A 70090-nucleotide genomic window follows, 5' to 3' on the forward strand; every position below is an offset into this window, starting at 1 on the left:
CTGCCCTGGGCCCAGCACGCCCCTCCCAAGCCCCCTGCTCAGTCTTGGGCCTCCCCCTGCTCCCCACATGGGTGGGACAGGCCCCAGAGACCATCTCCTCAGGAAACGGGCCACAGAGTCTCGGGTGACAACTGAGCTCACACAGCCAGGACCCCCGAGGTCCCCCAGCTCCGGGCCTTTCCCTGGGGGGGGGGCTCGTCCTCACCCACCCAGCCTCCCAACCACCAGCCTGTGGCTCCCAACCAAACTCCACCTAAAAAAGCATCTGGCTCCTGGGGTCCAGGAGCACTTGAGGGGATCCGGGGTCACTCCGAGGGGAGGAGCACAGGCTTTCCCGGCCTGGAGGAGGAGAGCGGTATGAAGACATCCCTGAGTTGGAACTCGTGACAGCGGTAACGCCTGCCAGCCCGATGGTGCCCGGCTCTCCGTGGAACGCCTTACCTGCGTTAGCTCCTTTAATCCCCATAAATATTTATTTACGAGGTAGGCACTGTTACCCCCACTCCCACCCGGTTAACTTGAAGGAAACAAGTTAACTTTCAGAGTCAGAACTAAATTCAGACCTTTAGGCGCTAGCTCAGGGTTCAGTGACACACAGCCTATTAAACCCGTGGTTTAGATCGGGGCCCACAAAACCGTCAAGGGTTCAAGGTGAACACAGCAAATGTTTTGAAACACGCCTGGCTGCCACTGGATGTGTTATGCCCCCTGGCCTCCCTCTGGGCTCCAGGAGAAACTGAGGGAGGAGGGGAGATGGGAGGAGGGAAGGGGAAGGGGCAGGCAGCGGGGAGGGGGTGGGGGGAGAGGGAGGGGAGGTGGAGGAGGCCTCACTGGGGCCTGACGGGTCCTCTGCCAGGGCGGCTCCAAGCCCATCCCTGTAGGGGCTGCACACGGAGGCGGGAGTCCTTTCAGGATAAAACAGGTGACACCGTGGACATTGAGTTTACAGTCAAGGCAGCACAGGGGTCCCCGACGGCATGAGTGAGGCAGGGTGTGGATCTCTGCCCCAAACTGCAAAAGCAGAGCTGGTGTAGGGTGAGCCCCTCTGTAAAAGGAATCACATAAAGGCAAGGTCTTGGGGCGCCTGGGTGGCTCGGTCGGTTGAGCGTCCAACTTCGGCTCAGGTCACGATCTCGCGGTCTGTGGGTTCGAGGCCCGTGTCGGGTTCTGTGCCGACAGCTCAGAGCCTGGAGCCTGCTTTGGATTCTGGGTCTCCCTCTCTCTCTGCATCCCCCCCGCCCCGCAACTCAAAAATGAATAAACATTAAAAAAAAAAAAAAAAAAGCCAAAGTCTGGAGAACAATTCCACAAAGTCAGTGGTGGTTGTCTCTGGGGGGCTCAGCTTAGAGGGGTTTTTAACTCGCTGTGTTCTATTTGTATAATGTTTAAATGTTTCATGAAGCATGTGTAATGCTTTGGTATTCTGACAGACAAAAAAAAAATGTTTTTAAAGAGAAGGGAAGCCCCACACCCTCTATCCATCATCCTCTCCAAACTTCCAGAACAACCAGTGTATGTAGGTAACCCCACAGCCTGTGTTACCAGGAAATGTTTATGCATCATACGGGGTCCTGTCCTGAGTGCACATTATTAATTATTAAAGAGATGTTGTCCACCCTGTCAGAGTAGTTTAATGTTTAGTTGGAGGACTGAAACACGAAAGTGTTTGTCCCTTGACTCTGCACACCGATGCTCAGGTGTGGGTTAAAAAAAAGAAGAAACTGACTGGAATTTAAACAAAAACTTGACAACAGAAAAAAATAAAAGGTAAATTACTTATATGTTAAAAAGAAGAAGAAGAAGCAGCAACAAAGGGACAAACTGCGGTTTTGCTCTGTTGTCCTGACTTCTGAGGCTCAGGCGTGAAACACCTTGGCCACGTGTGACAGCTGTACCGGTTTCCTTAACCTTCGAACTCGGGAAGAGACGTTGCTGTAATAACTCCTGATTCCGTGAGGGAAGAAGACCGGTAAGATGCAGATCGAAAGCTAATGTGCAGGATCCTAGAGACTGGGTAACCTTGATGGCAGGTGGAAAGGGAGGGCACAGGAGGGGACGGGGAGGGGGTGAGAATACTAGAGGCAGGCTTCCTGGAAGGGGTGGGCTCATCTAGAAGCAGGAGAGTAGAGAGAAGGGCATCTTGGACAAGGAAGGCCGATTAAGTTAGAAGGCAGGAGCCTTCTTCCCTGAGAGGGGCTGGGGTCCCTGTCCCGGCCGTGGCCCTCTGGCAAGGGTGCCGGACACAGCTGGGTGGGAGGCCCAACCTATCCCAACCTGGACTCTGCCCAGGAATTTGCACTGAAAGGAGAAGACTGGCCAAAGGGCAAGCGGGTCGAATTCATTTTGTCCCTGTGGAAATACGTGCTTCTGCCCACCCTCGAGAGCGACTTGTTGACCACAAATATGTGAGTAGGAAGGGGGTCCTGCCTCTCTCCGTGCAGCCGCGTGTCTGTGGGTGTGTGTGCACAGATAGCGGGCGTTCCCGGCCTCCTCCCCTGTGTGTGTGTGTTTCCACCTGTCTCCTCGCTCGTGTGTGCACACGTGTGTATGTGCCTCTGAACGCGTGAGCTTAATCAGGCCGGGGTTTGGAAAGCACCCCCCCTAGGGCGCTCCACGGGGGAAGAAACAGGAAACAGGAGTGGGGAGGGATGGGGTTCTTATTCAGAGGACTTAGGCCTATGGACTTCAGCAAAAGAAAGAAAAAAAAAAAGGACTATATTGGCTCTTAGAATTGAAAACTCCAGTGGCAGGACTGGTTTTAGGTCCAGGTGGGTCCAGGGACTAGAAGAGTCTTCAGGAGATTAGTTTCCCGTCTTTTGGAGGTGGGAAAGTATAACGCCATGAAAATATCACTCAGCGGCACTGGCTTTCATTTGCTGTAGGAGTGACAAGAGCTAGGGTCTCTTTTCAGGAAAACTCCGGTACCAGGTATCTACACGTGTGGTACGTAGTTCCTGCCTTGCCTTCCCTGCGAGGCGGACAGAATTTGCCCTGTGCCTGCCTGGGCCTCCCAGATTTACCAGGCCGTGCGCCGGTGAGTGCAGGAAGGGGCGCCTTGCTCTGAGGCAGCCAAGTTCAAGGAGGGTTGAGCTCCGGGATGGGAAAAGCTGGGCCAGGCTCCCCGCTTCCGGCCCTCTCCCATCCTCCCCCCTTCTCCAGGGGCCTCTCCTGGGTCCCGTGCCGCCTCTGCTTTCAGCTGTGGGCCCTGATTTTGTCTTTCAGCCGCGAGGTCCGGCACATGGAGGGCAACAGCCCGAAAGGAAGAGAGTTCATCTCTCTCACACCTGCGGCCAATGGTCTGGAGAACATGGGGGCCGAGCTCTTGGAAAGTCTGGTCTGTCCCCTTCCCCATCCTCATTTTGGCCCCCTGGTGGGAGGGCCCTTTGTTCGCCTCCTTCCTTCACCCCCTCTACCTCTTTGCTTGAAAAATTAGGGACCCCCGTAAACGTGTTGGCCTCCTCGACACAGAGCAGCCCCTTTATTTGGCTCAGCAACCGTTTGCTGTGCACCTGTGATGTGCCGGGATAGCCCGCACTAGTCTGAAGGGTCAGGGAAAAAAGGCTCAACCCGGAAGTGACGTCTGAGCTGCGACTTAAAAAATAAGAAGGAGGAACCACATGACTGGAGGAGGGGAGGGGTGGATCTCTGGTGAGGTCTCAGCCTTCAAGGGGCTGGCGTTCTTGTCCTTGCTCTGGACCGGCTCAAGGAGAGGCCCTCCACCCAGAACTCTGGAGCCTAATGTGACCCCCTTTCCCCTCCCAGCCTCCCCCGACAAAGCCCCTGCCCCTTCACCACACTGCACAGCCCCAGGGTGCGCCTTTCACTCTGTGATCTGCAAGAATAACCCCCTGCCCACCCAAACACGACTGCATAGACCAACGGAGGGCAAATGCGACGAGGTGGTCCCGCCTGGGCCTTCTCCAACCAGCCACAGCTGAGGCTCCGGCGTCCCTTCCCAATGCAGGCCAGGAGGACCCCGAGGGCAGGGCGTATTCAGCACTGAGTCCAGCACACTGTGGGTGCTCGGTGTGTGGTTTGCGGAACTTAACTAAGTCGCCCTCTAATTATTTCCTGGGCAAAAGCCCCGCCCTCCCACCCCAGCCCACTCCCGAGATGCCAGCGGGCACACTGGCGGCAGCCAGGGTCTCCCTCCGCTCTCACTCGGGGCCGCAGGCACCCTCTGGTCACTCTCTGGTCGCTCTAGGAGGAAGGCCGGACCCCTGGCGACGACTCAAGCCGTGCGGAGGGTGGGGACATCTGGACCGAGGCCAACCCGGAGCCCCTGTCAGGACGGTAGGTGCTCTCCAGGAGGGACGTGCGTTGGCCCGGGGAGGAGGCCACCGTGGGGAGCAGGGACAGGGAAGCTGGGCCCCTGACAACAGAGAAGGGGCTCCCGGAACCTTGGTCGAAGAGAGGAACAAACGTGTTAGCCGACAAGGGAGCTCTGCTGGCCTCTGCCTCGGGGTGAGCCGGGCCAGGGGCGGCCAGCCTGCTCCGAAGCAGCCAGAAGGCAACCGCGTCAGGAGCCCCAATGTGTACAGGGGGTCTGTTCTGACTAAAGCTGGATGGAGGGGGTCCTGAACCAGCCTGACCCCCCCTCTCCACCTCCCCATCTGCCTTCTACCCCAGTCAGTCCCTGGGGCACCTCAGGGATCCTCGAGGCTTAGTTTGAAAACCCCTAGAGCGGTCCAGTCCCCTTGTTTCCCACAGGGAGGCTGGTGACCCAGAGCTGATGCCCAGGCTCACTGGGGGTCCCCGCTGGCCAGATCCTGAGCCGAGGACGGCAAGGAGAGGAGGGGTGGTGGAGGGGAGGGAGTCCATCTGTCTCTCTGGATGGGAGATTGGGGAAGAGCCTCCCTTAGGGGGGCAGGTGTTGGGGCCAGAGAGGGGGAGAGGCATTCCTTGAAACAGAAGCTCCTACGAGTGTGGCCTGTGGGTCCCCAGAGGCCAAGTGCCAGCCTTTTCTCCAGGGATAGACAAGCGACCAAAAGACCAGGCAAGAATGGCATTGGCACCAGCGGGAAGGTGGGGGGCAGGTGGTGACCGCCGGGCAGGGGGTGGGCTGTGTACACGCTCTCTTGCAGGGGGAGCTGCTGACTCGGAGGGTAAGTCTCCGGGTCCCCGGGGAACAAGGCAGAGCTAGGAGCTCTCCACCCGGCCCCACAGACAGGGGGGACACGGGGACAGGGGAGGGAGGCAGCCGTCATGGTTCGTGCATTTCTGCATTTGGTTGGGTTCTTACTCATCATCTCAGTTAAGTCCTTCCCAAGCCCAAGGGCAGAATGGACTCAAGGGCAGTGGTGATGCTGGAAGGCGGGGTGGCCTGAGCCGACCCTTAGTTTGTTCTGGGCTGGGGTTGCCCTAGTCCTGTGATGCCGAGGCCAGTGCTCTGGTGGGGGGGGGGTACCCGAGTAGCTTCTACCTGGAACTGTTGATGGTGGGAGTTGACTCGCGGACCCCACTGGCGCTCTCCCCAGGAGGAGCCTGCAGCCTGCTCTGAGGGCCAGACGCTTCTGCCGGGAGCACACACAGCTGTTTCGATGGATCTGCACGGGCCTGCTCTGTACTGGTGAGCCTGGGGCCCAGCCCCCCTGGGAGACCGCCGTTCCCACCCCAGCTACCACCACCCGGGTTTCAGCCACCTCAGCCCCGGCCATCCATGTCCCAGGGCATTCACTTATCCAATAATCCAACAATCATCTCAGAGCCAGCTCCATGGAGGAAGCTGGGACATCAGAATAAAGTCAGACCAGATCTTCTTCCCAAAGCAGTCTCTGATCAGTAAGGGAGAGGGGAACGATATTTCCACGTAAGGCAGTGAGCCATCTGGGAACACCAAGGAGGGATGGAAGTGATCAGGGAGGACTTCCAGGAGGAGGTGACATTCAGGCCTCACAGGTCGAGCAGGAGGTAGCCAGCTGGATCCGAAGGACAGGACGGAGTGAGAAGGCACTTCCAGGTAGGAACCACGGGAGCAAAGGTGAAGCCCGGCATGGTGTGGGCAGGCAGCTCAGGGACTTGAATTTTGCCCTCAAAGCCAGAGAGAGCCATTGAAGGAATTCACAGGCAAGCCTCGAGGCCAGATTCACACTGTGGGAGCCTGGAAGAGGCAGGCAGGGTGGCAGTACATGTGTGAGAAGACGAAGTGTAGGGGACGGACGGGGGCGGCTTGGAGTGACCCTCGGGAAGCATCACCAACCAAACTTGGGAGCCGAGCCAGTGTGCAGGACAAAGGACACCCTGGAATCTGGGGTGCCTCGGGGCTCTGTTCAGGCAACGGGGTGCATGATGGTGCCCCCATGGCTAGGGAGCGCGGGAGGAGGAAGGCTTGGAGGGGAGAGGGATGGCCAGTTGTCTGGGACGGGATGCTGGAGGGACGTCTGCCAGGCCATCGAGAAGGGCAGGGGCCTCTCCAGGGACGCCTGGAGAATAAATCGAGAAGTAGGTCAGTGACAGCATCCTGGGACCAGCCACACCAAGGGAGCTGGCAGAGGAAGGGGCAGAGAGAGCCCGAGGGGGCATGGAGATGGGGGGGTGGGGAGGGGCGGAGACCAGGGAGCACCAGTTCAAGGAGGAGGGAGAGGTGAACAGCAGCATGTCTGTGGTAAGGGGAGCAGCGGAACAGGGACTGAGCGGCGTCCCGGGGGATTTAGAGCCAAGGAAGTCACTAGTAAGTTAGGGCACGGGTGAGAAGCTGGATTGGAATGGATGGGAGGAGAGGCAGTGTAGACAGTCAGTGTAGACAGCTCTTTGGAAGGATTTTTTATGAGGACAGGTGGGAATATTAACAAGGAGGGTGTGACAGTGTCGAGGAAGGGGTGTGTTTGTGACGGGAGACACTTGGACTGTGTTTGTGAGTGGGGTGGGGAGGTGGTATAGAGAGGAGGGGAAGGACATGGGGACAGATGGCAGGTGCAGGGGGGGACCCCTAAGCCCAGGGAAGGAGGGTCACCGCAGGTCCTCCTGCAGGTGGGACATGGAGGGGGGTGTAGCTGTGGACGCAGCAGCCCCCCCCCTCCAGGGGGCCAGGCGGGAGAGGACACCGAGAGCCACGACGGCAATGGCCCCGGTCTTCGTGTTCGAAAGCGAAAGCAGGGCTGTAGGCTGAGATGGGCTAGCTCATGGTCCCTGCAGCTTCCTTCTAGAGATGTCTGAGCCAGTGAAGTCTTCCTCTGGCTGGATCGGAGCCTGGGCCTGCTCCGTTCCCCTCGCTTCCACACTCACTCAGACCCACATTGGTTTCGTTTGTAGAAATGACTGAACTCCTCCTAGGAGATGATGAAAATCACTTATCTCATCCTGTCTCTGTCTTTGTGGTGGCGGTCAGTCGGTCAGTTATCCTTTACAATGGCCACTCTCCATTTCCTCCATGTTTGCATGGTTTTGATTTCCTCCGGCTCTTTGATAATATTATTGTATCATGTCTTCGGTGGGGCCCTTCACACACCTTCTGAGAGTAGGTACGGCAGAGAAAGGGAGCCCACGTTCTCAGCGCTCTGGGCCTGGGCCACAGCAATGGTGTCCTCATGTTAGGTGGGCTTTCTCCATAGGTGCCCAGACAGCCCTGGCCGCTGGCCGCCACGGAGGGCCTTGGTGCTCCCAGTCTCGGAAGAACGGTGTGCCTCTTGCCCACGTTTCCGGCCAAGTCGCCAGAGGTGCCTGGCCTGGCGGGGGTCCTGTGCCCGTTCTGGTCTCCCACTGCTAATGTAGCCCAGACTCCACTGGAAAACATGGGCTTAGAGTGGGGACGTGCCCAAAAGGAACAGACAAGTCTGGTCACCAGAGGGGTGAACAGATCCTAGAAGAATACAAACAACTCCTGAGACACGTTTCTCCATGCCCTGTCTGGGGGACTCGTCTACACCGCCTCCTGTCCTGCACAGTGTGCCAGTCCCCCGAGTCACAGACCCCAAGACAGACAGACCTGGGTAGGAATTTTAGCCCAGTTTCCTCCCGGTGTGAATCCTCGGGTGCCCCGTCTCCAAATGGGATCAGCGCAGACCCAGCTGTCGGTGGTTGTGAGCAGTAGCCCTGGGAGGCCCAGGAAGGGCCGAGTGCGCGCCCCTGGCCCCTGCCTCGGCCTCCCGCGGCCCTATGCCCGCGTCCCTGGCACCCCTGCAGGGCCACACCTGCGTGCCTCTCAGTGACACCCGTGCGGGTCGGAGGCCCAGCCCACGATCGTCTGTGTGAGAGCAAGGTAGCTTCATTTCTCAGAACTCTGCTCCAATTTCAACATCCCAACCGAGCAATATGAACCTACCTTCCGTCAGTGTGAAATAGCCCTTCCGCCTTTTCCCCAGGAGGCCCCAGTGGGGCTTGTCTGTCCTCAGGTGTGGACGGACCTGCCCACTCCTGCAACTGCTCCCAGGTTCTCCGTCCTTGCAGGTAGCCATGGAGACGTCCCCGTCTCCAGTCTCCATCGGGGGCCTCTCCTGGACTCCTCTCCCCTCTCTGCTTCCGGGCTACTCAGAGATGACTCCCGCGGCCTTGGCACCTGCCTTGGGGTGCAGAACCTCAGAAGCTTCCTATGATCTGCCTGCCCACACACTGCCCGGGTGCCCCCTCTTTGGAATCTCGCGGCCTCCCCTGGGGCAGGGCTCCTCTGTCCCCAGGCCGGATCCCTTCCCCCTGGGTCCACCAGCGTCCTCCAGCTAGTCCGTCCCCGAAACGTCTGTCTTCCAGCCAGTGTCTTCTTTTTTTTTTTTAATTTTTTTTTTTAACGTTTATTTATTTTTGAGACAGAGAGAGACACAGCATGAACGGGGGAGGGGCAGGGAGAGAGGGAGACACAGAATCGGAAGCAGGCTCCAGGCTCTGAGCCATCAGCCCAGAGCCCGACGCGGGGCTCGAACTCGCGGACCGCGAGATCGCGACCTGAGCTGAAGTCGGACGCTTAACCGACTGAGCCACCCAGGCGCCCCCAGCCAGTGTCTTCTAACCAGTCTGGCGGCAGGGTAGGCAGCGTAGGACCTACACTTACGCATGAGGTTGCAGCTCGCGTGTTTTACCCGGTGGAAAATCTCTAAGTCCTTTCCATTCTTCAAGGGCCCTGGCTTCTGAAATCCATGAGTCGGGGAGAGACTTGCCCCCTCTGCTCTCCACGATCACATCCGTTTCTTGAGGCAGAGCACACACTGGCTTAACTGCACAAGAGGCGAGGAACAGGCAGGGAAAAGGCGAGTCTAGGAAGAAAATGGCCCGTATGTTCAGAGCAGGATGCTGGACACACGAGCAAACTCCTTCCTGGAGTGACTGATGTGCCCACCTCTGCCCGCCACGGAGCGGAGTGTAGTCTGGGACGCAGCAGGCCCTCCGCAGGTGCTCAGAGACGCACGTTGTCTCGCGCCCACCCTAACCCTAACCCTAACCCTAACCCTAACCCTAACCTAACTCAGAGAGGTGGGGCGACTCCCCTGCCCTCTGTGCCCCGGGTGGCGCAAGGTGGAGCTGGAGGGCACGGTGGCAGGCCCACGTCATCGTCAGTGACCTCTCTCTGTTTCACTCCCACCCAGCGTTCGCTGCCTTCCTGCTGGTCGCCGGCCTCCTGGATTTCCAGAGGGCCCTGGCACTGTTCGTCCTCACCGGTGTGGTCCTCGCCTTCCGGGCCCACAGCCTGCTGAAGAGGCTGCTGGGGCCCAAACTGCCGAGGTGTTTCAGGCCTCTGGGGCATTGCCGCCTGAACGTCTGGTTCGAGAGGTGAGTGAGCTCATGGCCGCCGGCTGACGCCTCTGAGTCAGCTCCGGGTCGGCACCAGGCCTGGGTGAGCAGGGCCCCAGTCCTGATCTCCCCCAGACAGTTCCTGGGCAACGGGGGACGTTCCACCCGGGGGGCCCCGGGCAGGTGTGGCTGGGTGGCTTCGACGGCCGCAGCCCTCTCTGTGATGGTTTGCCATTTCCGCCTGGTTCTCTGTGCAGTTACGACAGGTGACTGAGATCAGGAACTGAGAACGGGACTCCACAGTTTCCTAAATTCATGGATTCCAGCCCATCCAGAGAGGCAGGGCCTCTGTCAGACCCTTTGGGGCATGTGTGAGACAGCTGCTGGGGCCACGCCTGGGGTCAGACTCAGCAGGCAGGATTGGGGGCCGGGTGGCAGTGAATTTGGGTAGCCCCCAGAGGGTTCTCCTGTAGCCAGCCATGTTCCTGGACAGTTTGGGATCTCCTCATTTTCAGACTGGGCTCCTTAGGGTTCTGGAGACCTTGGAGGTGCTATAGGGCAGGAGGGAGAAATTGGAGATGGAAATATCAGACCTCCCTCCCCAAATGCCCATTTCAACCAGGAAACTCTATTTTACCTGTTTTATAAACTAAGGTTTGGGGGGTGGGGGAAGCTGGAAAAAAAATGTTTCTATGGCTTAAAAAAAATCTGAAGACCCCCCAATCTATATCAGGACTCCGTTTTGTTGATAAAGAAACTGGTATTCAAAGATCTCCAGTGACTAAGCTATGGAGGTACCACAGACTAATGATTTGAGCCAGCTTATGGATGAACACATTTTTTCATTTTATTTATAAATAAATGTATAGTAATAAATAATCATTATTATTTATAATAGTATCACTTTAAATAAATTAAATAAAATTTAAAGATGAATAAATTAAATAAAACGTGGGTAAAATTTTTAAAATGTATCATTGGGGTACCTGGGTGGCTCAGTCGGTTGAGTGTCCAAGTTCGGCTCAGGTCATGATCTCACGCTTTGTGAGTTTGAGCCCTTCATTGGGCTCTCTGCTGTCTGCACAGAGCCCGCTTCAGATCCTCTGCCCCTTCCCGTGTTATAGTCTCTCTGTCAAAAATAAATAAATCTTAAAAAAATAAAATAAAAAATTTATCCTTTTTAATAATTAAATTTATAAATAGATTTATAAGAGGATTTATTTTTACAATCATCTATTTGTGACAAATCATTGATACTGGTTTTCCTTTTGAAGTATTGATATAAAATTTCCTTTAGGGGTACCTGGCTGGCTCAGTCAGTAGAGCATGCTACTTGGGGTTGTGAGTTCAAGCCCCATGTTGGGTATAGAGATTACTTAAAAATAAATAAGTAAGTAAATAAATAAATATTTTAAAATACACATTCTTATTAATTAATAATTAATTAGATTAATTAGACTTCATGAAAAGTAAAAACTTGGATTCAAAGGACACCATCAAGGAAGTAAAAAGACAACCCACACTACAGAGGAAAATATTTGCAGATTATGTATCTGATAAGGGATGTGTATCTAGAATTACAACCCAACGATAAAAAGGCAAATAACCCAATTGAAGGCTGGGAAAAAGACTTGAATGGAGATTTCTCCAAAGATATACAAATAGCCAGTAAATATATGAAAACATGCTCCACATCATTAGCCGTCGTTAAAATGCAAATAAAAACCGCAATGAGATGTCACTTCACATTTACTGGGATGATAACAAAAAAGACAGATAATAACAAGCGTTGGTCCAGATGTTGAAGCCTGGGAACCCTCATCCACTGCTGATAGAAATGTGAAATACTGTTGCTGCGTTAGAAATTAATTAGTTCCTCAAAATACTATACATTCAGTTATCATGTGGGAACTGGAGTTGGCATCCACAGCAATTCCACTCCTAGGTATATACCTAAGAGAAATGAAAACATATGTCCGTACAAAAACTTGTACACAAATGTTCATGGCAACATTATTTATTTATCTATTTTTATTTTTATTTTATTTTGGAGGCGAGAGGAAGAGAGAGCGCAAGCAGGGGAGAGGGGGGAGGTGGGGAGAGAGAGAGAATCTTAGGCATGGAGCCTGACATTGGGGCTCAATCCCATGACCCTGTGATCATGACCTGAGCCAAAATCTGGAGTTGGATGCTCACCCGACTGAGCCACCCAGGCAGCCCGTAACATTGTTTATAATAGCCAAGAGGTGGAAACAACCCAAATGTCCATCAACAGATAAGTGGGTAAGTCAAATACGTATATCCATATAATGGAATATTATTTGGCACAGAAAGGAAAGCTACATGCTACAATAATGATGAAGCTTGAAAATATTATTCTAAGTGAAAGAAACCAGTCACAAAGGATGATGTATCATAGGATTCCATTTACATGAAATGTCCAAAGTGACAAATCTAAACCTTGACTAAGGTTGGGGGGATGGATGGAAAGATTGGGGGGTGATGGCTAGAGGTGCTAGGTTATTCTCTGAGATGATGAAAATATTCTAAAGTTGATGGTTATAATGGTCATACAACTCTGTGAATATACTGAGGGCCATTAAACTGTGTACTTTAAATGGGCAAATTGTGTGATATGTGAATTTTGTTTCAACTTAAAAAATACATGTATTTGATATTGGTTCTCCAGTCAAGATGGAATAACAGAGACCATGTTTATCCTTCCACTTGAAACAACTGAAAAACTGGGACAGGTATATATGAAACAATAGCTCTTAAGAATCTCAACATCAGGCACCAGAAGACAGTGATCCTGGAGAAACAGGGAACAGAGGAGATGAGCCCTATGAGTAAGCCCACACCTTACTGCACAGAGAGAGTTTCCAGGCCACAGTGCAGGGAAAGGGAATGAAGGTGGGCCAGCGTATGTTCTGGGTTGAGGATACAGAGCTGGGAATCCAGGGAAGCGAAGGTGGTCAGAGTTGGTAATGCAGAATACCAGTGAAGACAATGGCACAGAGAGAAAACTCCAGAAATCTACAGAGGGTCTTCCCTGAGAATTTGAGTTCCGGTCAGTGAATGCATATGAGAAAACTATCCAAGGCCTGGGAAAGACCCATCCACAAGGATTAGAGGAAGAATGCCTGGAAACCACACAGGGCCAGAAATAGTGTTTATTTTCAACAGTCAGAGGGGAAACTTCATAATTTCACGGGGCATTGTTTACAATACTAAAGATCTTGGGACAGTAGTACAGAAAAATTAACCATAGAATAAACTCTGCTCAGGCTTTCCCTAACAAATCTTAAAAACAAAACTTGAAAGAGTCAAACACAATGTCAGTAAACCATGGCACCACATTAAGTGGAAACATGTAATTGAAGTCTCCAGAGGAGAAAGAGGGAAGAAAAAATATACTCGGAGAAATCATGTCCAAAAAATTTCCAATCTGATAAACATTATAGACCCTTAGATCCAAGAAGCTCCACAAATCTTCAGTGCAAGAAACAAGAAATCATAATCAAATTGCTTAACGTCCGACTTCAGCTCAGGTCATGATCTTGCGGTCCGTGAGATGGAGCCCCACGTCAGGCTCTGTGCTGACAGCTCAGAGCCTGGAGTCTGCTTCAGATTCTGTGTCTCCCTCTCTCTCTGCCCCTTCCCTGCTCATGCTCTGTCTCTTTTTCTCTCTCTCTCAAAAATAAATAAACATTAAAAATTTTTTCTCAAATTGCTTAAAACTGGTGATAAAAGAAGAAATTCTAAAAACAGCTAGAGAAGAAAATATGTGCAAAGATGTGGATGGCAGCAGATTCCTTCTCGAAAGCAACACAAATGAAAAAGCAATGGAACAGTCAAACGACAAATGTGTGTCAATCTAGAATTATTTACCAGTGAAACACCATTCAAAAAAGGAGAAATAGGACTTTTTTTAAATATGTAAAAGCTGAGAGAAGTTTTCAGACCTAAAAAAGTAGACCTGCACTACAGGAAATGCTAAAGGAAATTCTTCAAAAAGAAGGAAAACGATATCAGAGGGAAATCTAGATTGACGCAAAAGAGTGAAGAGCATTGAAATGGCAACTACATAGGTAAAAATAATGGCTATTATTATTTAAATCTCTTTCAAAGGTAGTCAACTTATAAACCAAGAATAAGAATAATGTATTGTGGAGTTTATATGATATGTAGAAGTAAACACCAATAGCACAAGGGCTAGGAGGGAAGAAGTGAAATTCTATTGCTGGGCAGTTTTTATACTGCACATGAAGTAGTGTAATATGACTTAAGGGTAGATTGTGATAAGTTAAAGATATCCTATAATGCTAAAGCAACCACTAAAATAACATGACAAGGAGTTATAGCTAACAAGTTAAAAAAGAGAGTGAGAGAGGTAAAAGAGACTCATTTTAAAATAGTCAATCTGCAAGGAGGTAGAAAAATTGGAAAAGGGGACAAAGAACAGATGGCACAAATAGAAAATAAATAGCAAGATGGTAGATGAAACCTTCCTCCCAAACCAATAATCGCAGTAAATGTACAGGCCAGTATCCCTCATGAATAAAGAGGTATAAAATTATTAACAAAATTTTGTAAAACCAAGTGTGACAAAATATAAAAGGAATAATACATGAATGAATGGGGTTTATCCCAGGAATCCAAAGTTGGTTTAACACTAAAAAATTATCATAGGTCACATTAATAGATTAAAAAGAAAATAAACATATGATCATGCCAATAGATTCAGAGAAAGCATTTGACATAATTCAGCGTCCATTCCTGATATGAATTCTGAGCAAAGTAGGATTAACAAAATAACAAAAATCTATAGCTGGCATCATACTTAACTGGGAAAGACTGAATGATTTTCTACTGAGATCAGGAATATAAGAATGTCCCTTCTCAGCACTTTTATTCAACATTGTACTAGAGGTTCTAGCTTGTGTGATAAGGTAAGAAAAAGAAATGAAAGACATACAGATTGAAAAAGAAGAAGTAAATCTGTCTTTGTTCACAGACAACATCGTCTACACAGAAAATCCTATGGAATCTAGCAAAAAAGCTAATAGAACTAACAGGTCAGTTTAATAAGGTTGCAGGATACAAGATCAACATACAAAAAAAAATCGTATTTTGAGGCGCCAACAATAAACAATAATGAATTAAATTATAAATGCCGTTTAGAATAGCATGAAACGTAAATTACTTAAGGAAAAATCTGAAAAAGATGTGCAGACTTGTACATTGAAACCTACAAAACACTGCTGAGAGAAATTAAAGAAAACTTAAAGAATGGGACAATATACCAGGTTCATGGATCAAAAGACTCAGTATTGTCAGCATATCAGTTCTTCTCAAATTAATCTATAAATTCTTTTTTTTTTTTAATTTTTTTTCAACGTTTATTTATTTTTGGGACCGAGAGAGACAGAGCATGAACGGGGGAGGGGCAGAGAGAGAGGGAGACACAGAATCGGAAACAGGCTCCAGGCTCCGAGCCATCAGCCCAGAGCCTGACGCGGGGCTCGAACTCATGGACCGCGAGATCGTGACCTGGCTGAAGTCGGACGCTTAACCGACTGCGCCACCCAGGCGCCCCTATAAATTCTTATTAATATCCCAATCAAAATCATCATGGGCTTTTGGGGTATAAATTGGTAAGGTGATTTAAAAATTCATATAGAAATGCAAAGAACCTAGAATAGCCAAACCAACTGTAAAAAAGACGAATAAGTTTAATGAATTTCTACTACGTGTCTTTAAGACTTACTGTAAAGCTACAGTAATCAAGACAATATGGTATCTGAATCAAAACAGACAAGAGAGACCAAATAGGAATAAAATAGACAGTCCAGAAATAGATCCACATGTATATGGCCAACTGACTCATGACAAGGGTGCTAAGGCAATTCAAAGGAGACATAATCATACTGGCAAATTATGCTAAAACCGTGGTATATTCATAGGCAGAAGGAAGAAGAGGAAAAACAAAATAATGACATAATAATCCACACCTCACAGTACATGGGAAATTAACTGACAACGGGAAATCATAAACCTAATTGAAAGCCTGAAACTATAAAATGAATATAAGGAGATGTAGGAGAAAATCTTTGTGACCCTTGAGTTGAGTAAATTTCTTAGAAACAAAACCAAAATCACAATCTATTAAAAATTTTGACAAAGTGAATTTCATCAGAATTAAGAACTTCTCTTCAAAAGACATGCTTAAGAGAAGAAAAAAGACAAGGCACGACTCCGAGAAAAGTTTTACAAATCACACATCTGACCAAGGACTTGTATCCAGAATATATTAAGCACTCTCAAAGCTTGGTAATAAGAAAAACACCCCAATTTAAGAATGGGCTCAAGATGTGAGCAGACAATTCTTTCAAGAAGATATGTAAGTGGTGAATAAGCACATGGAAAGATGCTCAACATCATTAGTTATTAGAGAATTGCAAATTAAAATCACAAAGAGTTACTGCTCTATGTCTGTTGGAAATGACTAGAATTCGGAAGATAGACGTTACGAAGTGTTGGCAAAGATGTAAAGGAAACGGAACTCCAACATCCTGCTCGGGGGTGTGTGAAATTGTGCAATAATTTTGGGAAATAGTTTGGCGGTCTCCTAAAGAGTTAGACTTACCATATGATTCACCCATTCCACTTACCAAAGCATCACCCAAGTAGTATTGACCCAAGGAAAATGAAAGCGTAAATCTGTACAAAGACCTGCACGTAACTATTTGAATGTTCTTAGCAGCTTTGTCTGTCATAGCCAAAGTCTGGAAACAACTGAAATGCCCATCAGCAGGCGAACAGATAAGCCAAGCATGGTCCATCCACGCAATGGAATACTGCACAGCAATAAAAAGAGACCAGTTCCTGATAGATGAAAAAATATGGATGAATCTCAAAATAGTTATGTCGAGTGAGAGCAGTCAGATAAAAAAAAAGGATATGTGCTCTATGATCCCGTTTACATAAAATGCTAGAAAATGCAAACTAATCTAGTGACAGAGAACAGATCAGTTGTTGCCTGGGGACGAGGAGGGGGGCCAGGAATTACAGAGGGGCACAAAGAACGTTTTGGGTGTCTTAACTGTGGTGACGGTCTCAAGGTACGTACGTACACACATCAAGACTTACCAAATTGTTCACTTTCAACATCTATTTATTACATGCCAGTCGTACCTCTATAAAGGCATTAAGAAACAAATGACAACAGAAACCCAACCCAAAACATACACTGACTTTTTTTAAAATTTAATTTATTTTATTTTAAGTAGTCTCCACACCCCATGTAGGGCTTGACCTCGCGACCCTGAGACGAAGAGCTGCACGCTCTGCTGAAGGAGCCAGCCAGGTGCCCCTGCACTTAAGGTTTTATAAAGTTTTTTTTTTTTTTTAATTTTTTTTTCAACGTTTTTATTTATTTTTGGGACAGAGAGAGACAGAGCATGAACGGGGGAGGGGCAGAGAGAGAGGGAGACACAGAATCGGAAGCAGGCTCCAGGCTCCGAGCCATCAGCCCAGAGCCCGACGCGGGGCTCGAACTCACGGACCGCGAGATCGTGACCTGGCTGAAGTCGGACGCTTAACCGACTGCGCCACCCAGGCGCCCCTCACATTCTCTTCTTTAGTCCTCCTGGCAACCAGGAGAAGCGTGGGGCTTCGGCCTCATTTGCCCAATGAGGACGCCAGACCCAGAGAGGGTAGGTGGTCCTTGTGAGGTCACACAGCTCTCTCCTCCCCCCAGCCCTGAGCACCCTTCCCCTGGAGCCCTGGGTGCCCTTGTGTAGGGGTGGGGGAGACGCTGAGGGTGATGGCTTTCTGCCTCTCCCCCGCAGGACTCTGGCCCTCGCTGCTTTCCTGGGCCTGGTCTCGTGGCTGGTTCTGGACACCTCCCAGCGACCCGAGCAGCTAGTGTCCTTTGCAGGAATCTGCGTGTTCATCTGCTTCCTCTTCGCCTGCTCAAAGCATCACCGCACAGTGAGTCCTCAGTCGTCAGGCCCAGGGTGCGCCGCAGCCCCTTCCCTCCCTGCCTCCCGAGACCAGGACCCCTCCCCGCTTCGCGGTGTGGCCGACATCTCCCCGCAGGCTCCAGCCAGGCCTCCCAGAGATCCTCACGCACCTGCATCCGAAGGTCACCGCTGAGGAGTCCTTAAATGCGGAGAGGCAGAAGCAGTCCTCTGCCGGGGGTGGGGGCGTCCCGGGAGCAGGGGGTCAGGGCAGCTGGGAGCCCTGCCGGGGGAGGAGAGATGGGGGGAGGTCCCGGCAGACGGAGGCTACACTGACACCGGAATCGGAGGCCACAGCGCCACAGCCGCCCGGTGAGGACCGGGACCGAGCGCTATGGCCTGCTCGAGGCGGCTCGAGTCTTGTAACGGGTCCTCAGACCATGCCCCACCCCTGCCCACTGCCCCAGGCCCATTACTGCCAAGAGCGTGGCCTATCCTGACCACAGGGTGGACGGGACCGTCGGCAACAGGCCCAGGGTCGTGGCTGCGTCCAGGGACCGTCGGCAACAGGCCCAGGGTCGTGGCTGCGTCCAGGGACCGTCGGCAACAGGCCCAGGGTCGTGGCTGCGTCCAGGGACCGTCGGCAACAGGCCCAGGGTCGTGGCTGCGTCCAGGCCCACCCTGCAGACGAGCCCAAGGCTCCCAAGCCCCTCAGCAGCACTGCGCTCTCTGCCCTTTCCGCCTGCCGTTCCCTGTGGACCCCCCAAGGAGCTGAGCTCACCAGGACCTTTCTCTCGGGTGCCAGGTATCCTGGAGGACTGTGGCCTGGGGCCTCGGACTACAGTTTGCCCTTGGACTCTTCGTCATCAGAACAGAGCCAGGATTTATTGCATTCCAGTGGATGGGCAACCAGATCCAGGTGCGTACAAGGGGCACTCGGGTTGCCAGGGAAAAGCCGCTGTACTGGGGGAAGGGGAGGGTGGGGCCGTAAGGAGGGGCTTGGGACCGGGACGTGGGGGTGCGCTGGGCCCCAGGCCACGTGAGCAGCAGGGGCTGGGCGGTGTGGCCACTCCTTCCCCTAGGCCCGGGGCCACCTGCAGACAGCTGTCCTTCCGGCGGCTGGTCTGATGGCGTGTGGCCCTCAGCAGTCATGAGTGACGTGGAACACGTGACAGTTAAAAGTGCTAAAAAAAGTTACAACTGATTTACTTTGTCGTATGTGTGCGTTTAAAAATAACGTTCAGGGGCGCCTGGGTGGCGCAGTCGGTTAAGCGTCCGACTTCAGCCAGGTCACGATCTCGCGGTCCGTGAGTTCGAGCCCCGCGTCGGGCTCTGGGCTGATGGCTCGGAACCTGGAGCCTGTTTCCAATTCTGTGTCTCCCTCTCTCTCTGCCCCTCCCCCGTTCATGCTCTGTCTCTCTCTGTCCCAAAAATAAAATAAAAAACGTTGAAAAAAAAATAACGTTCAGTTTCTTGAACTTATGTTTTTTTTTTTTAAGTTTTTAATGTTTATCTTTGAGAGAGAGAGACAGGCAGAGTGTGATTGGGGAGGGGCAGAGAGAGAGGGAGACACAGAATCTGAAGCAGGCTCCGGGCTCTGAGCCTGACGCGAGGCTCGAACTCACGGACCATGAGATCATGACCTGAGCCGAGGTCGGTCACTCAACCGACTGAGCCACCCAGGCGCCTCTTGAAGTTGTTTTCTCATTCCGTTGTTTGTTGTAGTAAATACACGTACCACAAAACTGATCATTTGCACCTATTTTTTTTTAATGTTTATTTATTTTTGAAAGAGAGAGTGTGAGCGGGGACGAGCAGAGAGAGAGAGAGAGGGAGACACAGAATCCAAAGCAGGCTCCAGGTTCTGAGCTGTCCACACAGAGCCCGACGCGGGGCTCGAACTCACGAACCATGAGATCATGACCTGAGCTGAAGTCGGATGCCTAACCGACTGAGCCACCCAGGCGCCCCTGAGGGTGCTCCCTTAAAGTGTACAGAAAAGGTGTCTCCCGGGGAGAATGTGCTCAGGGGAGCAAACCCCTGTGAACGTGCGTTCACGAAGTGCACTGCTGGGTGGTGCCTGACCCCCACAAGGCCCGGGAGGCCCGGTGACCCTCTCTCCCCCACACTGGGCTGCTGGACGGGCCCACGGCAGGCGACGTCCCTCCGGCTCACCCGGCCTGGCTTTCTGGCCACTGTTTGTGCCCTTTCCCCTCCTGGCCTCACTCCGGGTTTTTGCATTGTTTTGTCTTTTGCTTTCAGATCTTCCTGAGCTACGCGGACGTGGGCTCCAGCTTCGTGTTTGGGGAGGCCATGGTCAAGGGAGTCTTTGCCTTTCAGGTCAGCCCCACTCCTGGCCCGCGAGGGCCTTAGCAGCGGCTGCCCAGTACCTGTGGCCGGGGCACGTCTGGGCAAGCTGCGCGGGCCAGGTCCGGGTCGGGGGAGGGCCGTGCGCTTGAGGTCCACGAAGCTCCGGGCTCGGGGTGCCGAGCGGGGCCCCGACACCGTTCACCCGCCGGCATGTCGTCAGTGTGCTTTGTAACATTTGCCAAGTAAGAGGTATCTGTATTCTTTTCCTTAAAAACGAATCCCCAAACAATAGAATTGCCGTGAGACAAGAAGGGAGGGCAGGGGCACGGGGACGGCGCCTGCCTTCACCTCAGACCCCGACGTGCCGCAGGGACCCCGAGGCCTCTGAGGGACACTTCCCAGGAACTCTTAAGCCCACAGGACCCTCTCAGGCTGCTTCTACATCGAGGCCCTCGAGGGTCACCTCTGCAGGAAGCCGGCCCTTGTCACCCAGCTGTACACTGTGACTCCCTTCTCTGGACTTTTCTGGACCTACAGCCCCTCCCTCCCTCTTTCCTTCCTTCCGTCCTGCGGACGGTTTATTGCACCCCTGCTGCAGAGGAAACCGACGTAGAGACTCAAAGGCCTTACTGTGTACAGTAGAGCCCCAACCCTGAGTTTAGACGGTGCAGCCCGTGCCGGGTCTGCCGTGGTGTGGCCACGTCACCATTCTGAGTTTGGAAATGCGGACCCACGCGCTTCCTTCGGGGGCTCCCCTCTGCTGGCCTCACGCCCAAGCTGTCAAAAGACCCTCTCTGGGCTTCAGCTCCACTTCCAGTGCTAGGCGGAGGGGGGGTGATTTCCTGCCACCGTTGCCACGGCACTGCCACGGGAATCGTGCTGCCTCCTCCAGGGCGCCCTCCCTGCCCGGCCCCGCCCCCCAGCCCCGCCCCCCCGGGGGCGGCTGTGCAGGGGCCCATGTGTAGCTCCTGGAGGTTTCTGCCTTTCATGCCTCTGACCATTGTTTCCAGAGCCTTCCCACCCCGTGGGGGCTGTTGGGGCCCCCGGAGGCTTCCAGCCTGAGCCACGGGCTCGGCGATGCACTTCTGGGCTGACGTTGGGCCAGGCTGCGAGTCTAGTCGTCTCCAGCCCCTCTGTCCCCACCACCAGCTTGTGGTGAGGGTCCTCACAGTGTCTGTTGGTGTCAGCAACCCTCGGGGAAGCGTCCACTTTATCCAAGTGGTTCAAATAATGTCAGTTATGGGAGGAAGGAGCGAGGGGACCGGGTTCCTGTCCTCTCGGGAGTCTTGCGTGTCCTGGGACGAACTTGTCCATCACGTTGCTCTGAGAGCAGTTTTACGGGGGGGTGGGGGGGGCCCCCTCCAGAGGCCCCCTGACACCATCCTGTAGGGCTGGGGAGGGCTGCTCCCTCCCAGTCCTATTTCCAAGTAGGGGCCTCCCAGGTTTCAGAGTCGTGAAGACTGGCTCCGGCACGACATCTTACGTTCACCAGATAGACAGACAGACAGCAGCCAGCATCTTGTCACCCTGCAGGGACAAGCATACGACACTCTGCAGTCCGACCTCCCCGGGCGGCCAGGTTCAAGTGCAGTTGGCACAAACGAAAGCGTCCATTGGGGGGGGGGGTGTTTAAACTAGGGACAGTGAGGAGGACTGCCCCGGGGAGGTGGTGTTTGACGTGGAACCACGGGACACGCAGGACGGGAGTTTTGGACGCGCAGATAGGCAAGAAGAAGGAGCCCCTGGGATGAGCACCGAGGGGAGAAAGTGCGGGCGTGTCGTCTACAGGGCGAAGCTCCCTTTGCCGGCGGGGGCACAGGTGGGGGCACGAACGGCTAGCGTGGTGGGGCTGAAGCTCGAAGGGCCCTAAATGCCAGGAGGAGGCACCTGGGTTTGGTCCCCAGGAAACAGAGCTATCAAAGAGTTTTGAGCAGGCAGGGATTTTTTTGGAGATTTGGGATGGTCGTCATGTCAATAGTGGGCAGGAAGAGGGGTGCCTGGGGGGCTCAGTGGGCTGAGCGTCCGACTTCGGCTCCGGTCACCATCTCACAGTTCGTGGGTTCGAGCCCCGCGTCGGGCTCTGTGCTGACAGCTCAGAACCTGGAGCTGCTTTGGATTCTGTGTCTCCCTCTCTCTCGGCCACTTCCCTGCTCACGCTCTCTCTGTCTCTATGTCAAGTAAATAAACATTTTAAAGAAAATAGTGGGTAGGAAGGGTTGTAGCCAGGAGGCTTGGAATAGAGGACCTGAGGAGGCTGCCTCATACCCACATGATGACCCGGGGCCACCAGGCTGTCACAGGGCAGGAGAGAGGTCACCGTGGGGAACGGAGGCTGAGGGGACCTGCAGGAGGAGAGGCCTGGGTCTTACTCATCCTGTGTCCCTGAACTGACCCTGAGCCCTACAGAGCCCCGCCCAGTGCCCGGACACCGCTCTCCGAAGTCCCTCTGTGCCTGCTGGGAAGTCCAGGCCCCTGTCGCCGGCTGGGCCACCGTTCCCATGACCGTGGTCCTGAGCGGCTTTCCCGGTGGCCCGAGACCACAGCTGAACTCCTTTTTCTCCAAACCTCCCCGGCAGGGCCCGGACCTTCCCAACCAGAGGGAAGCCGAGAGCTACACACAAGCTTTGCAGCAAGCCCCAGGGCCACCGGAAACCATTCTGTTGCCCTCTAGACCCAAGGGCTCGGGGGAACAGAGAAGAAAAGCGCAGGGAGAAGGAAATCATAATAACGGCCACTAGGTACGCAGCCAGCACGTGTACCTGGCCCTCGCTTCACCCTCACGACCACCCGTGGCGGAAGTGCTATCATTACCCCCTTTTCACAGATGGGGACACTGAGGTTCGGAGCGGTCGTTGCTTGCGAAGTGTCAAAGCTAGGGAGGGCTGGGATCAAGACCGGAACCCAGGACCGAAGCTCTTGCTTATTGGCTTCTGTGCCTTGATATCAGAGCACTTGCCTTAGTAGGCAGTGGTGACAAAGGGGCCTTAGATGTTTGTTTGCCCCCTGGCTTAGAAGAAAAGAGTATTCTTTGGGACTCTTTGGTTGCAAGTAACAGAAACCCATTTAAAACTTGCTTTAAAGTGGGGGGGTGACTGGGTGGCTCAGTTGGTTGTCTACTTTTTTTAAGTTTATTTATTTTAAGAGAGGGAGAGGGAGAGTGCAAGCGAGGGAAGGGCAGAGAGAGGGGGAGAATCCCAAGCAGACTCCATGCTGTCAGCGCAGAGCCCGATGTGGGGCTTGATGTGGGATCATGACCTGAACCAAAATCAAGAGTCAGATGCTTAGCCAACTGAGTCACCCAGACACCCCCTCAGTCAGTGTCTGACTCTTGATCTCGGCTCAGGTCATGATCTCACTGGTATGTGAGTTCTAGCCTCCTCCTCCGCCCCCCATCGGGTTCTGTGCTGACAGGAGTCTGCTTGGGATTCTCTCTCTCTCTCTCTCTCTCTCTCTCTCTCTCTTTCTCTCTCTCTCTCTCTCCCTCTCTCCCCCTCCCTCCCTCCCTCCCTCCCTCCCTTTCTCTCTCTGTGTCCCTCCCTTGTATGTGCATGTATTCTCTCTCTCTCTCTCTCAAAATAAACTTGAAAAAAATATTGCTTTAAAGGGAGGAGAGAGGGAAGCTGTTTCTTGGCTTACACGCTAGAAGGCAAGGTTGAGCTGGTGCAAGCTGGACCCCGGGCCCCAGAGACGCCAGGCCATCAGCTTCACTCTCGAGCACCCCATCTTCCCCTGGCCCCCAGCAGTAACAGATGCTCAGGCTTACAGCATGGTCCCCCCCCCCCCCCAGGTGAAGGGAACTCTTCTCTGCCAGCCTGAGTTAGAAAATCCCGGAGCGGTCTTCAGATTGGTCAGCCTCAGTCATGTGACCATCCTGGGACCAATCACCGAGGCCGGGGCGTGGGAGCCTGCCATTGGAACGCGGGGGGTCTTGCGTTCCCACCCACAGCCATGGGGTCAGGTGGCCTGACTCCACCCTCAGAAGGCCATCGTTCCAAGAGGCATTGTCCAGGAGAGTGGTTCTGCTAAGCTCCATTATAGCGAACAAGGCAGGCAGCTCCCTGTGATTAGCTACATTTTCAGGGGGCTGTCGCTTTCCAAGCGAGCGTTTGTGGTCTGGCAGAGGAGCAGGGCCCAGGTGACAGCTGGCATACCTCCCCGGGAGAAAAAGTGATGGCACAGATCCTCCCATCGACGGTCCCTCCCAGCCATAACTGGGGCCGCATTTGGGAGTCTCGGCTGTACTTCCTGACCTGGGTGCTTAGCTCCTGACTTAGTCCGTGGTAAGTGACAGAAACACAACTCAAATTTGTCTTAAGCCAACACGGAAATGAAACAGAACCTCCAGAAATCGAGATTAATGTCTGTAACCGAAAAGTCCAGGGTACCGAACATCAGCTGGGATCCACCTGGCCTGTATCCTGGCTCTGTGTTCTGGGTACTGGTGTTGGTCTTAGTCGTGGGTGGCTCCCTCGACGGGGTGGCTTACATCCAACCAACCTGAGGAGAGAGAGAGAGAAAGAGAGAGAGAGCCCGATTTCCACTAGCTCTAGCGAGGGGGCCCTTCTTGGCCTGGCTTGGAGTAGATGCCATCTCTGAACTGTGACCAGGGAGAATAATCGGCTTTGATCTGCCAAACCTGAAGCCCGTCGGGGGAGAGTGGAGGAGGGGGGGGTTTCCCAAAGGGATGTTGAGTCTCTGTCACCAGAAGGAGCGGAGGAAGGGGCGCGAGGCAGACCGGACAGCCGCTGTCCGCCGGCGTCCCCGCCCTGCCTGTCCCGCAGACTAGCGCCGAGACGGTCACCTTGCTGGCTGCTCTGCCCGTCTTCCCGCCAGAGCCGGCTGCGTGTCCTCCACCTTCTCTCCCTTTCCGGAAGAATGTGGGCGCGCCTGCTGCCCGTCTCTCTCCCCACATCACCCGTTACAACCACGCTTTCACAGACTGTCGGGCTGGAAGGGAGCTGACTGGTCTCTGGGTCCCTACGGATGGCCAGGCCACGCCCCAGAGAGGAGCAGTGACATGGGCACAGCCACCCGGTGAGTAAGGGCAGAGCCGGGGCTGGAACAGGCTGACTGGACACTGGCGTTTCCGGCCCCATCCTGTAAGTTGAAGTCAGTGACATCCCGTCTCCCTTCCAAATACAGAAAGGAGCCCTAATAACGATAATGTTAAATTTAAAACATATTAAGTGGCCGCTAAAGACTTTGAGTTTGGATATCCCGTCAAGAAAGAAAAAACAAGAGAGGTGGGTTTATCAATAGGCAGCCCCAGCATTTCCCAGTCACACGCTAACCGTCGTTGGGACCCTGGGAGGCCCCGTCCTCGGGCCAACCTCAGCGCTAGTGCGTTAGGCAGTGGCTTCCTTGGAGAAGACAGACCAGGTCAGGGAGGACTTACACGCTCCATGGCCATGGAACTGACTGCCCTCTTCACAAGATTCATTAGTCACAAAATTCACTCGGCTTCCCCACTCCCTCCCTGCGTCATGCGCACGTGCACGCACACACACACGCGCAGGCTCACACACATGCACGCTCACATTCACACATGCACACCCACATGCACACACGTTTACACGCACATATGCACACACGTGCACGCTCACACACACGCACACACATGCACACAAATGTTCATGCACTCACACTCCCATGCACACATGTGCTCACAATACACAGTCACATGCACACACACATGCCCACAAACGCTCATGCACACATGCACACTTATGCACACACACACACACACACTCACATGCTCACACATGCACACACGCTCACTCACATGTACACACCTTCTTTCCCTGAATCATGTGGACCTAGTCCAAGGCCTCTGGTTCATGCTGGCCCCGGGGAAGTCTTCTCTGAGCTCACTCAGATTTTCAGAGTCCAAGCTGCTTCCTGCTGGGCCACGGTCCAGCCCGTCCCTTGTCCAGGAAGTCGAGCCTCTGCCTGGGGCTTCTTGGCCGCCCCCCTCCCCTGGCCTGGAGTCCAGCGCCATGGACTGGACGCGGCAGCCACCTCTTGGCTGCATCGTCTTGGTTAGTCATTCTGCCTTGGCTCCGCCTCCCTTCTGGTAACATCCCACCCACACAGCCGCCTCCCCCGAGGCTCCTGCATCCTTCCTGGGTCTGGCTGACCAGTAGCTTGTGTTTACTTGTTCCTTCACCACTGTTCCGGCCTCTGGAACGGGCACCCACATACTGCGCCCAGGAGTGCTGCTCACATGTTCTCCCCGAGGAACATCTGGGTGAAAGACAATGCTTCCATCTCCCAAGGTTTTGGGGTGTCTGCCTGACGCAGCCTCGGCCATCCGCAGTGGTCAACAATGCCAAGTTTGGCCCCAAAAAATCAAATAAGAAAAGGACGGGGGCGCCTGGGTGGCTCAGTGAGTTAAGCGTCCGACTGTGGCTCAGGTCATGATCCCTTGGTTCGTGGGTTCGAGCCCCACGTTGGGCTCTGTGCTGACAGCTCAGAGCCTGGGGCCTGCTTTGAATTCTGTGTCTCCCTCTCTCTCTGCATTTCCCCCGCTCATGCTCTGTCTCTCTCAAAAATAAATAAACGTTAAAAAAAAAAAGGCAAGGAGGGAGACGTGCCATTGGAGTTAGTAATTAAGGGGTCACTCGTGAGCTCAGTGATCATGATCAGCAGGGAAGGGAGTGGGAAGTATGTGAGTAGGTGAAAGCTGGGGCGGGGTGCTGGAAGGAGGGAGAAGGAAAGAGATGGGACGAGGGGACCAGGAGAGATCTTAGGAGAATCCGGTATCTGCAAAGGTCTCTGAATGACACTTTGACAGCCAGTTGGCCATGACCACGAGGGGCAGAGTGGTGAGGGCCTTCTGGGCAAGGGACCAAGGGAGTAGGAAGTCAGGAGGCATGTCCGCTTTACGTGGCCTTGGAGGAAGTCCCCTCTGCCTTTCTGTAACGGTGGTGGCATGGGCATCTGTACCATACTGTTTGGATTACTCCGGTTTGCAGTATAGTTTGAAATAAGGGAGCCTGTGATCTCCAGCTTTGTTCTTTCTCAGGTCTGCTTTGGCTATTCGGGGTCTTTTGTGGTTCTACACAAGTTTTAGGATGATTTGTTCTAGTTCTGTGAAAAATGCCACTGGTATTTTGGTGGAGACTGCATCGGGTTTGTAGATTGCTTTGGGTAGCATGGACATTTTAAGAGTATCAATTCTTCCAGGCCATGTGCATGGACCGTCTTTCCATTTATTTGTGTCATCTTTAGTTTCTTTCACCAGCGTCTTATAATTTTCATCGTACAGGTGACCTCCTTGGTTAAGTTTGTTCCTAGGTATTTTATTCTTTTTGATGTAGTTGTAAACGGGATTTTTAAAAATTCCCCTTGCTGATAGCTCATTATTAGTATACAGAAACACAACTGATTTGCGTATGTTAATTTTGTATCTTGCAACTTTACTGATTCATTTGTCAGTTCTAATGGTTGTCTGGTGGAGCCTTTAGGGTTTTTCTATATGTAGTATCATGTCATCTGCAAATAGGGACAGTTTTACTTCTTCCTTTCCAATTTGGATAACTTTGATTTCTTTTTTTCTTGACTCATTGCTCTGGCTAAGACTTCCAATACTATGTTGAATAGAAGTGGTAAGAGAGGACATCCTTATCCTGCTCCTGATCTTAGAGGAAAAGCTTTCAGCCTTTCACCATTGAGGATGAGGTTAACTGTGGGTTTGTCATATGTGGCCTTTGTTATGTTGAGGTACATTCCTTCTACATCCACTTGGCTGAGAGCTTTGTCATGAATGGATGTTGGATTTTGTCAAATGCTTTTCCTGCATCTACTGAGATGATCGGGGAATTTTTATCCTTGGTCTTGTTAATGTGGCGTATTATCATGTTGATGGACTTGTGGATGCTGAACCATCCTTGCTTCTCTAGAATAAATCCCAAATGATAATGGTATATGATCCTTCTAAAATGTTTCTTTTTGGGGCGCCTGGGTGGCGCAGTCGGTTAAGCGTCCGACTTCAGCCAGGTCACGATCTCGCGGTCCGTGGGTTCGAGCCCCGCGTCAGGCTCTGGGCTGATGGCTCAGAGCCTGGAGCCTGTTTCCGATTCTGTGTCTCCCTCTCTCTCTGCCCCTCCCCCATTCATGCTCTGTCTCTCTCTGTCCCAAAAATAAATAAACGTTGAAAAATAAAATAAAATAAAATGTTTCTTTTTTTTATTTTTTTTAATGGTTTTATTCATTTCCTGAGAGAGAGAGACAGAGCCTGAGCTGGGGGAGGAGCAGAGAGAGGGAGACACAGAACCCAGGCTCTGAGCTGTCAGCCCAACACGGGACTCAAACCCACGAGCCGTGAGATCATGACCTGAGCCAAAGTCAGACGCTTAACTGACTGAGCCATTTATTTTTGAGAGGTGGGGGCCGGGGGGCGTGCAGAGGAGAGGACAGAGGATCTGAAGCGGGCTCTGTGCTGACAGCAGCGAGCCCGATGTGGGGTTCTAACTCATGAATCACAAGGTCATGACCTGAGCTGAAGTCACTCAACCGACTGAGCCACCCAGGCGCCCTGATGGTATGTGATCCTTTTAATGCATTGTTGACCGACTTTAGATTTTGTGGTTCGGGATTTTTGTGGGGTTTCGTGGGGTTGGCGACAGGACCCTGTCTGCAGTGCTCAGGCCTTTGGAGCTTGGACTGTGAGGGTTAATTATCAGGAAGTCATCGAAAGCCTGGCTCAGCCTCCTCCAGGAAGAGGAAGCATCAGGGCCGTGTCCTCAGTGGGTCTGGTCCTGTCTTCGAACCCCGTTTCCTGATAACAAGTTGACATTTGCTCCGAGCGTATGGTCTAAACTCTAGACCAGTGGTTCTCAGAGTGGCACCAGACCCGTATCACCAACAGCTTCTGGAAACGCTCAGGCCCAAATTCTCAGGCCCACCCCCGACCTGCTGAAACTGAAACTCCAGATGTGGGGCTCGAAATTTGCATCTCTCGCCAATTCTCGGGTGATGCTACTGGTCCAGGGACCGCACTTTGAGAACCACTGGCCTCGGTAAACTGGAGGCCCCTTCTTCCTTCGGTTATGGGTGAGCGGTCACACTAGAGGGACCAGCCGGCTCTGGGTTCCACCGTGTGGCGGTGAGGACGTGTGTATGGCTGCTACACCCTCGCTCCCGGAGATGAATGCCTCTCCTGAGACAGAGAAGTGGGGCTTCCAGAATAGGCAACAGGGCAGACGTCCGCAGGCTCATGGCAGGGCCTTGGCAACCTGCTCAGCGGCCGGGCAGCGCTCTGTTTTTGCAGGCGTGTGACCTTGGGCGGGCAGCCAACATCTCACGGTCTCGGTGTCCCCTTTGGTGAAGCGGATTTACAAGTACCTCAGTTGGTTTGAGGATCGACGAATCACCACGGGCTGGGCACTGCACCTGCCGCAGAGGAGGACCGCGTGTGGACACGTAGTAGGACCCGATGGCACTCCCCCCACCTCCACCCGACCGCGGTATCGCCGTCTTCAGCTGCCCATCCTGCCTTCCGCCTCCTCGCAGGCTACAGGCCCCACAGTCGTCTCCCAGGCTGGGAGATCGGATGGGTCCCGGGGACCTTATTTAGGACGAAATGTGCCACCTTAGAAAATTGGGAGGCCACCTCTCTTCTCTCCTATTTATCTTCCCTCCCCGGAGAGCCACCGCCTCATGCAAAACCCAGCTTCCCTTCCACCAAAGACCCGCATCTCACGGGTAGGCAATGTCTCTTGGTGGCTGCCCGGAGAAGGTCCCAATTCTGCAGTCAGGTCCTTCCTGGTTTGAGCCACGGCCGCCGCCCTGCCAGGCTGCCGAGCAGTCCCTCATGATAAATTGGACAAGCAGTCTAGACAGTACGTGACTGTCTCTGTGTCTCCCCGTGAGGGAGGGCGGATGACGTCAGCAGCCTCGTGTTGGGGGTGTGCCCGGCACTGGGCAGTCAGCACGAGTCACGGGACAGGAGGACCTCCAGAGCCTGCGTTCCCTGTCAGGTGACAGCCCCCACCGCGGTGAGGCCCATGGAGGGGAGCTGGTCCACATCCAGCCGCAGCCTCCATCTGGGAAGGGAGGGGGGACACCTTGGGGCCGGTTCTCGTCTCTAGGGGGGCTGCCCGGGGTGGAGCCTCTGTCTTCTTCGGGGGCCATCCCGCAGTCCTGATTCATTTTGAGCTAGAGCCTGAATGTGATCACACGAGACTTTCCGTATTAAAAACAAAAACAACTCTCCCTGCACCCTCACCTCTCCCGAGGGCACCTTTCCTTCCGGCACGGCTAAGCTTCTAGAAACAGCTGCCTGTACTATCTCCACCGCGACCCCTGAATTGCTAGGTGCCAATGGTCCGTCGCGCGCCTCACCTTTCTGGAATTCTCTGACACCTCTGGCACGGCTGATCGACCACCCTTCTTGATCAGCCGTCCTCGGTTTCCAACACACGCCTCGCCTGGAGGTCCTCCAACCTCTCTGTTTCTTCTCGGTCCCCTCCCTGCGCCCCTCTTACCCTTCCCCCCTCCCATGCTGACCCCAGGGCCCTGTCTTCTGTCTTCACTGCTCTCCTCACTCAGGGACGCTTCCTCGGTGAATCGCATCTATCCCGTGGCCTCAACCTACACTTCCGTGCAGATGCATCCCAATCCATCCCTGGCCCAGACCTTCCCCCCTGAGCTCCTGACCCTTTTATCCAGCTGTCCCCCCACCCCACCCCGTGGCTGCCCCACAGGCATCTCACACCCAGCAAGTCCCAAACCCCGCTGCTGAGCTGGCCCAGACCCCCCCCCCCCCTCCGCCCAGGCTCCCTGCCTCGAGAACAGGCCACCTATCACAGAAAATCACAGGAGTAGAAGAGAAACGGGAAATATGGAAGGAAGAACCCAACTCTCTGCAGTCCTGGCACACAGAACAGCTTTTCGGGCACGCCGTCTCCCAGCCTTTCTACGCTTTCAATGTTCTAGCTTCCCCACCTAACATTTCGGCGTAGGGATGCGCCCACCATTACCAATTCTGCGTAACTCATTGTTTTAATGCTTATTTATTTATTCTGAGAGAGAGAGAGAGTGCCAACAGGAGGGAGGCAGAGAGAGAGAGAGGGAGAGAGAGAATCCCAAGCAGGCCCCACGCTGTCAGCGCATAGCCAGACGTGGGGCTCGATCTCACGAACCACGAGATCATGACCCGAGCCGAAATGAAGAGTCAGTCACTCAGCTGACTGAGCCACCCAGGCGCCCTTCTGCATAACCTATTTTAGAACCGTTTGGAACAGATGACACGTCCCAACAGCACAAAAGGGGAGGCGGTAAAAAGTAAGTCTCCCTCCCACACCGACAGTCACCTAGTTCCCGCCCCAAGGCCACTGCCTCCCTTGCATACCCTTTTAGTGACACTCCGTGCCCACACAGGCCCACGCACAATGCCATCCCCACGCTCCCCTGCACACCGGATAGCACAGCACACACCTGGTCACGCCTTCCCTCTTCTCGCTCGGAAATCACTCCATAACTGCCCACGGAGAGCCCCTCAGTCTCGTTTCCAGACTTTCCGTGTGCTGCTTCGTGGTCATCCCGTGGTCCTGAAACCCGTCCTCCACCGAGAGACATCTGAGTGGTTGTAGGCCTCGCTGAGATAAATCAGACCGCAGGGCAGAGGCGCCGGGGTGGGGGCCTGGGCCCTGGTGAGGAGGGAAGGACTGCGAGGGAAGTTTCGAAGGAAGAGTTGACGAGGCCTGGAGTTGGCAGAGAGAGGTGGTGACAGCGTGAGGGACCGGCTGCCGGGCCCACGTGGGTCTGGCTCTGAGCTCATCGGTCCTGAGTGGAAGTGCTGTGCCGGAGAGACGACGAGCCTGTCACTCGGGCCCAAAGCACCGGAGGGGTCCTCGTGGGCCAGGGACCGTGCTCACGAAGGGGGTGCACGCTGCGCAAGGTGCTAGGCCCTGAGCCAGCTCCTCTAACCCTCGCAAGAACCTGAGAAACAGGCATTTGTCCCCACCTTACAGACGAGGAGGTGATAAAAGGGGTGAACTCGAGTCCTGCTTCTCCTCCATGGCACAGGCCTCGTCTGTGGGGGGAGGGGGCCGGGGGGATGTTCAGAGCGGAACAGAGAGGACAGAAAGTGCCTCCAAGGAGGCCCCGTATGTGACCTCAGGCAGTGAATTCAGAGCTTCCTCCTGGACCCTGTCAGGTCCCTGAGCGGCACGGCCCTGGACGAAGTGGGTTGTCTGGGGTCTACCTGCCTCTAACCCTGGGGCCTGTGCTCTTGCCTGGCAGGTTCTGCCCATCGTTATCTTCTTCAGCTGTGTCATGTCGGTTCTCTACTATGTGGGCCTCATGCAGTGGGTGATCCAGAAGGTGAGTTCCCAATGCCACGGCCGGGCTCTCCCACGGCTGCCTACTCACTGGGCTCACGCTCTCCCAGAATGCCTTGCTTCCAAACCCAACCCCCAGACCCCCCAACTCCCCTTCTCTGAGGGCCGGGACCTTCCCAGAATCCTGCTCCGAGGGTCTACACCCTCCCAGAATCCCCTGCTCCCAGGGTCTACACCCTCTCTGATACGATGTTTTCCAGAGCCTTTTTCACAAAACTCCAGCTCCACGGCAGGTTAACACATGTCACTGGGTACAGGGATCCTGCGGTCAAATCCTTTTGTGAAGCTGGACCGGACGAACGTAAATAAGTTTCGTACAGGGCTTCTCAGAGCCTTTACTAAGCTGATACGTATTTGGTATCCTCCACGATGTGTGTGTCCAGCAATTCTCAGATGCATTCGTCCAGGGACTCTTTTTGTACGGAGACAGCTTTTTAAAGGCACTGCTGTGATAATCGGAGCTACTCGCGGGGGGATGGGTGGCCTCGGGAAGAGGAGAGCCCCCCTCGGTGGAGGTGTGGAAGGAGAAATGTGGGTGAGGGGTTGCTATGCTGGGCTGGGAGTTGGGAGGAAGACTTATCCGGTATTTCCACCCCACCCCGGACTCTCTCCAACTCTGGGGTTTGCCGACGGCTGCCCACAAAGAGCACTCACCTCCTAGGTCAGCTGGGTGATGCAGGCCACCATGGGCACCATGGCCACCGAGACCCTGAGTGTGGCTGGAAACATCTTTGTGAGCCAGGTAGGTCCTGCAGCGCCCTGCCCCCACGCTCACCAGCAGCATCTCCAAGGAGGGCGGGCGTCCTGGGTCCCCGTGGCTCCTATTCAGTCAGAAAAAGAGACGCTCGGCACTTCTCCCACGGTCACCAAAGGCCGCTGTCCCAGAGACGCTCCCTTCGGGGACGCGCTCTTTGCCTGGGTCGTGCCAGGCAGGGTGGCCTCTCTCGGGCACCTTCTACCACCCGAGGCCTCGGGGTCTTTATCAGCTTAGAGACTCACAAAATCTACAGATGGTCCACCTCTCTCCCTTCACGTAGAAACAGGCTTGAGAGTGGGAATAGCTTGCCAGGACCTGGCAGCATAAATCAGGACTTAGAATCCAAGTTTCTTCTTTCCTGGTCAGGGTTCCTTACACGACATCATCTTATCTCCCGCCCCACCCCTGCGACCGCCACCCACCTCCCTATATCTGAAATGTATTTTCCAAAGTAAACGTGACTCTAAGGCACCCATCAGTCCCGAGCTCCTTCCAGAAGGCCCGGCACTCCTGGGTTCCAGAGCCCGTTCCAAGGTCCTAGCCCATCGGACCAACACTAGAGTCACCAAAAGACATGCTTGCCGCGGTTTGCCACGTTTCACTGGACAGCTTAGGAAACTGGGGAATATTTGCATCTTTTGGGTTATAATATCAGTGTGTTGTTTTCAATGGTTTTTTTTTTTAAAGCCAATTAAGACAATGTGCTCTCCGATAAATCGTCTCAAATCCCTTAAGATGTTTAAGATGAGACCAGAGAGAAAGGAATGCTGAAACACAAAAGCATTTATTTAAACGAAATGTGGCAAATGTGCTCCATGGGTTTTTGCTGAGAAAGTACAAATTTAGGTGAATGGAGCCCTGAGCTGCCTAAGGTGAACTGACTTTGAGCAGGCTGATGGGCACATTGACCTAGACCCCTGGCTCTTTGCCTCGTTTTCCCCAAGGGGATAATCTTTGAGGATTATCGACATCACTTCAGCCTCCATGTTGACAGCCTGGGCCCTCTTCTGGGGGGCGTCGCACCAGCCCTGTTGCTTAAATGTTTTATGTGTCACCCAGACCCCGGGCTGCAGTCCTGACCTCGCCCCAAACTCCAGTCTGACCCATCCAACTGCTGCCTAAGGGGCATCTCAAACCCATCACACCAAGCCCAAGCAGGCAGAACCCTGACGCCCCCCTGCTTGCTTCTGATTCTTCCCTTTCTCAGGCAATGGTACCATCGTCTTCCATGAAGTGTTCAGACAAAACTCAGGAATCTTCCTTCCTCTCTCCCTCCCTCCCTCCCTCCCTTCCTTCCTTCCTTCCTTCCTTCCTTCCTTCCTTCCTTCCTTCCTTCCTTCCTCTGCTTCCCTTGCTCCTGGCTACCTCTGGCCCGTCAGCAAGTCCTGCCAGCTGGCCCCCCTCGCCCCGTCCCAGCCCTGCCCTGTTGCCCTTCTCCTTTACCACAAGCCACCCTAGTCTCCCCACCAGACACTGAATCTCCTCCACTCTCCCTGCTTCTGTCCCCGCCCCTACCACCTGCCCTTCACTTCACTAACACGCCAGAATGATCCTTTAAAACCACAAATCAGATGGCGTTGCCTGGGTAGCTCTGTTGGTTAAACATCCAACTTCAGCTCAGGTCGTGACCTCACGGCTCTGTGCGGACAGCTCGGAGCCTGGGGCCTGCTTTGGGTTGTGCGTCTCCCTCTCTCTCTCTCTGCCCCTCCCCCCCCCCCATGCTCTGCATCTGTCTCAAAAATAAACGTTAAAAAAAAATTTTTTTTTAAATAAAAACACAAACCAGATCAGGGCGCCTGGGTGGCTCAGTTGGTTGAGCACCGGATTCTCGATCTCAGCTCGGGCCCTTGCATCAGGCCCCACGCTGGGTGTGGAACCTGCTTTAAAACAAAAAACAAACCCAAACCACAAACCAGATCATGTCACTTCTTTGTAGCCAAGTCCACTCCCTAGCCTGGCTCACCTGCCTTCCCCCTCCTCCTCCGTGTGGAGTCCCGCCCCACACCCCCTGTGGGGCAGGCACAGCCTGGGTCTGCTCACAAGTCCTCAAAATTGCCAATGTCAAATCGGCCCCAGGACGCTCGCCGTTCACTCTGCCTGCGATGGCTGTTCTACCAAACCCAACAGTCGGCACCTGCGGTCTCAACTCCAAAGTCACCTCCTTGGGAAGTTCTTTGCTTATTACTCACTATTAAGTACCCGCCAACCATCAGGCATTCCCCGCACACATCTCCGTAGGTCTTAGCGCCATCTAAGATACACTGTTTACCTACTTGGTTCCTTGTTGGTTGTCATTTCTTTCCTTAACTCACCCTCCTCCGTTGTACCCAGGACAAAAACTCCTTGAGGACAGGAGCTTTATCTTGTTTACCCCCATCGCTCTTCTACAGAACAGTCTGGAACATAGCAAGGGCTCAGTAACTGTTTTTTTAAGTGTATTTGTTTTGAGAGACAGGGAGAGAGAGGGCCATGAGCGAGGCAGGGACAGAGAGAAGGGGAGAGGGAGAATCCCGAGCAGGCTCTCCGCACTGTCAGTGCGGAGCCCGATGCGGGGCTCAATTTTATGAACCGTGAGATCATGACCGAAGCTGAAATCCAGAGTCGGCTGCTTAGCTGACTGAGCCGCCCAGGCTCCCCTCTTTGAGCCTCTCTAATTCTCTGCTTGCTCTCCTGGAAACCGGGGATGAGTACTCTTTTCTCAGAAGGTCCTGAGTGATGAATGTGAGGTGCTTAGTGATGCCAGGACATAGGGGGCACTTGACACGGGGGAGCATTATCAGGCCGAGAGGAAGGCCTAGGGGTCTTTCCGTAGGGCTGGGCCAATGCTGAGGTGCAGGGAGGCCCGGCCAAGTACAGACCGTGGTCCTGACCCCACCTTGCTATCTCTACCCCTGGGAGCCCGAGCACTCACTGTGACGTGCCCACTCCCGGGTGCAGGGGGACACCCTGGTGCCCGGGCCGGCTCTGGTGGTCTGACACCTTTCCTCTTTGCAGACCGAGGCTCCTCTGCTGATCCGGCCCTACTTGGCGGACATGACTCGCTCTGAAATCCACGCCGTCATGACCGGAGGCTATGCCACCATTGCCGGCAGTCTGCTGGGCGCCTATATCTCCTTTGGGGTAAGTTCGCCTCTCCCTTTGTTTGCCGAAAACCTCAAGAACCTGAAGCCCTCCTTTGTGGGCACCCCACACGGCTCCTGGCCAGAGCGACCTGGAGTCTCCTCCCACGGTCTGTGTCTGGAACCCGGGGGGCCGTGACGAAACAGGAGAGGCTACACCTGACTGAGGCAGGCCAGGCGGGCTGGGCCATTCAGCTTCTCGTGTGGCCGGTGGCGGTGAGGATTCCCGGTGTGGCACCTGCTGAGCCCCTCTCATGTACCAGGCACAGTGCTAGGTATCGGAACATCCCCATTTTACAGAGGAGGAAATTGAGGCTCAGAGAATAAGTGAGATGCCCAAGCCAGGATCTGAACTCACGTCTGTCTGACTCTGAGGCTTGTATACACTGTCCCTCACCTGGGCTGTCCCTGGAGATGTGTCCTGCTCTCCCGCCCTCCGCTTCCCCACACCCTTCCTGGATACGAGCCCCTTCCTCTGCTCCTAAATTATCGCTTGCGCAGCTTTCGAATGCAATACATTTCTAGGTCAAATTCCACTGGTACGACTGGAGCCTTTACACCAATCCCAATACTGTGTGGCAAGCAGAGCGAATCTTCAAATGTATCCCCTACAAAGTGCCTGGTAATTATGCTCTGCATTTGTTAAACGCCCTGTACTTACGTGTGCTTTCGCATGCAAATATTTTTTTAAAATTTTTTTAAATGTTTATTTTTGAGAGAGAGAGAGAGAGAGCACACACACGCACAAGTGGGGGAGGGGGAGAGAGAGAGAGAGGGAGACCCAGAATCCAAAGCAGGCTCCAGGCTCTGAGCTGTCCGCACAGAGCCCGACGCGGGACTCGAACTCACAAACGGTGAGATCATGACCTGAGCCAAAGTCAGATGCTCAACCGACTGAGCCACCCAAACGCCCCAAGCAAATCTTTTTTTTTTTTTTTAAGTTTTACTTTATTTATTTATTTTTGAGAGAGACAAAGACAGCACTAGTGGAAGGGTGGCAGAGAGAGGGAGGGAGGGAGAGAGAGAGAGAGAGAGAGAGAGAGGAACTCCCAAGCAGGCTCGCACTGTCAGAGCATCGGGGCTCAAACTCATGAAACTATGAGATCGTGACCTGGGCCGAAACCAAGAGTCGGACGCTTAACTGACTCAGCCACCCAGGTGCTCCTCACATGCAAATCTTTAAAGGTCTTAATTTTTTTTCTTTAATATCAAAGAAATTCTTGCTTCTTACAGAAGTGAAGAAAGTAAAAAGAGAACTTCAAACCCACTTCTCACGGGGAGCTGCTTTTACTAGATAAGAAGATTAGCAGTTCTCTAACTGGGAACTTGTTAGAAATGCAAATTCTTGGGCCCCACTCCAGACCTGCTGAACCAGAAACACTGGGGAAGGGGCCCCATGTCCTGAATAATGACAAGCCTTCCACATGGCTCTGATGCTCAATTTGAGAACCACCGACTTAGAATACATCATTCCAGACCTTTCTGTGTAGTCATTTAAGTATAGATACCTGAATACACACATGCTTGCCTTCTTTTCTACTAAAAATGAGGTAATTCTACCCATGCTTTTCTGCAGTTTGCCTTTTTTCTTGCAAAATTCTGAACATGACATGAAACCCAGTAGGTATAAAGGAAAAGGTTGACAGAGCTACTGGTAAAAATGAAAAACGTCTGTATGGTGAAAGTCACAGTTTTTAAAAAGTTTAAATGATGGATCAGGCAAAAACAGTTCATAAATCATAAAAAGGTATTCCAGCTCACTGACAGTCAAGGAAAATAAAACAATCATAAGATATGCAATATTTTACATGCCTCACAATGGGACACTCTTGATGGGAGTGTAATTTGCTGTAACCTTTTGGGAGAACATCTATCAGTCAGTTTAAAAATACTCTTTCCTGGGGCGCCTAGGTGGCTCAGTCAGTTAAGTTTCTGACTCCAGCTCAGGTCATGATCTTATAGTCTGTGGGTTTGAGCCCTACATGAGGCTGTGTGCTGACAGCTCAGAGCCTGGACTCTGCTTTGGATTCTGTGTCTCCCTCTCTCTCTCTGCCCTTCCCCTGCTTGTGCTCTGTCTCTCAAAACAAACAAACAAATAAATAAATAAATGTTGAAAAAAATAAAAAAACAAAAAACCTCTTTCCCTTTGATCCAGTTAGGAATATTACGATACAGAAATGCTTTCCCAAGCGGTCAAAAAAGGCCAAACTCCAACATTATTTGTAATAACAACAACAACACCTGGGTGGCATTAAGCACCCGACTTCGGCTCAGGTCATGATCTTATGGTTCGTGGGTTCTAGCCCTGCATTGGGCTCTGTGCTGACAGCTCAGAGCCTGGAGCCTGCATCAGATTCTGTGTCTCCCTCTCTCTCTGCCCTTAGCCTGCTCACGCTCTGTCTCTCTCTGTCTCTCAAAAGTAAAATAAATGTTAAATTTTTTTTTAAAAAAAGGAAAGAAAGAATGAATGAAAGAGAGAAAGAAAGAAAGAAAGGAAGGAAGGAAGAGAGAGAGGGGGAAGAAAGGAAGGAAGGAAAAAAAGAAAGAAAGAAAGAAAGAAAGAAAGAGGAAGGAAGAGAAAGGAAGAGAAAGAAAGGAAGAGAAAGAGAGAGAGAAGAAAGGAAGGAAGAGAGAGAAGGAAAAAAAAGAAAGAAAAGAGAGGAAGAAAGAGGAAGGAAGAGAAAGAAAGGAAGAGAAAGAGAGAAGAAAGGAAGAGAAAGAAAAAAGAGAAAGAGAAAGAAAAAAAGAAAGAAAGAAAGAAGAAGAAAGAAAGAAAGAAAGAAAGAAAGAAAGAAAGAAAGAAAGAAAAAAAGAAAGAAAGAAAGAGGGAGAGGAACGACCTAGATGCCGAGCAGGAAGGGAATGAGCTGAGTGGGTTCGTCCAGGCCAGGCACTGTGGCTCAGCGTCTAGAGTGAGGTGGGCCTCCTCTTGCGGATGGAGAGCAAAGGCCCACCTCTCACTGCCCACGGGGTCTCCTGAGGGATGCTGCGTGTTGCAGGGGTGGAGGGGGCAGGGGAGAGGAGGAGGCTAGGACAGCCCACCCCGTCCCCTCCTCTGGTCACAAATTCCACCTGTCTCTCTCACCTCTGCCCCTGGGAGCAGGCAAGGGGACAAGCCACGCTGCCCTCAGTCCCTCCTTCCCTCAGGACACATGGACCACGGGGTAGGTAAGCTGAGCTCCACATACCCACAGAGCTGCCTGGGCAGGGCGGATGCCGTGTGACTTTTCCAGAAGGCCCCTTGCGCTCTGGGGCTTTGATCTTCTGGAACCCTCCTATCTAGAATTTTCAAGATCACCCGGTTCACACTTGTCTCGCCAAGGCCTAGAGAGAACCCATCGGGGCTGGTGCCCCACCACCACCCCGGATTGATTTTGGAATGTTATTTGTTTTTTATTTTTATTGTTTTAAGTTTATTTTGAGAGACACAGAGAGAGAGGAAGCGGGGGAGGGGCAGAGAGCGCGAGAGGATATCAGGCAGGCTCCACGCTGTCAGCACAGAGCCAGACGTGGGGCTCGAGCCCAAAACGTGTGAGATCATGACCTGAGCCGAAATCGAGAGTCGGATGCTCAACCGACTGAGCCACCCAGGCGCCCCTGATTTCTGAAGGAATTTGATATTTCCAAAATGGAAACTCAAGACTTTGTTCCTGAAATTTTTTTTCCTGGCGGCATGTTGGGGGAGGGGATGCCCTGTCAGGACTTAGGGCCTTTTTAAGGGCCTTGACGTTGCTCTGGGTTCCACAGCCGGTTAAAAGAATGCTATTCTTCCCACTGCAGGAGCCTTGCTGCCATTACTTCAGATTAAAATACTGCAAGAACTCTCCTTTTCCACCGTCTGCCTTGCACCTCGGCTTCGGTTCCTTCCCTGCCTCGGGGCCAGAGTTCGGGCCCAAGCCCCAGGCAGTCGCGCCTCCCCTTGAAGGGAGCCGGGTGCCCACTTCCCTTTAGCTCAGCAGACTGTGCAGAGGCCACCAGGGTCCCCGAGCACAGCCTCTGGAGCGGAAGCCTCAGGCCCCATCGCTGGCCCAGGTGAAAAGCACCCAACCCTCCTTCCCTCCCTGCTCCCGATGGGCCTTTCGTCTGGGGTCAGCGAAGCTCTCTTCTGCCCCCACCTGGCTCTTGGCCGTCACTGCAGCGGCCCCAGGACACTCCCACAGCCCCGCCTCCCCACTCCTCCTTCTCTCTCCCCCAGGACGCTCCTCTGCCCTCAGCCCCTGAATTCCACAAAGATCCCTCTTGCCCATTCCTTGTTTCTCTTTGTTGCTCAACTTCCGGCTCCCTTTGCCCCGCTTCCCTCCTATTGGATGCTTCTAGACGGGCGCCGTCCGATGCAGTCCCCACTAGCCACACGCGGCCATTGAGCCCTTGAAATGTGGCTGGTCTGAAATGAGCTGTGCTATGAGACGCAGCAGGGGGGAAAAGTGGATTCATTTTATTACTTTTATATGGATTACATGAGTGGAAAGATAATGTTTTGGATATGTTGGGTTACGTAAAATCCATGACCAAAAATGATTTTACCTGTTTCTCTTTTTATTTGTTATTTATTTATTATTATTTTTTAATGTTTATTTATTTTTGAGAGAGAGACAGAGACAGAGCGCCAGCAGGGGAGGGGCAGAGAGAGAGGGAGACACAGAATCCGAAGCAGGCTCCAGGCTCTGAGCTGTCGGCACAGAGCCCAACACGGGGCTTGAACTCACAGACCACGAGATCATGACCTGAGCCGAAGTCGGACGCTCAACCGACTGAGCCACCCAGGCGCCCCTCCTTCTCTTTACTTTTTAAAAATTTATTTATTTATTTATTTTGAGAGACCGCATGAGTGGGGGAAGGGCAGAGAGAGGGAGGCAGGGAGGGAGGGAGCCCGACTGGGGGCTCAATCCTACGTGTGATCGTGACCTGAGCCCAAGTCGGGAATCGGAGGCCTAACTGACTGAGCCGCCCAGGCACCCCTCTCTTTACTTTTTTAATTGGCTACTAGAGAATTTAAGACGAGACCTGGTTCTCATTATATTTGTACTGGGCAACACTGGTCTAGACCTTCTCCCCTGCTCCGAGGTCCCGGGCTCACTGAGTCTGTTCACTGCGACCTCCATATAAATCTCCTTTCTCACCGTAGTTCCCCAAAGCTCTAGACGAGGCCCCAGCCCTCTCCACCAACCGCAGGAGCTGGCCTCTCTACCCACCCCTCTTTGGCCCAGGGACCCCCGTGAGAGGCGCTGTGAACACAGGCTGGGCAGGGTGATGTTGAGGGGATCAGCCACCGATGTTCCTCAATTGACTGTGCAAGAGTGGGGGCCCCCGGGGGCCCCTGGGGCCGCGTCTGTGAGGTTCTGAGCCCGGCCAAGTGAGCGTGAGCTATGTGACTTCCACATCTGTCAAGTGGGCAGGACTATTGCCTACCTCACAGCAGTTTAAGAATTAAATGCAATAATAGATTAAAAAAAATTTTTTTGAAAGCGGGGCGGGGGGCACCCGGGTGGCCCAGTCGGTTGAGCAGCCAACTTCAGCTCAGGTCGTGATCTCACAGTTCGTGAGTTGGAGCCCCGCGTCGGGCTCTGCGCAGATAGCTCTGAGCCCGGAGCCCGCTTCGGATCCTGTGTCTCCCGCTCTCTCTGCCCCTCCCCTGCTCACGCTCTGTCAATCTCCCTCTCAAAAACAAATAAACATTAAAAAATTAAAAAAAAAATAAATAAACGCAATAATAGAAAACGGCACAGTGTGGAAAAAGTGGTAGTTCTTTCTCTGACAGATTCGGGTCAGAAATCTATCCTGAAACTGGCCCATTGTATGCTGTAGAGTTGTGTGGATTTTTGTCCTCCCTCACTAAAGGTGTTTTTGAAAATTCAAAGGGAGGACCCCTACCCTCTATCTCTGTCCACCTGGGATGCCTTTGGGTAAAGAGAGGAAACCTTTGGGCGGGAGCGGGCCCTGGGATGGCTTTCCTTGGGGAATGGGGGTGTCACAGCCAGTGTGGACCGACCCAGTGCCCCGGGGAGGCCGGCCTGGGCCAAACTCAGTCCTTTCCAAGCTGAAATGAGCAGCTGGAGCACGTGAGGCTGTGGCCGTGACCGGCCCGCTGGGACGGTGTCCAGGAATGTGACATTGCAGGACGCGTTCCCGCTCAGGTTGGCAAACTAGACGTGACCTCCGAGGTGGAGGAAGGGGGAGGGAAAACCCCAAGATTCCAGGTATGGTACAGTCCCCAGTGGGTCTGAGCAGCCCCGAGGAGGCCAGCGACATCCCAAAGCCCAGCCAGAAACATCCTGAGAGGACGTCTGTCCCGAGGCCGGCCCCTTCCCATGAGGAGCAGGGCCTGTGACCGGGTGTGCGCAGGGGGAGCGGGGGTCGGTGCCGATACTCCTCTTAAGACGTTTCCATTCCCCGCTGGGAAAGAAACAAAGGGGTTTAAAACCACAGGCAGAAGGACAGACATCACAGAGCCTTAGAGGGTCTCCGAGGCCCGGTTCCTCCAGGTTTCTTCTCCAGGCTAATAAAAGCCTGGACATGTAGCTTAAACTTAACTCCCCTCCTTTTGCCCCCTTTTTATGTAAAATTAAAGAACTACAGGTGATTTTTTTAATAAACTTTAAGGAGAAGAAGTCTATTTTCCTTTTGTGTTTAGAAAAGCAATATGTAGTGTTGTGGACATGTAGACATACGCCAACAAGCAAAAAGCAGAGAAAATCATCACGGCCCCACTAGCCAGGGACAGACAGTTGGCCGACAATTTTGGCGTGTCTCTTGCTGATCTTTTCATGCATAGTTGTGGAAGGTTTTGGTCCCCCCCCCCCCATCGTGTGGTTATGCTCTGTATGCAATTTTGTGGGCATCTCCCCATGTTATTGCAAAGCCTTGGTAACCTTCGTTTTCAATGGCAGCTTGACAATGCTTAGCCATTCTGTTGTCGTTAGATGTTTGGGTTGGCTCCAGTCTTTTCACTTGGTAAATAATACAGTGTTGGGGAAATGTCCCATCTAGCTCTGGGGGAAGGGAACAGGGGAGCAGAGGGTTTGAGGCCACAGTGAGGACCAAAAAGTGGCTGTCGTAGTAGGCAGATTTCCTAAGAGCTCTCCGACCACAGGAGTGGGTGTGATGGGCTGCCTCGAAGTGATGAGCTCCCCGTCACAGGAAGTATTTTCTTCACGGTAAATAAGGACATTCTTATACCAGGAGGTCAAAGTAGGTCGCCTCGTGGATCCATCCCGACTCTCCTTCTGTGAGCTTTGTCTGAAACCATCACGAACCTCTCAGCCAAGGGAGGACCGGCCCTCAGATGAGTGGTCAAAGGGAGACAGCCTAGGAGGGAAGGAAGAACTTGGAGCTTGGAGCCGAAGACAGAGTCCTTCTCCGTCTTCATTTGGGGCAGGTTACGTTTAATCTTGTGGGGACTCGGTTTCCTTTCTGTGCTGTGGGATACCACTTCTAGAAGTCCTAGAGGGAAACACGAGGTTCTGTACACACAGCCTGTGACCGCTTACACTGTCAGTAACGATGACAGCAGCACTGACGATGATGACAGACAGTGGGGCAGGGTACACATGCCCTCTGCTGGCCTGGGCTGCACTCCTGGCAGGGACATTTCCTCTGTCTCCTCCTAAGCCCCATTCTCTCTCTCTCTCTCTCTCTCTCTCTCTCTCTCTCTCTCTCTGCAAAGCACTCATTTTATTCTAACAATGTTTTTATTTTTGAGCGAGAGAGAGAGAGAGAGAGAGAGAGAGAGAGAGAGCAAGCTGGGGAGGGAGCAAGAGAGAGGGAGACAGAATCTGAAGCAGGCTCCAGGCGCCCCCAGCTGACAGCACTGAGCTGGACCCACCTGGGGCTGGAACGCACTAACCATGAGGTCGTGACCTGAGCGCAAGTGGGACACTTAACCCCAAAAGCCCCATTCTCAATCCTGCAGATCGATGCTGCCTCCCTGATTGCTGCCTCGGTCATGGCCGCCCCTTGTGCGCTGGCCCTCTCCAAGCTGGTCTATCCCGAGGTGGAGGAGTCCAAGTTTAGGAGCCTGGAAGGGGTGAAACTGACCGGCGGGTGAGCACAGCCTGAGGGCGGCCTGCGGAGGGGGCTGTGGGAGGGATGGGGTGAGGGGGGTCGGGAACGGGAGGCAGGGAGCAGGGCTGGGGGAGGCTGAGGGGGAGAGGCCGGGAGGGAAGCAGGAGCAGAGGCGTGGGGCAGCAGCGGCCTCTCCGCCCAACCCCCGGGCCCTCCCCACTGCTGCCCTGCGCGCGTCCTGCGTCTCAATTTCCAGTCTGGGACCAGCGGGAAGCCACCGGCTCATCAAACAGAGCAGCCTGGGATTGCTGCTGGTATTGCTCAGTCAGTTACGTGTCCGACTTCGGCTCAGGTCGTGATCTCGCAGTTCGTGGGTTCGAGCCCCGCGTCGGGCTCTGTGCCGACAGCCGGGAGCCTGGAGCCTGCCTCAGATTCTGTGTCTCCCTCCCTCTCTGCCCCTCCCCTGCTCACGCTCTGTCTCTCTCTTTCTCTCTCCCGAAAATAAACATTAAAATTTTTTTTAAAAAAACAAATAAACAAAAGTCAAAAGAAACAGGTGATTTTAACGACAAGTTTTTGAGCAGTCTTCACGCCCGGCACGAGGCTTCAATTCACAACCCTGAGATCGACACCTGAGCTGAGATCAAGAGTCAGACACTGAACTCACTGAGCCCACCCGGGTGCCCCTTAATAAAATATTTTTTAACCCAATGTGCCCCAAATATTGTCATTTCAACATGTAGTAAATATAAAACATCATTAATGAGTGACTTCACGTTCTTTTTTTTGTACTTAATCTCTGAAATCTGGCACGTGCTTTTTTTTTATTTTTTCTAATGTTTATTTTATTTTTGACAGAGAGAGACAGAGCGTGAGTGGGGGAGGGGCAGAGAGAGCGGGAGACACAGAATCGGAAGTAGGCTCCAGGCTCCCAACTGTCGGCACAGAGCCCGACGCGGGGCTCGAACTCACAGACCGTGAGATCATGACCTGAGCCGAAGTCGGCCGCTTAACCGACTGAGCCACCCAGGCACCCCGGCTTTATACTTACAACACAGCTCAGTGCTGGCCAGGCTCCTTCCAAGTGCTCTGAAGCCACACGTGGCTGGTGGCTCCCGCCTGTGGACACAGCACGTTGTGGGCAGCCGGGGTCTAATCCTAACCCCGGGTTCGGCGCTTTCTCCCCCCTCCCCCATCCCCCCATCAGCACCTTCTCACTCCCTCCCCCGCCCCAGGGTCTCAGAACAAAGACAAGGACCCTGGGCTCTGAAGTGCTTCGTCCAAGCTTCCTCTCTGAGCCTATAGGATGAGAAGGCCCACTGTTTGTGGGGACAGGCTAATCACGACAGTGCGTGGTCCCAAAACAGAGACGCTCAGAACCTCTTAGAAGCAGCCAGCAGTGGGGCTGCTGTCTCCGTGAAGCTGGTTGCCAACATCGGAGCCAACCTGATCGCCTTCCTGGCGTTGCTGGCCTTCGTCAACGCGGCCCTGTCCTGGCTGGGAGCCATGGTGGGCGTCCAGGAGCTCAGCTTCCAGGTATAGCTGTGCTGCCCCTTGGCCCGCGAGGGGCGCCCTGGGGGCAGGGGGTGGGCGCCAGTGGGTGGACACCCAGCAGAGCCCAGGCCAGCCCCGGTCATGGCAGCCGCCCTTGTCCCTGTGCCTCACTCAGCTCATCTGCTCCTATGTCCTGCGGCCCGTGGCCTTCTTAATGGGTGTGACCTGGGAGGACTGCCCGGTGGTGGCCGAGCTGCTGGGGATCAAGCTGTTCCTGAACGAGTTCGTGGCCTATCAGGGGCTCTCCCAGTACAAGCAGCGCCGCCTGGCCGGAGTCGAGGAGTGGGTGGGCACCAAGAAGCAGTGGATCTCCGTGAGTGTCCTGGTCCCCTCCCTGAGCCCCCTGCAGCTGCCGTCCTGGCTCCCGGACGGGCGGTGGACACGCCCGCCTCCCCGCCCTACTGCCCTGAGCAACCAGCCGGCTTCAGGCCTCGCTGCCACCTTCCTGAAAGCCTTTTAGGAGGCTGAGCTGCAAGGAAACAGTCTTTTTTTTAATGTTCATTTATTTTGAGACAGAGAGGGAGCACAAGCAAGGGAGGGGCAGAGAGAGCGAGAGAGACAGAATCCCAAGCTCGAACCCACGAACCCTGAGATCGTGACCTGAGCCGAAATCAAGAGTCGGACACTCAACCGACTGAGCCCCCCAGGGTGCCCCAGGAAACGGTCTTGTTGGGGGAGATCTAAGATCTCCCTGTAGATGGGCCACCATCCTGTGTGGCTTCGGGACAGCCACTGCGCCTTGCCTCTCCTACTGGAAACTGGTGTCATTTGTGCCGCGGCTGTCCTCAAAGGGACACACGTCCGCGTCCAGTGAGCAGAGGGAGCGAGCTGGGGAGGCCCCACCACGTTCACTGCCATTCTATCGGATTCAGTTCAGGGGCTGGCTTTTTCTGTGGCTAAAAGTTCTATAAAATGAAACTTTCTAAACAAATAAAAGCTTTGTGGCATCACTGAGAATAAAACAGTGACCTGTCACCTCACCATCCTAAAATAACAGCTAGTGTTTTGTGCATTTTCTTCTTTTTCTTAAGACAGTTTACACGGTTGCCATTATATATATAATTTTTTGAGGGGGGGGGGCGCAAGTGAGTGAGGAGCAGAGAGAGAGAAGCGGGGCTCACCTGGGGCTCAAGCTCACCCAGTGCGGCACTTGAACTTACGAACTGTGAGATCATGACCTGGGCCGAAGTCAGATGCTTCACCCCTGAGCCACCCAGGCACCCCCACACAGTGGCCATTACAGCACCCACCCTGTATGGTAGCCGGCTTTTCCCCACCTGTTTCTGACAGAAAAAATATCTGTGACGTATGTATGCTGACGGATTTCACCAAGACCCCTGCTGTTGGGCCCTCCGGGTTAATTGCATCGTTTGGCTATTTTACGCGGTGCTGGAATGAGTGGCTGCGTGCGCAGAGCTGCTCCCTCCTCTCGGATCATTTCCTCCGGAGCTTCCCCAGATGCGGGAAGACTGAATCACAGAGCCTGAATCCTCCAGCGGCTGCTGCCAGTAGCTTCCCTAAAGGGTGGGGGCAACTGAAATCGCCCCCCGGCCGTGCCCTGAGCGCTGGTTTTACCGCTAAACGGCACCGAGCAGCCTCTTTGGAAAAAATTAAAAAGTTGTGCCACTTTAACGGACCAATAACAGCTCGTTGTTTAAATTGGCATTTCTTGGGCTACTAGGAACTTTTAACACAAAATATTTTTTCTTGTCTTTGAAATTAGGTTTTAAATTGTAAGGGAATGTAGCCTCCAGTTAAAAAAAAAAAAGTTTGAGATCGAAAGTACAGATTTCTCCTTGCTCCTTGTCCTCAACCCCTGTGTCAGTCTCTCCTCTAGAGATAATGGATGGGATGCTCCTTGAGGATCTTTTTTTATGAACTTCTTTCCTTTCGCAAGTGTTTGTTGAGACCTCTAAGGTGCCAGGCACTCTGCCGGGCACCAGAAATTAGAAGGGAAATTAGACAGATACGGTCCCCAGTGTCATGGAACTTACATCTAGTGAAAAGAACAAGAAAGCAAAAGAATAAAAAGTAAAATAAGTTCTTTGTGTTAAGTTCTATGAAGGAAACAAGAAGAGGAAACAAGGGGGTCTTCCTCGGCGGGGTGAGTCACAAAAGGCCCCCCTGAGGTGTGGCAGGTAGGCCAAGACTTGGAGGGTGGAGAAGGGGCCAGGTGAAGCTGGGAAGAATATTCCAGGCAAAGAAAAGGCATGTGCAAAGGCCCTGAGGTTGAAAAACACTTGTTTGGAAAATTGAAAGGAGAGAGGCACAGTTAGAGCAGGTGGTAATCGTAGAAGAGACTGGCACAGGCCGAGGAGTAGTCGAAAGTTCCTGAAGATTTGACATTTGACATTTTAAGATTACACAGGCTGCTGGATAGAGGGTGATTGTAGGTGAGCAAGCAGGATGCAGGAGCCTTAATATTTTTCCATCAATTTGTATAAATTATGTTATAAAGACATTAACCTTTTTCTTTTCTTTTTTTTAAATCTTTTTCTAATGTGTTTTATACACATATTTTTCCCAGTCTTTCCTCCCCCTTCATCTTGTATTCAGGGATTTTTCTTGTAACCGATTTTACAACAAATCTTTTCCTTTGTGATTTCTTCTATTACTTCTAAACTTAGAAAGGTATCTCCATTCCAGAAATCTGGGAAGTGTTAAGTTCCTGAACCATTATGGTGAAATATTTAAAAGCGTAACTTTTGCAGTCAGAGAGAACTGAATTCCAACTCTGACACAGCTACCTTCATGCTGGGTGACCTTCCGCAGTTCCTTACCCTCTCTGAGCTTCAGTTTTGCTCCTGTCCAAAATGAAAATTGTAACGCTACCTCGTAAGTATAATTATTATCTCCTTCCATTTTCTATTATTTGATGTTTGAAATACCAGTATTTATCTGCCTCAGTGCCCTAGAAAAGATTTTTTTTTTTTTAATGTGGCATGAGGTATGGTGTAAGCCAATTTTTTTTTTCTCTAAACTGTTCCACTTGGGTCTTAACATCTCTTTCTGGGAAATTAACTGTTTACGTGGGAAGGGAAGAAGAATTACTTTGCTTAACTACCTACTGTCTGCCTGGTACTTCCCATGCGGTGTGTGACCCTCCTGACCGCCTTCTGGGCAGGTGCTATGATTCCCACATTCCAGACGGAGACACGAAAACTGCACTTGATCTTAGCCAAAAGGCCGAGACGCGATGAGACGCGAAAACTGAAAGAGGCTGTTGAGTTGCTTAATCTGGTCATAGGTGGGGACAAGCCTGGAGCCCGTGTTGGCTGGGCTCCCAGGTCCTCACTGTCTTCAGCAGGCCGTGCTCCGGTGTCTCTAAGTCTCAGAGCCCAAGTCAAGTCTGCAGTGTTGGGAAGGGCCATTCCCCCAGCGCCCCCCGGGGCACAGAGCTCAGTGGGGCCAAAGTGAGAGGGCAGGGCGAGCCTGAATCATACCAGGAAAGGCTGGCAATGAAGATAAGGGGCCTGAGGGCACCTGGGTGGCTCAGTCTGTTAGGGGACCGACTTCTGCTCAGGTCACGATCTCACGGTTGTGGGCTTGAGCCCCGCGTCGGGTTCTCTGCTGTCAGCACCGTGCCTGATTGGGATCCTCTCTCTCTGCCCCTCCCCCACATTCAGTCTCTCCCTTCAAAATAAACATCTAAAAAAAATTAACGAAGGTAAGGGGACTGAAGTGACAGAAAGGGGGCTGTTTCTCAGGTGGTGCAGCCTGCACGGACATAGAGGCGGTGTGTGAGGCCCGGGAGGGGCAGCAAAGGTCAAAGACGCACCGGATGTGGGTGGAACTCGGGCCAGGGAGCCAGGGCGGTGTGGGGGCCCAGCCAAGGGAAGCCCTTCCTCACTCACCCTCTGTATTTTCAGGTCAGAGCAGAAATCCTCACGACGTTCGCCCTCTGTGGATTCGCCAACTTCAGCTCCATCGGGATCATGCTGGGAGGCCTGAGTGAGTCCGGCAACCTGGGCGGCTGGGGGCCTGGCTCTGAGACAGCTTCCTGGGGATCTTGGGCCTCGGTTCTCCCACGCGTTCAGGGCAGGGCCTGAGCAAGATGGCGGTGGGGGTTCCTCCCGGCCCGTGACTTCTCTGCGCCAGGGATCGGCTCCTTGGGGTTCGCACCCCGGCCTTGCAGGCCAACCCCGGCTCAGGGGTCTGGGGAGGAGCAGCAAGTGGGGTGCTGGCCCGAGGCTTTGGCCCGCAGGCTCCCATACCCGCGGTGGACACGCGGCCCTAGCAAGGCCTAGGGAGGAAGGCACAGTTCTCGGCTCTTTACCAAAAAACGTCCTCTCTTCACAGTCCCCCTGCCTGGTGTTGTAACTATCCCATTTTACAGAGTAGGACACTGAGTCTTGGAGAAATGGAGCGATGGCCCCAGAAGTGGCTGAGCCCGTATTTAATCCCAGCTCGGCTTGACTCCAAACTCATGTCCTCTTCCTACCTCTGCCGTTGCGGGTGGCAGCTGTGGAGTGCTACCTGGAGCCTCAAATCAGGCCAAGGAGGGTTCCCAAACTCAGTGAGTGGTCAGCAGGGCGACATCTATCCCTCTGGCCGCCCAGAAGACGGAGGGGAGCCAGCGGGTGCATCCAGAGGTGCAGAGTCCGGGCGGAGGGGCATATGGCTTCCTGGCCTGAAGCACTCCCGTGCCCTTGCAGCCTCCATGGCCCCCCAGCGGAAGAGCGACTTCTCACAGATAGTGCTCCGGGCGCTCTGCACGGGGACCTGCGTGTCCCTGGTGAATGCCTGCGTGGCCGGTGAGTGCAGGCCTGGCAGAGCCCTGATTTTCTAGCCGGCTCCCATCCAGGGTCGGACACCGAGGCTCTGGGCCCTCCGGAAGTCCCTGGGGGTGGGGAGTGGGGGCACAGACCCTGCCCAGCAGCTGCCTTCCCTGCGCAGGGATCCTCTATGTGCCCAGGGGGGCTGAAGTTGACTGCACGAGCCTCCTGAACACAACCGTCAGCAGCAGCAGCTTTGAGGTGTACCAGTGCTGCTGTGAGGCCTTCCGGAGGTGAGGCCTGGGTCGTGGGGCTACGGGGCCCCGCAGTAACGGGGCGCAGAAGACCTGAGTGTCTTAGGGGTGCCTTTGGCACCGGGTAAGGGGTAGAAATGTCATGGCTGTGGCCGATGTGGCCAGGGGAAGCGGAGGCGGGGCCTGAAGACCAAACTTGGGGACGAGGGGGACCAGAGGCACGGCGTAGCAGCTCCCCTAGGGTTGCACAGCCTTTAGGGCCCGGCAGGGCCAGGCCCGGAGCCCGGACCGCAGCCTTTGCTTCTTTTCAGCACCAGTGCGGAGGTCAGCCGCGGGGCCCTGGACACCTGCTGTCGATTTTACAACCACACGACCTGTGCGTAGCCGGGACGGCACGTCTTCCGCCCTCTGGGGGAGCCACAGGGCTTAGAGTCGCCTCCGTCACACAGCTGGAAAGGAGCGATGGGGCGGGCGGGCAGAGACCGGATGGTATGGAGGTGAAGGATGCTCCCCAGTCCTTGCCCCCTTCCTGCTCCCTCCCGAGATGTGAATTCTTGGGGTCGCCTCTGCCTCCTCGTCTCGCCCCTCCACATCCAAAGAGCACCCTGGTCTCTGTCTTCCCACCTTGCGTCTCCCACATGCTTCTGTTATGGGGTCCCTCCCTCTTCCTCCTCTGGGCACGTGAATCTTGCCTCTGCGGGACGGGTTCTCCTGGGAACCCCTGCCTCTACTTTCAAAGACTCCCCCACCGCCTTTGCCCACAGCACTTCCCAAACTGGTGTCCCGTGAAACACTGGCCGACAAGGTGTTCAGGAGATTCCAGGATCCACCAGGCTTGGGAAACTAGGCGCTGAATAAAGTTAGACAGGTTTTACTTTGTGTTTGTTTCTGTTTTACTGCGGGCTCGTCGAAGCTTGATACAGACATGATAGGAGACGTTTTCCAAATTTTGGGGAGAGCGCAAGCGGGGGAGGAGCAGAGAGAGGGGGACAGAGGATCCAAAGTGGGCTCTGCGTTGACAGGCTGTCGGCACAGAGCCCGACGTGGGGCTCGAACTCACGAACCATGAGATCATGACCTGAGCTGAAGCTGGACACTTAACCACCTGAGCCGCCCAGGTGCCCCCCCCCCAACTCAGCCTTAGCAACTTTATGAAGTCAGGTACTGTTAGTATCCCTGGTGGCTGAATCAGAGGCCCAGAGAAGTTAGGTAACTCGCCCAAAGCGACACAGCTAGGAAGAGGAAGAGGCAAGATTTGAACCCAGGCCATCCGGGTTCACAAGCTGTGTTTAACCTCCCGGCTAGGTTGCTAACATTCAAGGAACTCAGCTGGGTGGGGGACTTGTCCTTACCTCCTCCCCTCGCCTTTTCTCCCCAGTCCAATCCTGCTGTTCCGCTGGGTCAGGCTTCTGATGCGTCTTCCCTGCCTCTGAGCCTTCGTTTGTGGCGTCCCCGTCACCCAGCACGCCCTGCCCCTCTCCCTTTTGCCTTTGCCGCTCCTACCTCACTTCCCACTTCCCCAGCAGCTTTGGGGGAGTGGCCTGTGGTGCACCTGTCCCTGTGGCCGCCGCTCCCTCACTCACCTCTGGCCCATCAGGCTTCCCGGTTGGAGCCAGCGCTGGCCTGAGGCAGCAGCCGCTCTGCTCTGTCAGGGAGTGTGCTCCACCGGGCACTGGCCTTGCTCCTTGGGACGCCCACAGGCTGCCCTCAGGGCCTGAGTCCTTCCCCTTAGTTCTGCAGACTGGAGCCTTGGCTTGACCCCCACACCCCGCGTCTAGGCCCTTATCCCTGCCCCAGGTCCCCCTGAGCTGTCACAGGCCACCCTCCCACGGGAACCGAACCATTTCCCCGTATCAGACCCGGCCCCTTCCCCGCCTGTCCGTCGGGTCACGGAGCTGCCTGAGGGCCCCCCACCCCGCCCTCCTTCCCTGGGACCCCTGCACACATGTCCCTGGAAGACCGTAAGTCCCTTGGCCACGGGGCTCCCCGTGCTTCTGTCTCTCCCCTGGGATTCAGCGCAGGGCTGGGCCCACGAAAGGCCACGAATGGACACACGTGAAAGAATTGCAAGTTGTCTCAGAGGCACCAGAGCCTGCGTGTGCCCCGCGCCCTAAGGACACATGCACGTGCGCTCACACGTGCCCTCAGCGCTGCTCTGATCGAGGGGCAGGCACAGAATTAAGGTCTCCTTAGTCGTCAGGCCTTCCCCCCACCCCCGTGCTCCTTCCTCCTCGTTGGGCACCTGCAGAGGCTGGGAGCCCTTTGAGGCTGGGCCTGCAAACAGATTCTGCCCGGAGAAGGCACCGAGGCTGGTGCCGATGCCCACGCTTAACTGCATCCCAGGCTCGGCACAGAAGCCTCCACCCGCGCCCTCCACAGCCAGGACAGACATTGCTAATCGATCACAGCACTCCCCACACTGAACCCAGAAGGGGCTTCAGAATCCCCATCGGTGCGGTGCTGGATGAGCCCACTGAGACTCGGGGTGCCCTTTCGGGAGAGAACTCTTTGCTGCCCTTGTGCTAAGAAATGGATACTAAGAACCCGAGCTGGCATTGATTTTGTGTCCCTGGCCTGGAAAGGGCTGGGGCTTTTGGAAAAGACTCTAGACGTTAAGGGCGTCGGAGCAGAGAGGGATCCTTGCGAAGACTGAGGCCTGTGTCCGCGATCTGTGTGCTCCAGGATTATGCATTGCTTGTTTACTCGGGCGAGGAATATACGCTGCGGACCGGCTGCACCAGTCAGCTCGGGCTGCCGTAACAAAACGACACAGATGGGGCGGCTCAAACGACAAATTTGCTTTGTCATCGATTTGGCAGCCGGAAGCCCAAGACCGGGGTGCCCGCACGACCGGTCTCTGGCGATGTCTCTCTTCCCAGGCTGCAGATGGCCACCCTCCCACTGTGTCCTCACTTGGCAGACAGAGAGACACAGAGAGAGGTAGAGAGAGACCTACAAGCTCTCTGGTGTTTCTTCCTGTAAAGGCGCTAATCCCATCATGGGAACATCATCCTCACGACTTCATCTAACCCTACGTAATCCCCGAGGCCCCATCTCCAAATACCATCACATCGGAGGTAAGAGCTTCCACATGAATTTGGGGGGAACACAGTTCAGTCCATAACACCTACTACGTGCCAGGTTCTGAGCTAGACAAGGGGACAGCAGTAAACCAGACTCTGATAAGTTAAGGACTGGCATGTACCTCCGAGAAGGTGGGCTGGGAAGGGAAGCCTCGCCAGAGACAGGAGGTGGCTCCCGGCAAGATGACCTTGAGAGGAGGGAAGGGGAAAAGATCTCCCGCAGAACTTCTAGGGCGTCCGTAGGTGGCCTGGCCAATGACATTGTTGGAGGCTCTTAGTACATTGGAAAATGAAAATAATGCCGGAATAGGATTATAAAAATTATGATTTATACTGTCGTATATTTTAACACAGAATACGCTGTAATATTGGGTTACCCACAAGATAATGACGGGATTTACTTTTCAGCTAAAGCCCAACTGAATAATTTAAAAAGCCGTTTTTATTGATATCAAACATGTTACTGTGATTGCATGTTTTTGTACAGTAGGTTTCTTTTTTTATATATACATTAGGTTTCTTGAAATATGTAGATTCTGTGCTTTTTTTAAATTTTTCTTTTTTAAGTTTATTTATTTTGAGAGAGAGAGAGAGAGAGAGAGAGAGCATAAGTGAGGTAGGGGCAGAGAGAGAGGGAGGAGAGGATCCCAAGCAGGCTCTACACTGTCAGCACGTTGCCCGACGTGAGGCTCGAACCCACAAACTGTAAGATCATGACCTGAGCCGAAGACGGACGCTTAACTGAGCCACCTTAAGGGCCCCGGATCCTGTGCTTTTCTGTATTTAGTGTAATGACGATCAACATTTAAGATATATATTATTTTAAATTAAGTCCTGGTGGGGTGGTCTAATGACCCTTTTTCAGCCAACATGATGCTACAATTGACCTAATTTGGAGATGTCAGCACAGGTCTACACTGGAAGCCGTTCATGGATGTGAGGCTCCCGTCCCCCTTCCTGCTGCCCCCTGCGTGTGCCTGACAAACCACCAGCAAAACGAACTGAATGGGCTTCACTCACAGAAAGGCCTGAGGCCCAGGGCGTGGTGAGAGCAGATGTCTCCCAGACGGGACCGGCCGTGGAGCTGACACAGACGGGGAGCATGTCTATTCCCTGGGTTGGGGAGGGGGGGCCCAGAGGGACTGTCGGCCCGGCCCGGGAGCTGGGAGGCAGCGGGCGGGGGGGGGGGGGGGCGGTCACACCACGAGGCCCAGACAGTGGCCCGGTAGTGGGCCCAGGCCTCTGCCTCACATCTGGGGAGCTGGATGAGGGGAAGGGAGCAGCCTGGAACACCGAACCCCGCGTGAGGCGCACACACAGCGTGGCCCACAGTCCGTGCCAAAGACCAACCCCCCCCAATCCGCCCTGGACCAGTCTTGCGTAAAAGACAATAAAAGTTAATAGTAATAAAGTCACATGCCATACAAGCCCCAGTTCTTTATTGCTAGCTTCAACAAACATGCAATTATTCTGTCAAATTGCTATGAAGTTTCTGAATGCCACTTTGAGTATCTATTATGTGATTACAGACCTATAAACAGACGCGGGCCACACCACTCCGTGCTTTGAATGGCATCGTCCTATAGTAGTTTCTGTTAATGAAAACTTGTCTGAGAATTGTCTGCTCGGATGATTGTCCTGCAAACTCATCTCTAAGGAGATGTGCGAAAAGGCTATGGGACTCTGGTCGGAATCCAGGACACCCGCCTTCCAGATAAGAGAAGGCATGTAAAATGACACACAGTAGGAGAATGCCAAATAGTTTATGCAGATGCTGCCCCCTCAAGGGCTGGGGCACAGCCTCCTACCCCGTAAGTGTGGCTGTGCTTAGTGACTTGCTTGCAAAGAGTGCAGAATGGAAATAGAGTAAGAAAGGAACTTTGCTATAGAGGGGGCATCTGGGGGGCTCCTGGGGGGCTCAGGAGGTCAAGGGTCTGACTTTGGCTCAGGTCGTGATCTCCTGGTTTGTGGGTTCGAGCCTCACGTTGGGCTCTGTGCTCACAGCTCAGGGCCTGGAGCCTGCTTTGGATTCTGTGTCTCCCTCTCTCTCTCTGCCCCTCCCCTGCTTGCACGCTCTCTCTCTCTCTCTCTCAAAAATAAATAAACGTTAAAAAATTTTAAAAAGAAAAAAGAAAGTAACTTTGCTGTAGAGAAACCTGGCAAACACTTCCTTAGCCAGGTGATCATGGTTGACATCATCAGTAACAAATCCAGGTGATAACATACACCCCTGATATATCGTGTTGAGAGCGACACTTCACCTCTGTGACCTTTCTCCCCAAGGCCTATAACCCCGATCTAACCGTGAGAAAAACATCAGACGAACTCAAATTGAGAGTGAGTCTACGTTGGGGGCACCTGGCTAGCTCCATAGGAAGAGTGTGAGACTCTTGATCTCAGGGTCATGAGTTTGAGGCTCACGTTGGGTACGGAGACTGCCAAAAAAAAAAAAAAAAAAAAAAAGTCTACAAAACACCTGACCAGTGAGCAATCCTCAGAACTCTTAGGGTCACGAGAAGCGAGGAAAGTCTGAGACACTCACAGTCCTGAGGACTCTAAGGAGACAGGGTGACTCGGTATAACGTGGTATTGTAGTGGGTGGATTGTGTCTCCCCGCCCCCGCCGCCACCAAATGATATGTCCAAGTCTCAACTCCCAACAGCTGTGAATGTGACCTCAGGTGGAAATAGGGTCTTACGGATGTGATTAAGTTAACGATCTCGAGAGGAGATTACCCTGAATCTAGGGTGGGCCCTAAATTCAATGACTGGTGTCTTTATAAGAGAAAGGAGAGGGAAATTGGAAATACACCAAGAAGTCTGTGTGACGATATAAGAGAAGCTTGGAGTCATCAGCTCGAAGGCACAGCCCCCGCCATGGGGACGAGCCAAGGAACACCTGGAGCCACCAGAAGCCAGAAGCAGCGGGAAGGATTCTTCCAGAGCCTTCAGAGGGCCCATGCCCTACTGATTTAGGCCTCCGACCTCCAGAACTGTGAGTATACATTTCTGTTGTTTTAAGCCACCGGGTTTGTGGTGGTTTGTTAAGGAAGCCCCAGGAGCCAATCGCCCTTGGATGGGATCCTGGAACTGACAAATGACCTTAGAGAAAAACTCATGAAGTCCAAGTCAAGTACGGAGTTTAGATGGAAACACATTAGCATCAGTCCGTCAGTTGTGACGGTGAGCCGTTGTGATGGGAGAGGTTGGTTAACGAGAGGGGAGACGACGGGATGGACGGGAGCTCTGTACGATTTGTGCAGCCTTTCTAGGTACCTCAAAGTATTCTAAAGTTTGGAAGTTTATTTTAACAACGCACTGACGGAAGTTCAGGACGGCTTATAATTCAGCCCGTGGGCAGCTCTGATCTGGACGATGCATTTCCCAGCAGGCAGCCCACGAAAGACTGAGGTGACCACGGCGATTTCTTCATCTTCCACCGCTTCTCCCCACGGCCCTGCTGTCACCTCTCCCATCCCTTCTCCGTACTTCCCATTCATGCCTCCAGAGGAAGATGAGTTAGTCCCGCCCTCTTTCCAGCTACAGAAAGAACATCACCTGCTTGGAATTACTTTTGACTCAGAATTAGTGAACCCTGAGTTTGGACAGGATCCTAAAAATCACTTTGAGGGTGTCTGCCCTCCTAACTTTTCTGAGAACTTTTATACCCATTGCATGGATGTTCTCTGTTACCACGATTTTTTTTTTTATTTCTTTTTATATTGGAGAGAGAGAGAGGGAGAGCCAGCAGGGGAGGGGCAGAGAGAGAGAGACAGAGGATAGAGAATCCCAAGCAGGCATTGCACTGTCAGCACAGAGATCGATGAGGGGCTCGAACCCACAAACCTCGAAATCGTGACCTGAGCTGAAATCAAAAGTTGGACACCCAACCCACTGAGCCACCCAGGTGCTCCTCTGTCACCGTGATTTTATGTTCAAAGCATGAGACTCCAACCCTCATAACCACCTCTGATTGAACCAGGGCTGAACACGTGACTCTGGGAAACCCAGACCCACAGTCTTGCCAATGGCCTTTCAGATTCTCAGGAAAGTATAGAAACAGCTGGGAGCTGAGTCACCACAGTGGGGCTGGCTCAGAGGTGATCTCATTCCCATCCCTCCCAGAGCCCAGCTACTCACTTCCCCTCAGAGCTGATGAGAGCTGAATTCTTTACCAAACTCCCCTCTAACCTGGGTTGATGTGAGAAAGTTCTTTTCACTTTGTAATCAGAAGGCTGTTGCCCAGGACAGCCACTTGGTCAAAGTCGTCATTCTGCTCGCAGCCCAGTGGTTATTATAGCTTGAGTACTATCAAAACCAGAATCTCACTACCTGTCCACGCAACCCGTTTCACACTGGACAGTTCCACCTCTTACCAGATCCTTTTTGATTTTATATCAAAAAGTGTTTCCCTTTGATCCCAGCCCTGCCATTATGGGCCGTTCAGAACGAATCCCATCTCATGGATGTATCTTTATTGGGTTTTTAAAACAACTATTATTTTAGATCTATTTACCAAAGGCATACTTGCTCACTGGTTTTATTTTTTTATTTTTAATGTTTTATTTTTATTTTTGAGACCGAGAGAGACAGAGCATGAGTGGGGGAGGGCCAGAGAAAGGGGGAGACACAGAATCCTTAGCAGGCTCCAGGCTCCAAGACGTCAGCACAGAGCTCGACGTGGGGCTCAAACCCACGGACTGTGAGAGCATGACCTGAGCTGAAGTTGGATGCGTAACTAACTGAGCCACCCAGGCGCCCCGCTAGTTGGTTTTAAAAAGTCAAATCTTACAGAAACCTTATAGAAGTGTTCTAATCCCTTTTCCATGGCAGCTCTTCAACTGTTTGAAGATGGCAAGCATCCAGGCTTCCCTTTTCTGAGCTGGGACCTTTAGACCTGTCACTTGCTTCTCACATAGCACATAATGCTTTCAAAATTTGCCCCAGACCCGATTCTTAGCTGTTCTGCACTCAAATGCAGACAATGCATGAGTCATGAGCAAGTTCCAGATTGAAGCCAGAACACAGCTGATAAACATGATCTCATGGGCGTAACCGAGATGATGTGATGGGAGTAGAGATTGGATGTGGCCCAGGGAGAGGGTATTTAAAAGAGACGGATCTATTAGGAGAGGGTTAAGAAGCTACACGTGCCTGCTTCAGAAACTCTCGAAGCCGAGGGCTTGCGTGTCGAGGGTGAAATGTCATGGAAGGAGACAATAGAGAAAGTCCCATCCCAAAGCACTAGTGGGACCAGAAATAGGATAGGAATGGGGTGGGCGGGACCTCACCCATTGGGACATCTGCTAGGACTCCTACTTAGGCACCATCAAGGGTGCAACAACTTCCTGACTTGCCTGGAGGATGATTTCCATCCCCAGAGGGGAACGGAATTGCTGCTTTTATTTACATTTTTTAAGATTTAAAAAAAATTTTTTTTTAACGTTTATTTATTTTTGAGACAGAGAGAGACAGAGTGTGAACAGGGGAGGAGCAGAGAGAGAGGGAGACACAGAATCTGAAACAGGCTCCAGGCTCTGAGCTGTCAGCACAGAGCCCGACGCGGGGCTCGAACTCACGGACCGTGAGATCACGACCCGAGCCGAAGTCGGACGCTTAACCAACCGAGCCACCCAGGCGCCCCAAGATTTTTATTTTTAAGTAATCTCTACACCCAATGTGGGGCTCAAATTTCCAACCCCGAGATCAAGAGTCGCACGCTCTACCGACTGAGCCGGCCGGGCACCCTGGATATTGCTGCTTTGGACCAAGTTCTGTCAAAGATGTGGAGCAGTGAAGCAGGAGGAACCATGCCCGCAGAGACTTTGTGACTCGAAGCGAAGGGGAGGCAGCACAGCCAGGCACGTGAAGGTAAGGGCGTTCAGGAAGCAGACTCTGAGAGGTAAGTCAGCTCTTGAACAGAAATCTGGTTCTGCTGCACAAAACATCCCAATGAGGAAGGCAGGCAGACATGACCCAGGAAACCAACATGATGGCAAATGAGTAGGACCCATGACCCAGCATAGGCAAGATAGCTGGTTGTCCTCCCAAAGTCATTCTCCCCCTTTTTCCTTTAGTAATAACTAAGCCTTGCTGGGCAAATGGCCACCTAGCATAAAGACTACATTTCCCAGCCTTCCTTGCAGCTCAGTGTGGCCATGTGACTAAGGTCCAGTCAACAGCCTGTGGTTAAGTAGGCAGCCTCCGGATCTTGCTCTTAGAGAAGAGGTCAGCAAGCTTTTTCTTTTTCTTCTTTTTAAAAATGTTTTCAATGTTTATTTTTGAGAGAGAGACAGAGCACGCGTGGGGGCAGGGGCAGAGAGAGAGAGGGAGACAGAGGATCCAAGTGGGCTCCACACTGTCAGCACAGAGTCTGATGTGGGGCTCGAACCCAGAACCGCGAGATCACGACCTGAGCCAAAGTTGGATGCTTAACCGACTCAGCCACCCACGTGCCCCTCGACAGACTTTTTCTTAAAGGGCCAGATGGTAAACATTTTAGGTTTTGTGGTCCAGAGTGTCTCTGTTGCTTCTGCTCAACTCTGTCCTTGGAGTTTGAAAGCCCCATTAGGCAATGAGTGAACGAGACAGGCTATATTCCCATAAAACCGGGCTTACGAGAACAGTTGGTCGGCCCCAAGTCTGTAGCCTTAGACGAAAGGGCTCATCGTCTACGTCCCCAGTGCGTTTCAGTCTTGTTCCATGCCATTCGGACTACAGGTGGGGGGATGAGCCCACTTAGAAGGAGATGAGGTCAATACCTTCGGGATGGGGCGGCCACGAGTTAGACAGAGCCTGGACCCTGGTGTCTTTGGAGAGCAGGGCTGCTGTGACAGTGCAGACTCCATGTGACACAGGAAAAATGTTTCTCTTATTTATGTCATCGTCTCTCACATCATCTCTTGCACTGTTTACACACTCGCTGCCACTGGACAGGAAGAGCAAAACAGGCAGAAAGAAAGAGCAAGTTCGCCTCTTCCCTGTGGGGCTCCTGACGAACAAATGGGAAACGAGATATTCTTAACCGGGTGTCCACCCTCCCCGGCATCCCTGATTCCCTGGCAATTTGGAGTCCGTGCATTCCACTAGAGACCTAAACAGGACGATTCCCTCTGACAAAATCCAAATCTGGAATGTACCGCCCACCTGCCACCAAGAGTTGGAAGAAAGAGAGAGTCCTGGGGCACCTGGGCGGCCCAGTCGGTTAAACCTCTGACTTCGGCTCAGGTCATGATCTCACAGTTTGTGAGTTTGAGCCCCATGTTGGGCTCTGTGCTGACAGCCTGGAGCCTACTTCGGATTCTCTGTCTTCCTCTCTCTCTGCCCCTCCCCTGCTTGCATTCTGTCTCTCAACAATAAATAAACATTTAAAAAAAAACTTTTTAAATAGAAGAAGAAAGAGAGATTCCTGATACATGTGTGAGGGAAAGTGGAGAGAGAACCACGTGGCCAAATTGCAAAATTTTCCACATTAGCTTTGCTGACCTTAAACATTCAACTCTGGTTATTTTACCAGCAAAAGATGGGTTTATTTGAGAATGGCGGAGAATTACAATCTAGGACAAGCAAGAGCAAAGGAGAGGTATGCTCTTTTATGGAGGAAAGGCTCTTGTAAACACAAAGTCCATCGGGTTAAACTGGGGGTTGGATATAATGGCGGCTTCTCGTTGACTCAGCTGTGACTGCCTGTCATTGGCTGGGCTGCGGCCGGGGGAGGAGGAGGACGAGAGCCTTTCTTCCTCCTGCTGGGGGCAGCAAAGTAGTGACCACGGGCAAGGTGAACAAGGTCTGTCTCTCCCTGCTGGGTTTGCATGAGAGCTCCCCCCTGCCCACCTCCTGACTCCATTCTAGTGAAGTCCCCTCTATTAATTTTTACAGCTTCGTGGCAGGAAAGCAACAGCAAGAGAAAGAAGGAAAGAGGGGGCGAGGTAGGGTCTGATCAACGTCACATCTCGGGCCCACAGAGGCAGGAAACCGGAAAGAGGCTGACCCGCCTTCGTTGCTGGCCCACCTGTAGATGTGGCCCAAGCCACGATGCAGCCTCTGCCCAGTTGGATCTCAGCCCCTTCCTCTAGGAGAACAGCAGGACGGAACTAGAAGAAGGACATTCCTCCCCAGTCTCCAGCCGGCTCCCCCTCACGTAGCACACATTGCAAATTATATTCACAGTGTCAAAGAACAAGGAAGAGGCCGCCTCACAAGGACTGTATGGAAGAGATTTCACGTCAATTTCAACAGCAGGTTTAGGTTGCTACCTGCCTTCTTTCCGGACAGACCCCTTTCCCATCTTTTCAAGATAGGACGGGTTTCTCATCTGTGAGACAGGTAATAACCATGGGTCACAGCCGCTCACCGGACTGGCACGCGGAACGTCAGAAACGCTCCTCGGGGTCGGGAAACACCGCGTCTCAGCCTTCGGAGGTGAGCTCGGGGAGACGTGGGGCGCAGCGGCCCGGCCTCCCCGGTGCTTCAGCTCCAACGGACCAAAGACACTGTTTTCCCCAAGGAGACCGTTTTTGTTTTTCTTTCCATGGAAAAGAAAAGTCAGTTATGGATGGGATGGGAAACTCACTTTATAAACTAAAGGTCGCTTTTATCTCCTGAAACTTAGCTTCTGAATAAGATTCTTTTCTACTTTTAGAGACAACGTTTGTTTATATTCTAACCAAACTTCTTTTTTTTTTTTTTTTTTTCTCCCAAAGCCAACGCCTCAATTAGAGGAGAAATGAACTGTATCAAAGCACAGGGCTTTCAAGGGATCTTTTCTCGGGCAGTGCCCCAAGGGCACATGTGTCTAATCTCCTCAAATCTTCTTTGTCTCAGCCTGGGGCTGGGGTGGCTCAGTACTCCCTCCTCCTCCCCCCCCCCCATACCCCATCCCTCCTCCACTGACCACAGCCCTGAGCCAAGCAAGACACCTGCAGGCTGGGCCCAGGGTCCTCTTGTTAGGACACAACCCAGAGATAAGAAAGCCCGACGCCCAGCAAGGAAAAGGAGGAGGCTTTCCTACTGAAGATTCTCCTTGTTCAGTGACTCGTGTTCAACCACCGCAGCGGTGATAAGCTTTCAGGAAGCTCAAGTCAGCAGCTCTCAACCCTTTTATCACTTGCGAGGTGCGTCAGTAACTACGTTGTTTCCTCGTAGCAGTGAAAGTGCTGGAGTTTATGAACAATTTACCTTTCTAATAAAAATATATATCAATCAGGGTGGTACTTGACTCAGAATTTTTGTGGTTGCAAACGACAGCAAGCAAACCAAATAGCTTAGGAGGGAAGGAAGGGGCGGGCCATGTCGCCAGAAAGACGCAGGTGGGTCCCAGGACCCAGGACTTCACGGAACCAGGGTGCTCCGTGTACGTCACGCAGTCCTGGCTTCTCATTGTGTTTGTGTCTTCCTGCACGGTGGCCTCCTTCTGTTGAACTGGCTTCTCCATAAGGCTGGGATCATGGCTGTCAGATAATCATGGAATCACACGGTAGCCTGCTTCCCTAACAGCTAGTTGACAATCAAGGGGCAAATCTCCAGGAGTGTGACTGATCCTCTGGGGTCACGGCCCTCCTCCAGACCAGCCATGAAGGTGGAAGGCAGGATGTGACTGTTCCAGTCTGGCTCTTTTGTCAACTCCTCGAGCAGTCGCTGGGACCGGGAGGCACCGGCTGGCTGCAGGAGCGGGGCTGGGGCGGGGGGATAAGCAGTTCCCCCAAAAGAATGCGGGTGTTGTCCTCTGAAGAGAAGCACCTGTTGTTTCCACGCATCTGTAAAAATGTGCAGTGGTAATATATCTCAGCAAGTCTGAGATGATAGAAATAACGAATTTTACCTTCTGAAATACCTTAGGGAAGAGAGGCTACCATTTTCTGAATGCTTGGGGCACCCTTCTTCACGTATGCTGTCCTGTGTAATCCTCAAAATGAGGACAAAAACCCATACCCAAGCCCTACAAGTAGGTATTATCCTCATTTTGCCAGTGAGGAAACAGATGTAGAGAGGTCAAGTGTCTTGTTCTGGGACACAATGGCCGAGCCAGGGTTTCAACCCAGTTGTGTTTGATTTTAATCTTAGACTCTTACCTGTCATAATACGTTGGCTTCCTCATTAATCTACCCAGCCAACAGATAGATGTGTAAAGTATTTTAAATCTCTCTTGGGGCGCCTGGGCGGCTCAGTCGGTTGAGCGTCCGACTTCGGCTCAGGTCGTGATCTCACAGTTGGTGAGTTCGAGCCCCACGTCGGGCTCTGTTGCTGACAGCTCGGAGCCTGGAGCCTGCTTCGGATTCTGTGTCTCCTTCTCTCTCTGCCCCCTGCCCTGCTCACACTCTGTCTCTGTCTCTCAAAAAGTGAGTAAACGTTTAAAAAAAAAAAAAAAGTAAATCTTTCTTACTCTGACTACTAGTATTTGGCCTCTGTGGTAGTTTTAAAAGGTGGCACCAAGTTTTCCTCTCACCGAGAGGCCAGCGTGTGTCTCCTCTCCTTTCCTGGGCGGGCGTGTGACCGCTCAGACCAATAGAGTCTGGTGGAAATGGCGTTATGGGCCTTCTGAGGCTGGGTGTCCCAGGTAACCTGGGCTGCTGTCACGGAATACCGCAGACTGGGTGGCTTAAATGACAAGCATTGATTTCTCACAGTTCTGGAGCTGGGAAGGCTGAGGGCAAGTGGCTGGCAGATTTGTTATCACGTGAGAGCCCTCTTCCTGGTTTGCAGATGGCCACCTTCTGGCTGTGTCCTCACGTGGCAGAGGGAGAGAGACAGAAAGCTCTGGTCTCTCTTTGTCTTCTTCTGAGGGCACCGGTTCTGTCACAGGGGCCCCACTCTCACGACCTCATCTAAACCTAATTACCTCCTGAAGGCCCCACTTCGGTGGGATTAAGATTTCCACACATGAACTTGGGGGGGAGGGGGGGACACATACATTCAGTCTGTAGCCCTGGGTCATAAAAGGCCAGGCAGCTTTGCTCTGGTTCACTGGGATACTCACTTCGCCACCCTGGCGCGTCATGTGAGAGGTCTCACTATCCGAAGCCACGCCACGTGGAGGGGTGACCGGTGGGCACTGGGTCAGTAGGTCAGTAGTCCCCTCCCTCCCCCCCCCCCCCCCGCCAGCTGAAATGCTAGATGTGCATGAAGAAGCCTCCAGCTGGTTCCAGCCCCCAGCCCGAGGAGTCTTTCCAGTCGGGGCTGCAGGCATCAAGGAACAGAGACGGTCCAGCCCTGTGGTTCCCCCATCCAAGTTCCAGGCACGCCGAATCCTAGAGCATAATAGACGGTGGCTGTTTGATGCAACTAGGTTTGGGACGGCTTATGACACAGCAACGTTGGCACAAGCGGAGCGGCTCCAGGGCAGGCATTGAAGGTGTCTGGTCACGGAGGGTCTTCAAGTGCAAGGAAGATAAAATTGAGGACCATCGTGCGTTAACGAAGTAGCAAAGTAGTGATTCTTCCTTTCGTCCACCAGGTGGGGTGATGCATTGCCTGCTCCCTCCCAGCTCTTCCCAGCCTCCCAGGGCGAAGCGAGAGAGGGGGTCCCCCGGCTCAGCAGGGCTGCGGTGGACCCCAGCCCCGCACGGATCCTGGGCCCCAAGGCTGCAGAGAGCAGATCCCCGGGAGGGCCTGGGTGTAGCTGCTGCTGGGAGGTTCCTTCCTTCGGGGAGGGCAGTGCCTCTGAAGAAGGGTAGGAGCTGGAAAGAAAGTACTCCTGGCAGGACCCACGGCACCACGGCAGGAAGAGTCCCTCTCCCTGTGACAGGAGCTCCTTCAGTAGTGCTCAGTTTCCCGTCACATCGGATGTCAGGAAGGGGCATCGCCCCCAAAGCCCCCACCCCCACACCCCTGCCCCGATCAAGGGCTGGGATTCACAGGGGATCCTGTCGCACCATCTCCGTCCCTCGCTTCCTTCTTCTTTCGCCTCAAATCAGAGTTCTACATATACATGGTTCTGGTTGTTTTCCTTTGAGAGAGAGAGAGAGAGAGAGAACACACAAGCAGGGGAGGAGCAGAGAGAGACGGAGAGAGAGAACAGCACTGTCAGCTCAGAGCCCAACATGGGGCTCAAACCCATGAACTGTGAGATCATGACCTGAGTTGAAATCAAGAGTCCAAAGCTTAACCGTCCCGCATGATTTTAAAAGTCAAATGGTACCGTGAGGTTTATATCAATGATAACGACTACAGAAAACAACTCCAGCAGTCCCCTGCCCACTCTCCCAGCCCTGAATTCTTCCCTTCAAACTCCCTCCGTCGCTCCTTCTGTTTACCCACATACTTCTGAATCATGTACTCATACTGCTATGTTTTTGAATTAGCGACTTTAGTGGCTGTCTTTTTACTCCCCATAACGCAAGTGACATGTTAACTTTTTTATGCCCCCCCCCCCCCGGCCTTGCCCTACTTCTCCCTTCCTCCTCCCAACACGGCAATACCACAGTTTTTGGTGAAAGCCATATGCCATGACCACACGCCCACCTCGTTGTGGCTGGGCATCTTGCTCACTCACGAGCCACGTGGCCCACTGTAACCACACTCGATCCTCGTGTGTCTTTTTTCCTTCTGGAGATTACTCCAGCTTTTCTGATCTAAGACGGAAGCTTGAGTGCACCATTATTCACGCAGCACTAAGGATGCTCTCGACTAAACTGTGACGCCCCCTCGTTTGCGGGGGTCAGTGTCAGGAAGGTCAGAATGGGGAGAATATGTGCATCTTCAGATTCATGGATCGCTGTGTTCGCTTCCTCTTTATTGCTTCCTGTCCTTTGTAAGTGTCACGAATTCTCCCCCCGTTATTTTATTTTATTTTTTATTTTAGAGACAGAGAGAGCACGAGCAGGGGAGGGGCAGAGGGAAAAGGAGAGAGAGAATTCAAAGCGGGCTTCATGTTCAGCACAGAGCCCAACATGAACCCATGAACCGTGAGATCATGACCTGAGCCAAAATCAAGAGCCAAGAGCTTAACGGACTGAGCTACCCATGTGCCCCAAGATTTTATTTTTAAGTAGTATCTACACCCGATGGGGGGCTTGAACCCACAACCCCTAGACCAAGAGTCTCAGGCTCCTCTGACTGAACCAGTCAGGTGCCCAATTCTCCCCGAACTTAGAAAAATTTTTTTAATGTTTATTTAATTTGGAGAGAGAGAGAGAAAGACAGAGAGAGAGTCACATGTGGGGGAGGGGCAGAGAGAGAGGGAGACACAGGATCCGAAGCAGGCTCCAGGCTCTGAGCTGTCAGCACAGAGCCAGATGCGGGGCTTGAACCCACGAACTGGGAGATCATGACCTGAGCTGAAGTCGGCCGCTTAACCCACTGAGCCACCCAGGTGCCCCCTCCCCAAATTTTTAAAGAATATCACTCTTTTTTAAAAAGACAAAAGCCTTGAGACCTAGTTTCTGTAGAGTCAAATGCTCAGACCCTATGTCTGATTCACGTTTTTCCTGGAGTCATTCCTCCTGGAGCCCCCCACCCCCCATTCTCCGACTCCAGCCTGCCACACAGCCATCACCCGGGGCTTTCCTGCACTTTCCTCCTGCGTGCATCCACTACTTTGGGGTTCCTCGTCTTTCTCTTTCTTGGTTTACTCCCTTTGGAGGAGAAAGCATACACGGGAGACAAAATTTTCTGAAGCATTGTCTATCTGAAAATGTCTCTATTCCATCCTTACACAGCGTTGCTGGTTTGTTACAGAATAGAATCTACCCTTGGAAGTCATTTTCTCTTACAGAGAAGAGATCTGTCTTAAGATCTACCCAGCTGCATTCCGGCTCTCAGTGTTGACGCTGAGAAATCTGATGCCATTCATTCTGATTCTTGACCACTCGTTCATGTACTTCTTCATTTCTGGAAGCTTTTAGATCATTTCTTCATCCTTGGTGTTCTAATATCATAATGGGTTTGTTGTTGTTGTTTTTTTCACTCTGCTGGGAATTTCAATCTGCAAATCCATGTCATGGAACTCTGGAAAGTTTTAGATCCTTTCTTGGGTCATTTCCTCTCTTTAATTTCCTCTTCTCTCTTTCTAGAACTGTTATTCAAATGTTGGACCCTTTGGGTTTATCTTCTACTTTTCTGAATTTTTTTTTAATGTTTATTTATTTTCGAGAAAGAGACAGAGTGTGAGTGGGGTAGGAGCAGAGAGAGAGGGAGACACAGAATTCGAAGCAGGCTCCAGGCTCTGAGCTGTCAGCACAGAGCCTGATGCAGGACTTGAACTCACGAACTGTGAGATCATGACCTGAGCTGAAGTCAGACGCCCAACCGACTGAGTCACCCAGGCGCCCCATATCTTCTACTTTTCTTACCTTTCTTCTGTTGACTCTTTCTTTGTGGTTTTCTTTGCTTTCTGGAAATTGTCCCTTAAGCTTATCTTCCAACTGTTCTATCAACTCCCCCCCCCCCCCGCCACCATCATTTTAATTTTTAAAAGCTTTTTCCTGATGATTAGATTGTCTTTGTCTTCAATATCTTGTTTCTGTTTGGGGGAGTGTAATAACGTTGCCTCTGCCGGTAAGGGATTAATGATTTTCAGGCATTGTTCTCTGCCCTTCTGGGTTGTCTCTGGACCCTCTGTTACTTTCTGTTGTGTTTTCTTTGTTTTTGTTCTGTCTTCCATAGCCGGGTGCTTTCCTCAGATATATGGTGATCCTTGACTTTTCATGCATTCATAACAGAGAGGCTCTGAGGAGTTGTTTGAGCACTGGGGGCTTCAAGGGATGAAGCTTGTTAACCGGTGGGTCTTCCTGTGGGGTGACTGAGCCGGGATCATGCATTTCGTGGGGAAAAGCCCCAACGACAGTACTTAGAGGTCTCTTTTTGCGGGGGAGGGGAGGCACTGTGTTTCTCTAGGGAAGAACGTTCCAGTTTCAGAGAGAATCCTGGGAATGGAATGGCGCCGAGTAGATGGAGGTTGTGCTCCACATTCAAGTGTATAAAACTCCTACTTAATCCCTCTTAAGTACAGTGCCTCTTGGGGCACCTGGGTGGCTCAATCAGTTAAGTGTCCGACTTCACCTCAGGTCCTGATCTCACGGTTCGTGAGTTCGAGCCCCGCGTCGGGTTTTCTGCTGTCAGCACAGAGGCCGTTTCAGATCCTCTAGTTCCCCCCCCGCCCCTCCCGCACTCATGCTCTTTCTCTCTCTCAAAAATAAACTTAAAAAAACCCGAAAAAACCCGGTGCCTCTTCTCCTGCACTGGCGTGTTTCCCTGATTCCCTCCTGGGGTGTGGGGAGGGGCAGTCACCTGGCTCTGGGGGCGGGGAAGGGGCCTGAGCCTCTAGGCTTTCAACCCAGACTCCTGTCCTGAGTCCCACCTCGGCCCCATCCCCTGCCGTAACAGGTGTCTTTGGTTCCTCTGGGCTGTGCTTTCTGAGCTTTGCTGCCCTCTTCCCTCTGCTTCTCATCTTCCAAACTTTGGTTCCACCTCCATTGTTCCTGCTCTCGTTCTCTTTGTCCTTCTCCTTTATTTCTCTACTCTCTTTTAGCAGGGTTTTGAGAGAAAATAGCGCTGAATGCCCGTGCTCCGTCCACCACACCTAACTGGCAGACCCAACTCTACTTTGTCGGGGGGGAAGGGCAGAACCAAACGAGAGTGCGGGCTCTGGAGGCAGACAGATCCACGCTTGAGTCGCGGATCCCTGTGTGACCTCGGGCAAGACGATCAACCTCTCTGAGCTTCGGATTTCTTCTTTGTAAAATCAGAAGAGCCCCTCTTAACTCGCAGGTGTTAGGCGTCCACTTTGACAATGCTGGAATTTCCTCCTGGGCCTAGTTGAGGGCAAGGCCACGCTCTGAGCCGCTGAGCCAGCCCGCCTCCCTAGAGAACGGCGTGAGTCAGAGAGGGCCTTTGCGTCCAGCCTGGACCCCAGGATGAAGGAGACACGTGGAACAGAGCAACCCAAGCTGACTTATACTGTGAAGGGGAGATCAGTCTCGGCGGCTGTGAGTCACTAGAATCTGAGTCTGTTGCGTGATGGGAGCAGCAGCTGAAGGGGGTCAAGTCACCAGGTAAGCCAGCTGTCGAGGGAGCCAGGAGGAGGGGGAGGGGACAACAGCAGCACCTGTCACGTCAGGAGCCATATTCTTTTTTTTTTTTATGTTTATTTTTGAGAGAGGGAGGGAGAAAGAGCACGCGTGGGAGAGAGTGCATGCGCCTGCATGGGGGGGGGGGAGGGGAGGGGTGGTGCAGAGCGAGAGGGAGACAGAGGATCTGATTTGTGCTGTCAGCGCAGAGCCCGATGCAGGGCTCAAACCCACAAACCATGAGCTCAGGATCTGAGCCGAGATCAAGAGTTGGACGCTCGACGGACTGAGCCACCCAGGCGCCCCGAGAGCTGTATTCTTTATATACG

At 52.8% G+C, this 70090-nt stretch overlaps 1 protein-coding gene across 2 annotated transcripts; it reads left to right on the forward strand.

Annotated features, from left to right (window-relative positions):
* Positions 1-3238: 3238 nt before the first annotated feature.
* Positions 3239-51059, forward strand: SLC28A1 (solute carrier family 28 member 1). Of its 2 annotated transcripts, XM_047086798.1 has the most exons (17): positions 3239-3334; positions 4205-4293; positions 5478-5569; positions 9513-9696; positions 17511-17652; positions 18427-18540; positions 19884-19961; positions 32178-32258; positions 32937-33017; positions 36027-36152; positions 44061-44191; positions 45520-45688; positions 45822-46019; positions 49576-49657; positions 50362-50460; positions 50603-50714; positions 50987-51059. In XM_047086798.1, exons 1-17 carry the CDS (start codon positions 3239-3241, stop codon positions 51057-51059), a joined length of 1947 nt encoding a protein of 648 aa, XP_046942754.1. The 2 variants fall into 2 exon arrangements, with proteins under 2 accessions (XP_046942754.1, XP_046942755.1); XM_047086799.1 differs by lacking the exons at positions 44061-44191; positions 45520-45688; positions 45822-46019.
* The last annotated feature ends 19031 nt before the right edge of the window (positions 51060-70090 follow it).

The sequence above is a fragment of the Lynx rufus genome, unplaced genomic scaffold (assembly GCF_022079265.1).
Source record: "Lynx rufus isolate CCGP_SWC_20201006 ecotype Redwood Valley unplaced genomic scaffold, mLynRuf1.p SCAF_21, whole genome shotgun sequence".
In the NCBI taxonomy this organism is placed as follows: domain Eukaryota; kingdom Metazoa; phylum Chordata; class Mammalia; order Carnivora; family Felidae; genus Lynx; species Lynx rufus.

Bases quoted from the DNA above. Each gene is read 5' to 3' on its own strand.
- SLC28A1 (XM_047086798.1), top strand. From the start codon at position 3,239: ATGGAGGGCAACAGCCCGAAAGGAAGAGAGTTCATCTCTCTCACACCT. The intron at 5,570-9,512 runs GTGAGCCTGGGG...ACTCCCACCCAG, and splicing joins CACGGGCCTGCTCTGTACTG to CGTTCGCTGCCTTCCTGCTG. The intron at 18,541-19,883 runs GTGCGTACAAGG...TTTTGCTTTCAG, and splicing joins GGATGGGCAACCAGATCCAG to ATCTTCCTGAGCTACGCGGA.